The 72,089-nt window shown below is 34.1% G+C and overlaps 2 protein-coding genes and 1 pseudogene across 2 annotated transcripts; 2 read left to right on the forward strand and 1 right to left on the reverse strand.

The window, feature by feature from the left end:
* Nucleotides 1–18,653: 18,653 nt before the first annotated feature.
* LOC120216490 lies at nucleotides 18,654–20,681 on the reverse strand (annotated as a pseudogene).
* A 15,769-nt stretch (nucleotides 20,682–36,450) lies between these two features.
* On the forward strand, nucleotides 36,451–37,836 carry LOC120216373 (E3 ubiquitin-protein ligase RNF185-like). The gene is made up of 2 exons (XM_039213821.1): nucleotides 36,451–36,562; nucleotides 36,928–37,836. Exon 2 carries the CDS (start codon nucleotides 36,939–36,941, stop codon nucleotides 37,620–37,622), a length of 684 nt encoding a protein of 227 aa, XP_039069752.1. The 5' UTR covers nucleotides 36,451–36,562; nucleotides 36,928–36,938; the 3' UTR covers nucleotides 37,623–37,836.
* Nucleotides 37,837–51,914: 14,078 nt separating this feature from the next.
* On the forward strand, nucleotides 51,915–53,027 carry LOC120216375 (probable galacturonosyltransferase-like 1). The gene has a single exon (XM_039213822.1). It carries the CDS (start codon nucleotides 51,930–51,932, stop codon nucleotides 53,010–53,012), a length of 1,083 nt encoding a protein of 360 aa, XP_039069753.1. The 5' UTR covers nucleotides 51,915–51,929; the 3' UTR covers nucleotides 53,013–53,027.
* The last annotated feature ends 19,062 nt before the right edge of the window (nucleotides 53,028–72,089 follow it).

Raw genomic sequence — 72,089 nt, forward strand, 5'->3', positions numbered from 1 at the left:
AATTTTTGTTGCCTAGGCAACGAATTTTGTTCAAGTAAATATAGCAAACTCTTGGGCATCATGTGCCAACGATGCCGGTTTGTCGCGCATGACTGGGGCTCCTTTGTACTCCTAGAGTCTCTACCATTCACCTTGAAGATGGAACCATCATTTTGGTTATGGATTTCAATTTCTCCATTGTCATGGTCTTGGTGTACGATGAATGGTCCTGACCATCGTGGTTTTAACTTGATTGGGAATAACTTAAGACGTGAATTGTAGAGCAGTACTTGTTGTCCAGAATAAAATTGCTTCGACAATATTTTTTTGTCATGCCATCGTTTTGTTTTCTCTTATATAGGAGGGAATTCTCGTATGCGTGTGCTCTGAATTCATCTATCTCATTCAGTTCCAAGAGTCTTCTTTCTCCAGCAAGCTGAGCATCCATGTTTAGCTTTTTGATGGCCTAGTAGGCTCTATGTTCTAATTCAATAGGTAGATGACATTCTTTTCCATAGATCAGTTTGATTGGTGACATTCCCAATGGTGTCTTGAATGCTGTGCGGTAAGCCCATAGTACTTCATTTAGCTTCGTCGACCAGTCATTTCTACTTGGGTTGACCACTTTCTCAAGGATCTGTTTAATTTCTCAGTTAGACACTTTGGCTTATCCATTTGTTTGAGAGTGATACACCATAGCAATCCTATGTCGTACTCAATATCGCTTCAGTGCCTTGGCAATCAATTTATTGTCAAAATGTGTGCCTTCATCGCTGATGATAGCTCGTGGTGTTCCAAATCAATATTTTTGTTCAAAAATTTTAACACCTTATTGGAATCATTTTTAGGTGTTGCAATGGCCTCAACCTACTTTGATACATAATCCACTGCCAAGAGAATGTACAAATCTCCAAAAGATATGGGAAAAAGGTCCCATTAAGTCTATTCCCCATACGTCGAAGAGTTCAATTTCAAGAATATTTTGCCATGTCATCTCATGCCTTTTTGATATGTTTCATGTTCGTTGGCATCTATCACATGACTTATAGAATTCATGCGCATCCTTGAACAAGGTTGGCCAATAAAATCTAGACTGAAGCACTTTCATTGCTGTTCTCATTCCACCGAAATACCCTCCATATGGTGATGAGTGGCACTGGTGTAGAATATATTTCTGCTCTTCTTCTGGAATGCATATTCGAATTATTTGGTCTCCACATTGCTTGAATAGAAATGGTTTATCCTAGTAGTAATGTCGCACATCATGTCGAAACTTCTTTATGCCATGGCTAGATAAATCAGAGGAACAATATCACTATCAAGAAATTTTACTATGTCAGCATACCACGGCGCAACCGTGACAAATAATATTTTCTCATCAGGAAAATCCTCTTTAATTTCTGTTATGTCAGGACAATCAGGTTTTTATCTAGCCTAGACAAATGGTTGCCACTTGATTATGTATACCTTTTCTATCATTAATATCTAAATCAAACTCTTGTAGTAATAATATCCATCGAATTAGTCTAGGATTTGCATATTTTTTATTAATCAGATATTTAATGGCAGAGTGATGTATGCATAATTACCTTAGTGCCTATTAAGTATGGCCTAAACTTATCGAATGCAAATACTACTGCTAAGAGTTCTTTTTCAGTGGTGGTATAGTTTACTTTTGCATCATTAAGAGTACAACTCACATAGTATATAACATGAAAGATTTTACTTTTTCGTTGCCCTAGCACTGCTCCGACTTCATAGTCACTTGTATCACATGAGCTCAAAAGGTTCGTTCCAATCTGGTGGAATAACGATTGGTGGTGTCGTAAGCTTTTTCTTTAAATCTGTGAAGGCATTCAAACAGTCATTAGTAATTCAAATGGATGATTTTATTGAAGTAAAAGATATAAGGGTTTAGAGATTTGAGAAAAATCATTTATGAACCGCCTGTAAAGCCTACATCCAAGGAAGCTGCGTACACCTCACACATTAGTGGGTAGGGGTAGGTTTATAATCATCCACCTTGGCTTTATCGACTTCAATGCCTAGGTATGAAATTTTATGACCCAACACTATTCCTTGGTCACCATAAAATGCCATTTCTCCCAATTCAGCACTAGGTTGGCTTTTTCACATCGTTTCAGTACTTTGGATAGATTGTCGAGACATCGGTCAAAATCATCACCCGAGATGGAGAAATCATCCATAAATATTTCCATACATTCTTCTGTCATGTCTGAAAAGATTACAATCATGCATCTTTGGAATGTAGCTGGAGCGTTACACATTCCAAATGACATTCGTCTAAATGCATAGGTACCATACGGGCATGTGAAAGTGGTTTTCTCTTGATACTCCGGTGCTATGGCTATTTGGTTATACCCTGAGTATCCATCGAGTAAACAGTAAAATGCTTTTCCCTCTAACCTATCAAGCATTTGGTTGAGGAAAGGAAGGGGAAAATGGTCTTTCTTTGTGGCTTTGTTGAGCTTCTTGTAATCCATGCATATGCGCCATCCCATGACTGTTTTGTGGTGAGAAGTTCGTCATGTTCGCCTTTAATCTCGGTCATACCACCCTTTTTTGGCACACACTGTACCGGGCTAACCCATGAAATATCGGATATATTACTCATGCGTCCAACTATTTTATAATTTCCTCATGACTACCTTCTTTATGATTGGATGGAGCCTTCTTTGGGGTTCTATCAAAGTGATATTGTTATCTTCGAGGTTGATTTTGTGCATGCATATGGTCGGACTGATTCCCTTCAAGTATATCATTATCTATCCGAGAGCTTTTTTTGCTGTGACAAAATATTCAACAAAGTATTCTCCTATTTGGAGGTTAGGTTGGTAGAAATTATCACTGGTGGAGTTTCACCAACTCCTAAATAAGCATACTTCAAGTGTGATGGCAAAGTTTTAAGTTCCAGTTTCAATACATGTTGCAAAGATAACTCTTGAGACTTAAATTCATCATAATCTAAGGGTTTGAATTTCATACCTGATTTATTATGAAGAAGTCTCGATTGATCCTTTGTCTTTCCTTCGTATCGTGCATTGTATCATTTTTAGGGCGCTCATGGTTCACAATTCTAATTCTGTTGTCAAGGCCATGATTCTCTGAATCATCTTCTGAGCATAATTCGCTTGGGCCAAAAGTGTCTTGTTCCTGCATCTCGGTTGTAGGGTCATGGTATAAAGCGTTGTATTCATCGAGTCTTAGAGATTTACCTCGTTCAAGGATTGTCTTCTCCTCTATTTCTCTAATGCATTGGTACTCTTCTGAATCATCCACATATTTCATGGAGTTGAATACATTTATAGTGACGCTTTGCTCTCCTACTCGTATTGTGAACTCACCCTTTTCACAATCTATTAGGATTCTCCCAGTGGCTAAAAAGGGTCATCCCAGAATGATCGGGGAGTTTTCATCAGCTTCGCAATCTAGGATGAGGAAATCAACTGGAAATACGAATTTATCCACCTTTACTATGACGTCCTCTATTTTTCCCTCTAGCCGCACATATGACTGATCGGCTAGCTGTAAGATGACTGAGGTTGAACAGACGTGATACCCGTTTAGTTTCATAAATATGGACTTTGGTATCAAGTTCACACTTGATCCCAAATCAACAAGAGCTCGTCCTATGAAGTCATTACCAATTAAGCACGTATTATAAACTGTCAGGGTCTTTTTGCTTTGGTAGGAGTTTTCTCACTGTTGAACAGATTTTTGTTGCCGTGGTAACACGTTCTACCTTCCGTTTCTTTGTAACAATGTCCTTAAGAAACTTGGCATAGGAAGACATTTGCTCGATGGCTTCTAGCAATGGTACATTGATACACAACTGATCCAGAACATCAACGAATTTCTTGAAACGGATGTTATCATCGTGCTTCTTCAACCGTTGAGGGAATGGTGGTGGTGGTCTCACTTTGTCTTTTGTTGTTGTTGAAAAATCTTTGGTCTTGGCCATGAATTTCTCATTGTTTGAGCGATGCCTTCTTAAACCTTCAGTTCTTTCATTCTCTTCAAGCGCTTCATCTCGTTCAATATTTTCAGCTCGATCCTCTGGTTGTGTTATGCCATGGTGAAAACTGTTTGAGTTTTCTCCCCTAAACTTGTCATCTTAGTTGACATGTTTTCCATTCCTTAGTGTAAGTACATTGCATTGTTCCTTCCCATGATGTTTAGTGATCTCCGTATCACTAGGGAGGTTTCCTTGTGGGCGAGAATGCAATGTAGTAGCAATTTGTCCCACTTGATTCTCCAATGCTCTTAGGGATGAACTATGACTTTGCAAAAGTGTTGCTTGGCTTTGTAACAAATTTCCTTGATTTTTAATTGTTGCAAAATGTTTGTGTGTAATAGCCTCAATACCAAGTTAGTGACCAAATTGTAAAACTTCAGAATTTGGTGACTAAAGCAGAATAATTGAATAATATTGTAATTTGGTATAGGGTTAATTTGCAAGGAAGAAGGAATAGAAGGACAAAATGGTTATTTGCAAGGAAAGTAATTAATTTGGTTAGATATATATGGAGGCCACGTGTATGAAAGGAAGCAAAAATCCAAGCTTCCAGATAACTTTTCTCCTCTTTTCTTCTTTGTGCGTATGAGCCAAAGTAAAGGTAAGAATTCTTATTAGTGGTTTATTAGTTGAGATTTAAGTTTGGTTTTACTCCTTAGATGCTAATTAAGCTTAAGTAAAGCTTAATTTGCTTTAAAACAACAAGATGAATGGGGTAGGAAAATTAAAGATTTGGAGTTCTTGAATGAAATTTCGATATAAAGTTCATAATGAGAATTGGAAGTTGAATTTGACTTGTCACCAACTTGATTAAGGGATATGAAGGGTTAAAATCAGATTTAGAACATGTGGGAATTTGAGTGAGATTCTTAAATTCTGTGTGGAGGAATAGATTTTGAAGTTTAAGAGATATTGAATGGGTATTAATTAGTTTAAATAGGTGTATAAGAGTTAAGAATATAAAAGGGGTGAAATATGAAGAGTTGAGAGGATTAGGAAGGGATTTTCGTGCTCAAAGTATTAATTCTGGGTTGTGTGCATCGATGCACATTCAATGTGTACCGATGCACATTCAATGTGTACCGATGCACTCTCAAATAAATGAACATGAATGCCATTAGTGCATTTATGTATAAGGAGTGCATCGATGCAACCCCTTAAAATAAAACATCGAATGGGATTTGTGTACCGATGCACAGGTAGTGCATCGATGCACATATTACGGAATGCATCGATACACTGTAGAGTGCATCGATGCATACTTCATTAAAAGATAAAAATATCTTTCTTTTTAGCCTAAGGAGTGATAGTTTAGAATATATCAATTAGTATACTGATATGTATCCATGTATTACTATGTAGATATAGAACGTAATCTTGTTCCATAACAATCGAAGGATTAGAATCGAGTCAAAGTAAGCAAGGCTAAGGTGAATGCATATCCTAGATATAATTATATTGAGATAAGACTTGCGATAAGTTTATCTCTTATAATTGAATTTATGATTTCATATTCATGTACATGCTACATATATATGTGTTAATGTTATAGTGATTCCATGCATAATTCATTCATGATTTTACATGATATTGTATGAACAAGTGCCATTATCAGAGAATCCTCCCAGGTATGTGAAAAAATGAAAATGATCATATGAAGTGACTTATGTGTTTATATGGACAGTGATAAAAGAGATATGAAATGAAAAATGTATTTATAATTAAGCCCATGTTATTTAATGTGAGAGTTGTAGGTATAATTGGCATGCCAAGAGTCGAGGGATTATTAGTGGTCCTTCGGACATAGTGGTCCTTCGGGACATAGTGGTCATTCGGGACAAATATTCAGTGCCCCTAGTGGGATTTTATTCGAGCTGTGGTGACATCATTGTGCACAACCTCAGTGTACTCACGTACCTTCTGTTCTCAATAATGTACATGGGCATCCAAAGATAAACTAAAGGAAATTCTTATGAAATATAATTGGTTATTCATGCATATCCTACTCATATGTCATAATGTGGTATTTATATGTGCATCGCAATTCCTAGTGGATTGATAGAAATGTATGTTCGTGATATTATTGTTATATGTTTATTTATGTCTCACTAAGTCTGTGACTTAGCGTGTAAGTGATTTACACGTAAGTACCAAGAATCTTGAAGAGCAGAAATAGGGGTGGCAAGATCAACATCATTACTAGAGGATTAGATCAGAAGTAACTGATAAAGTATATATTTTCGGGTATAGTGTTGGCATGTAAGAAAAGTGTCAGTTATGAATACTCTGATCGATTTTGGTTTTTTGGTCAATTCATTTAAATAAACCGCTTTTATTTTAATGAAAGTTTTAAAATTTTCTTGAATTTTTTTAAGAGTCAAAGTTTGAAAAGTTAATGTGACACCTCAGACTCGTAATCGGGTCGGATACGGGTTGGGGGTGTTACATTGTGCATCAAGGTCTTTGTGGAGGCCATGGAATCTTTCGTCAAAGCCATAAATTCCTGCAATGATAACTCCAAAGAATTAGTATTGGAATTAGTATTAGAGGAAGAAGTTATACCTTTATTGTTTTGCCAGGGCTGCTGATGATGTTGATGGTCAGAATTATTTTGTTGTGGCCTGTAATTTGCTTCTTGATTATTGTTGTTTCCTTGATTACTCCATGAAATATTTGGGTGTTGTCTCCAACCAAGATTGTACGTGTTTGAATAAGGGTTATTGTTGCTCCGATTATAGTTGCCCACGAAATTGGCTGACTCATGGTTTTCCGGGCATTCACTCTCATGATGGTTTCCGTGACAAAATATGCATGCGTTATTGGTCACCTTAACTTCTCTTACCTCATTAGGACGTTGCAAAATTTTCAACATATTGGTTATGGCATAAAGTTGAGCGGCTATCGAATCCTTACCCTCTAATTCATATGCTCCAGATGATTTTTCTGTCAATTCCCAATCTTGTATTTTGAAATTGATAATCATTATTTGCTATCCTGTCGAGGATGTCAAAAGCTTCCTCGGGTGATTTGTCCAGTAAGGTTCCATTTGCTGAGGCATCTAACATCATTCGAGTTTGTGCATTGACTCCATTGTAAAACATCACCACTTGAGTCCAATCGTGAAAGCCATGGTTAACACACTTGTATAGTAGGCTTTTGTACCTATCCCAACATTCGTACATTGATTCATCATCTTCTTGGTGAAAACTCGCAATGTCATTGCAAAGCTGTGTATTCATATTGGGCGGATTGTATCAGAGTAAGAAACTCTTGTATAAATCTACCCATGACTCCATTGAGCCAGAAGAAACTCCGCTGAGCCAAGCTCTTGCTCTATCGCGTAGGGAGTAAGGGAAAAGTTTCAGTTTGAGCATATCTTCATGTACTCCTTGTTGCCGAAACGAGTCGCACACTTCAAGGAAAACACGAACATGTTACCTAGCATCCTCATTGGGTGAACCACTAAATTGTCCAATAGAGTTTAGCATATTAAACATCACCGATTTAAGTTCGAAATGAATGCTTGTATTTCAGGTGCCACTATGCCTGGATTGAGATCATCGAGAATCGGGTTCAAATGATATTGTATCGCTCTTGGCCTTGCAACTTGAAGATTATTAGCTGTATCATGTCCTAAATCTCCCATGTTGTCTTGCGTTTGAATTTGGTTTAATTGTTCTCTGGTTCTTTGGGTACGCAACCTTTGTCTGAGTGTTTGCTCAACTTCAGGGTCGAATGGTTCCAAAGGCTTACCAGCAGATCTCAGGGTCATTCAAAAACCTACAAAAGAAAATAATAAACTACGTTAGACTAAATAAATATAAGGTGACACAAAAATAACTTGTTATGGCTAAAAATTTCGTCAGTTGCCAATCCCCGGCAACGGCGCCAAAAACTTGATCGCTTGTAAATGTATATGTTAAGGTAAGCAAATCTGTGCAAGTATACACAATCGATTCAAGTATTATATGGTAAGTGAGTATCGTCTCCACATGGATTGGATTGGAAATATATTTTCACCACAACTAGAACTAGTGCCACAAACTAAGTCCTACGAGATTGTCAACTTAAGAACTAATATTAATAAAACAAAGAAGTGATTTAACGATTGCAGGAAAGTTTGGTCGAGGAAAAATAAGTACGCAGAATACTAAAATAAAATAAAACAAGACAAGTGTTAATTTAAATATAATGCAAACAACCTCACATATTCAGACATATCACAGAGCACTTATGCTAAACTTTTGCTTTGACAATAATTATTCTGAGTCTAGAATGAATTATTTTGACTTGCAAAAGCTGCCCGACAGGATTACTAGGTATTCTTAGACCGTTGCTATGTCAATATTCCTCAGCGTTAACTACAACCCTTGGTTTGTCAAACTATTGTTGTAGTAATACCTCTCAGCGTAAACTATAGGTGTTGTTTATCCTACTCTAGCGTCTATCCCTTTTTAGTCGATTGAAACTCACTCCTTATCTTTAAGGTAACAAGTTATAACTTCACCATCCCCGATTCATTCCATTACTCATGTGGATCAATCTTAATTCTCTCGAATCTAAGAATCACTATCTAGACAAAAGGTCATCTCTCAATGCTCTTATATTGCCAAGACATGTTTTACCAAAACCCCAGGCGATCTCTCGATGCTCTTACAGCGTAAGGTAAAATATTTAAATGATGAGCAAAAAGTTATAAGCAAAAAATAATTCATCATTCATAAAACATAAGAATATTGTTCAGGCAAAACAAAGTTTAACATCAAGTAAGACAGTCATGATGATATTAAAAATCATCCAAGATTCAATGTTTAATACAACCCCAAATAGATAAAGAGTTAAGAACAAAGGAAGAACGACTCCCAAAACTGGGGGCTTTGTCGCGATGATTCTGATCAGCATTGCGCCTGCCTTGGTGATCAGTCTCTCTTGAGACCTGATCACCGCTCTGCTAAAGTCTGGCTATAGAGGACACCAAGGAAGATCGGTGGGTAGATAGTAAAGAAGCATTGCAATTGCTTGCTCACGCCTTGGATAAAGCTCTTCTCTCTTCTTCCTTGTCTCATCTTCATTGGCGGCTACGACTGGATATTTATAAGGAAATATCTCCTAGGGCTTTGCATGCTTTTAGAGTTTCCTTAAATAACCGTTATTAAATGCCCAGACTTAAAAGGAAAGGCGGTTGTTAGAATAATTAAGGGTTACTTGCACGTGAAGTAGGTCATCCAGCTGGCGTGTGACATAGGCAGTTTCATCACACCTGCTTCAAACTTCTTCAGATAAACCTTGCCTTGGCGAGATAAATATGCTCCTCACGTTCTCATATGTTTCGTTGGCCTTTGCAAATTTACGTTGTCACTACTGAAATGTTCTTCCTCTGTAAGTTTCATGCACAAACACAATCCAAACAACCCTTTCTCCTCAGCAACATCGGTCAGACCAAATAAATCTTGCCTAAGCAAAACTTATCCACCACGAGCTAATATAACCTATATGCAACTAAAATGCTATGCATACTTTGTTTAGACGAGTAATAACTTAAGTGAAAAGACTGAAAATTGAGTCTTTTTACGGAGTATCACTATTTTAAATAAGAAATGAAATTGTCTTTTCTTTAGTTGGCGAAATGAAAGAGTAGAGTATGTCATTTGGAATACTGATATGTATCAATGTATGATTATGTAGATATTGAACGTAACCCCGTTCTAGAATAATCAAAGAATTAGAAACAATCAAGAGGAAGATAAATTGCGAGAATTGGTTAGAGTCAAGTGAGGCCAGGTGAATGCATATTAGATAGTATATAATGTTTAATGGAAATAACACTTGCAACAAGTCTATTTCCTATAGTATTACGCATTAATTCATGAACATGATCATGTGTTTGTTATGAGTGTTTGAGTTATATGTTATGGTATATGTGTGACATGATTTATATGATATATATGTTTATGTGACATATGAAAATGAAATCATATGAGAAATAACATGAATTACGAAACTAAACTACTTGATTACATGTATATGTGAAATATATGGAAGTGAACTACATGATTATGTGATCATATGAGAATGAGATGAAGAGCTATGTGAAAGTATTATGTGATATGAACAAGTGACTATGTGATGAATGTAAAAACTAATGCCCATGTTATGTGTTATGAGAGCTAGGGGTATAGTTGGCATGCCAAGAGTCAAGGGTTCATAGGTCCTTCGGGTCATATAGAGGTCCTTCGGGACATACATAAGTCATTCGGGACAAATTTCATATGCCCCTAGTGGGACCCCATACGAGATGTGATGACATCATAGTGCACAACCTCAATGTACTCACATATCTATAGTTCTCACATATGTACATGGGCTAACAAAGAGATAACATGTGTTATATATGCTTTTGTGATATGAATTGTATTATATGATTTATATGATGATGTGTGTATTGCTTGGTTAAATGAATCATATGTTGATTAAAAAGGTTAGGTATAAGAGGATATGATTATAAGATATAAATGATAATAATGATTGTGATGGAAACAATGTGTGAATGTATATGTGTAAATTACATTATATTTAATGTTATATTGTCTTGTGTGGCATCATAAGATGATATGTTCATACATGTTTAAATAGCTAGAGTTTCTCTTATAAGTTTAATGCCTCACTAATTCATAGACTTAGCGTGTGAGTGTTTCACACGTAGGTTTCGAAAGCTAGAAGAGAACGAAGAGGAGCAAGACAAGTCATATTCTCCTTTCCACATATTAGATCAGAATTGTAATGGTATATGTATTTTTTATTAGAGTGTAGTTGGTATGTAGTCTAAAGATATAAATCGTATAAGCTCTGATATGTTTCGTAAAACCAAATTGATTTTAAATGAATGAAAAGCAATCATTTTCTTGAACTATGAATTTAATTTTAGTCATTTTGTAAATAAAAAGGTTTGAAAAGTCAATGTAACACCTCAAACTCGGATCCAGGTCGGATACGGGTTGGGGGTGTTACAGTTTTCTTAGGTTGAATAAGGTTTTTTTTATGATATTATTATCATACTAAATCAATTTTTCAATCTCATTTTATTTGGATAAAGAATTCTTCAAAACAGCATGATTTCGATGTTTTTCGAAAATCCAGGAATCAGAGTTAATTGATGTCAATTGAGAGGTTTCTAGATGATTTTAGATGTTGATATTAGTTTTTCTTGATCAGTTCTTGTTGGGGAAAGTAGTGTCAACTGGATCGGAGGCTTAGAGAGTTGTTTCGGTAAGATTTATCGATCTTTCAGTTGATTTTCGTTATGCTTTAGAAGCAGGATTTTCTGCTTTGTTTTAGATGTTTTTGTGACCTGTTAAATTGATTTCTAGGTGCCTAAGGCGTGTATAATTGGGGGGAAATGGTGCATCAATTGTTGGTAGTCATTTGGCTTGCGTTTAGGGTCGAATTGTGTGGTTGTGCCATCAAGGTGACTGGTTATCCATTCGTTTACGATGAACATGTTCAATGTTGAATAAAGGTTTAGTTATGTGTTAACTCTGAATTTTAGGTTCTAAATTTTATATACTTTTTGTGGATAATTGATTGTGTAGATTCATGATGTATAGATTAAAGTATGTGAACAACATGAACATATATCTTGTGACAAGATTTATGGAACATTGAAAGTGAATTATCATTATGAGCATGTGTATAAAAGCATGTCGATTATGAGTTAAGAATATATTGAAAGAATGTGATTTAGTTAGTTATGTGAGTTATGATGTATAAATTATGATTTATGATGCATTGAGAGCAAGAGCTATGTAATACCCCAAAAATTTAGATAATGACCAAAATGCAAATTTTGAAAGTTTGTTGGTCAAAGTAGAAAATTGGGAAACATTTAAGGAATTAGTGTTGATTTTCCCAAAAATAATATTATTCCATAAATGGATTTATTTAGTGACCAAATTATAAATTTGGTAAAGTTTGGTGACCAAAGTATAAACTTTGAAAAGTTTAGGGGCCAAAATGTAATTTTGGAAAAATTACAAATATGTCACGAAAATAAAAAATAAAATACTATTTTCACATTTTTAAAATGTTAGAAAATAATATTTAATAGTTTAATTCCATGTTTAATTTGAATCGTTTATTAAATTGACTGAATTATAATTTTTTGAAAATTGCAAGGGCAAATCGGTAAACTAAGATATTATTTGTTCATATTTGACTTATGGATGAAGATAAGGTTCAAGTGATATGATTTGGAAGATGATAAGGATAGGAATCTTGGTTTTATGGTAATTATGAATTTTCATTAAAGGTATATTGGTATTTTCTCAATTTAATGAATTTAATATTCATTAAATGATTAATTAAAAGATGATAAGCATGATATCAATCTAAAATATCATGCCAAATTGTTCATCTCTTCTTCATGGACGTGAGATAACTTCCAAGGTAAGAAAATATTTGTTTTTCATTTTTGAGCTAATTCCTTTGGAATTGGAGTTATGTCGTGAAATACGAAAATGATCTACGCGAAAAACGCTATCATTTGATACCAATATTTCTTTCTAATCTTGCTGGATTTCAAATATCCCAAATCTAAAGGTTTATGTTCATGATAGAGATCATGAAATTGATGATGAATCTTGATGTTTTTGAAGTTGTAGATTCATTTTCAAGCTTGATTGATGGTTATAACATGTTCAATCTTCCTAGAAATAATTTTATAAAATTCGATCAAAAGAAGAAATTTTAGAACTTTGTGTTCTGATGAGAAATGATAAGGTATTTGATTGTAGAGATGCTATAAGGTTGATTGAAAGTTGATTTCATGCTTGAATTGAATCAAAATCGAGTAAAATCATAAAAAAACTAGTTTTGGAACTTTAAACCATTAGGCCTTAATATTAAGGATGAGAAAAATTATGGAAAATTATATAAGGTCTGGAAATGATGTAGAAAGTATTCTACAAGCCTTAGGGAAATTTGGGGACCATTTTGTAATTTTTGAAAAGTTTTGGAACCAATTTGACAACTTTGGAAAAGTTGTGAATGTTTTTATAATTGTTTAATAGTTGATGTACTACACTGGAAAATGATGTTTTGGAATTGAAATGAGTGTTGGATGTAAAAGATGACTATTTTAGAAGTTTGAAAAGATTGGTGATTTAAGTACAACTTCACATAGTTGGGGTACTTAAATGTAATTATGCCTTTGTAAAAGCATTTGAATGGTAATAATTTCAGTGCTGGAATTTTTGGTATTAAGACTCTAAGTGATAAAATGGTGAATGACCATTTTGTGTAAATTGTAAAAGTTGGTTCCAATGTTAAAAGGAATTTTTAAGAGTTAAGTATTTTTATAGATAATGAGTTTCAAGTATATTATGGAGTTATTTTGGGATATGTTTATGTTAGTACAATACTAACATATGTATCATTATAAATTTGTGATTTATACAGATCATGATTGATTTGCGATTGAAGCAAGTCAAGTATAAAAAGGGTTTACTGTGGACAATAGTGAGGCACATATTTTGAAAGATATAAAGTGTCAAGGTAAGTGCAATACATGCATGTCATTATACATGGATGTTTTATACATCACCAGGAAGACTTGTGATAAGTCGATCTTGTTTATATCAGCATGATATTATGTCATTTTTATAACTTCGATATGACATTGATATGTCATAGTGTGAAATTATAATGCATTGATCATGAATAATGTGATATTTTACCATGAATATTATTTCGGGTATGAACTGCCCAATGTTAAATGATATTTATATACTTTTCCATGGATGGATCAAATAAAAATAAACTACATGCCCAAGTATGTTATTAAGGATCAGCGGTATTAATGGCATGTCATAGAGTCTAGCAGCTGCATATTATGTAGCACTAGAGTGTCTAGAGAAGGCACATAGTGCAGGCCTCAAAGTTTCTAGTGAAGACAAGTACAAACAATATGGTGTACAAGGTGGGTAAAATCCGACCTCAGCACTATGGTGCATTATTAAGTGAGCAAAGCTCGACCTCGGCACTTCGGTGCAATATTTGTCTCCTATATTGGGTTCCTCATACAGTTATACTTTGGGTTATGGTTTATTGGTTAATGATTGATAAACATATAAATAAGCTTACGAGCTTATGGGATAAATGTTATGTATATTGGTAAAATAAGCTTATGAGCTTATAGAATAAATGGTAAGTATATGGTAAAATATTGGATATGCATGTAACATGATCTTATGGCATTTGTTTTTGACATTGAAATTCATGCATGAATTGTATTGCATTGTTTATTGTTTTAAATTGCCTCACTAAGTTTATACTTAGCGTGTGATGATTTTCACGCATAGGTAATAAGCCAAGAATAGAGTAAAGAGTACAAGGCAGTCCGAGCATCCAGGAATACACTACAATATCAGTAAGACATCCTAGGATGGAATTTTGACTTAGATAGTGGCATGAAATTATTAATGTTCAATTTGATTTGTTGAACAAATTTGGAAACAAAATGGTAATTTTATGACTTTATATATATATTGCTGAAATTCTGTAGCAGTGCATCGATGCACTGTAGCAGTGCATCGATACACATTTTAAATTCGATGTTTTTGTGCATCGATACACTATTCACATTACTGTAGCAGTGCATCGGTATACTGTTCACTGTTCACGGTACTGCTCACTGTTTACTATTCATAAAAAATCTTTTACCTTAAATTTGTTATAATGAAATATAATTCATATGATATGATATTTTATAATATCATTTACCATTTTACGAAAATAAATTTTAAATAGAATTTTGAGAAGGAAATGGTTTTCGAAATTCAGGTGACATCTATAATCTGTATAGGTATAATTATACGAGTTATATGTGTTACAAGCTATATGCAAGCATGAGTGTTAAAGCATATTGAATATGAGCTATGATGTAATGGAAGCATATGACTGTTATTAGTGTACATATGATATGACATGGTGACTATTAGTTTTGGTGTATTGGAAGATTGTGATTCATGGGATGTGAAATGGAAATGTGCAATTGATATGAAACATGAATCGTGATGTGTTGTGGATAATGCATAGAGATTTCAAAAGCATATTGAAAAACGTAGATATATAAATGTGAATATATGTGGACGAGTAGAGTTATCTCGTTGTCTTTATGTATGGACGAGTGGAGTTATCTCGTTGTCCTTATGTATGGACGGGTGGAGTTATCCCGCTGTCCTTATGTGTGGTTGATCATGACAACCAAAAATGATAGTGTTTCAAAATGAATGTGAAAGTGTATATGTGAAACTATGCATCATTTGACAACTACTCTTGTGTACTTGGATTAAATGGTTATTTGTTCTTAATGGGACCTTTGGATATGAAAGGCATGCCTAGAAAAGAGTACTCTATGTGTTTTGTTCAAGTGTAAGTGTTATCGGGTTATACGGGGCAAGGAAGATGTGTTGAGCTATGCTCCGAGAAGTGTACAGGGTAAGGTAGGGCATTAAGCTTTGCTCCGCAAACACGTGGTTTTGGACCTAAGTAAGTCCACAAATAAAGGGGAGTTGTATGGAGTCCATTTATCCAATGAGTGAGTTGTGTTTTGAACAAAAGGGTTAATGATCTTAAATGGAAACAATGTATGTATAACATGTGACTTTGCCGAAAAGATAATTGTGCATGAGTGCATGTGATTTGCTACAAGGTATATGATGATGTAAAGTATGGTATAATCTGGATTTTATGTGCATTTATGATTTATTAAGTGAACATTGAATCATGACATTATGGTATGATCATTGAGGTAAAAACAAGTAAGGTTCCATGGAATTTAGGTATGTTTTCCTTTAGCCTTGGCATGTACATCATGCTCAAATGTTTAGTCATTTACTGAGCTTTATAGCTCACACTCGTTGTTTAATATTTTTTAGATCTCTACTTGTTGATTCGAGAGCTTGAGGGACAAGGCACTTGGAGGTGATCAAAGCAAGGGAGCTTCTGTAAAGTTATTTGAACACTAGTTTTATTTTAAGACAATATGGGATCTTTAATTGAACTTTAAGTTAATTTGTTCTTGTGACCTTTGTTGGTGCATAAGTGACTTATAATGACTTATATTATGCTTTGATTCATGAATGAATAACATAATGATGAATGTTGATGTTAGATTACATGTTATGCAATATGTTCAAGTATGTCTTGAGTGACCAAAAGATGATATATTCCCTTAACAAATGTTTAGACCATTTAGACAAGTGACAATAAGTGAACATAACATGTTAGGCTTAGGATGCATGAAACGACCAATAATGCACAAAAATGGTTATGCAACTTGTGTTTAAGTGGACTTTATATGCAAATTTGACTTTGGATGCTAAATACTTGTATGTTATGTTAAATGATGATATGAAGTAGGCTACATAAGTATTACGACATATTCTAAGGGGTTTAAGGGTGTCCAAGATTTCATAGACCCTAGGATCGATTCCATGACCAATTGGATGCATGTTCATGTATATTAGAATGCATTTTATGCATTTTTCATAAAAATGATTGATCACTTGCTCAAAATTATCAATCCCTTCAGGCAAATGATCAATCTCAAACTCATTATTTTGCAAAGGATCGATCCCCTGTGAAAAAAAGGATCGATATATTCATTTTTTGCTCGATGAAAATAGGTAAAATTGCATTTATTAAATACCTAAAAGGTTCCCCAAGTCCTTGGCTGGTCCCTAAACTTTAAAATATATTCACTTTGGTCTAGAAAATGATTTTGCAATTAAAGCTTTGTTTTAAGCCAAATTTGGTTGAAATTCGTTCTATGACTCTATAACAACAATAATCTCATAGTGGAACCTTCAATTTCATATTTTTGGTTTATTTTTATATTTGAAAAGTTTATGTTTTGGTCCCTAAATTGAGCATGTTCAATTAGGCCCCTAAATGAGGTCCGATTAACCTGGAAATTTGCATGTCATCAATTAAGGACTAATAAGGAATAATGGTAATCTTAATTTGGTATCTTGCAATGTTTTGATGGTTGATAAATGTTAGCTTATTATTGTTTATGCACTGCCACGTGTTGCATGATATATGTTTTACATTTAAAATGCTTCCGCATAGAACACATGATTTAGGATTTTGTTCTGTCCGACAAGATTAGAACCTAATGTACATTCGGGTATTCGAGTCTAACTTCTAGACCGAGTATGGGTTGTTACATTTTTAAATAAAAATATTTTAAATTTAAAATATAATAATATTAAAAAATTAAATATAACAATACTAAAAATAAAATTAAATTATTAAAAAAATCCAAAAAGTGGAGAATAAATAAAACTAGAAATTCCCAGTAGTTTTCATCATAGATAAAAAAAATAGTGTGATATTAGAAAACAAGTGAAACATCTATAAATTTCCAGTATCATGTGAAACTAAGCTTCATGTATATTTCCAAAATTTATAAATTTCAACATCTATCAAAAAAAATTGTGTCTTCACTTTCATTGCATATTTTTCTTTTAATAAGAGTAAAATTTTCTTTCTTGTGGAACCTAGCTTTATGTATATTTTTATTTTTTTAATAATTTAATTTTTATTTTTGGTATTATTATATTTATTTTTTAATATTTAACCCATCAGCCACGTATGGACCGTCACGTTAGTATCGTAACAGTCAATGACAAAATCGTTGTTCAAATGATCATATTGTGTTCTTTTTCTAAATTCAAGGGCTACATTGAGTGTAAAAAAATTCTAAGGACACATTAAATGCAAAAAGATTTCGAGGCCACATTAGTTTTTTTTTTTTGTGTGTGGAAATTACATATACTTCAGCTACCTTTTTGCCTTTTTAAATTTATAGATCTAAAACTCAAAAAAAATACCGTGATAATTAGAAAGAATAATGCTGCTGCTGCTCCGGATTGACGTGCAACGAGAGAGGCAACTTACTTTGTTGCAACACATTCATGGTCAGAGATGGGAGGTTTTGGTCGAGCATGTATTGTGAAAAAGGAACAAGATGACTGATGCATTAGTAAAGTTTGCATGGAAGCTCCCAATTAATTTACATGAATTCGTTTTGTCGCCGGATGTACTACGTGCGATGATACACGATGAGTGTGCAATATAAGATTCTGATTGCAGATTAGTATTTTATTTTTTGTTTAAAAAATTAGTGATATTATAAATGAATCGTGCGTGTGTATATATATATATATATAGTAAAAAATCAAATTAAAAATTAAAAATAATAACATAAAAACTTAATAGTTTTGAATAATTTTAATTTAGGAGAAGATGCAAGCATAATTTTATTTTTAATAAATATTGAACTCACAATATAACCGAAAACTTATAATTACTTACTCCGAATATTATTGTAACATAAATTTTCTCTATAAAACATATTTTAACAATATATTAGTAATCTTTGGTATTTCATTAACCACGCTGTTATAAAATAATCCATTATATATAAACAAGTGACCATCAATGGAACAAAACCACGTTACAAGTCAAGTGATAGAGATTAACTTCAAGAAAGAGAGATATGGGGAAGAATACATTATTCTATATAATTAATTAGTAGCCTTATTTTCCATTTTCTTTACAAAATTAAGCTGTTTTTTTTTTGTTTAAAAAAAATATAAATCCGACAACCTTAATAACTTATCACAAACCTTTGTTCTTGTCAATTCACCGTGCACCACCGTTTGCTTGCCGTTGCCATTTTTCCTTCTGCTCTGAACATAAAAATTCAAAAACACTAACAAAATAACCAGAGTTCAAAACCCAGGCTCCGATCCCATTGCACCCGCCTTTCATGAAATGCAACTTCAAGACCCCGATATGACAGAGGACGTTGCAGCCCAACAGCAGGATTTGGCAATTCAACACGAAGGGGAAGCAAGCGCTTCGTAACCCTATCGCCGTCCAGAATCTGTAGCCGTAGACGGCTACGTAAACGAGGGTCGTGAATAGGATCGCCAAGACCTGAAACGACTGAGAAAATTATAGCCAAAGGAAGGACATGATCGTCAATATGGAATTGTTGAAGAGGTAGAAGAAGGTTAATTTCCGGGTCTTGAAAATGGAGATGATCGTACGGAACATTTGGAGGAAACGGGAGAGGTAAAAGCTGTAGGACCAGAAGAAGACGCGGCCGAAGGAACGGGTTCCAAGGGGGAAACAGAGGAGCCATTGGAACGGGGTCTTATAGCGGCCGTATTTAATCAAATTTAATTGAAATGATGTTCAAACAATGGATTGTTAATATGGGCAACCTTTTCTAAGTCACCAAGAGGAAAACAAGTGGATTATCCCACTTTAAAACAAAGACTATTAGAATAATAATAATAATAATTTGCTTACAAAATAGTCGGCTGAAACCTACAAAGTAAGACGTTACAATAAACAATTGTATTGCTGATGCTCGTTTTTCTTTTATTTAAAGAATATGGTCTTCATTTTCCTGCCAACCCCACTTCAAAAAATACTTAAATAAACCATATTATTAGATTAGATTAAGCTATTCATGTTCATATTTAGTCTCTTTATATAATTTTATTATACTTAAAAAAATTAAAATGTTTTTTTAAATTATATCCAACTAAGTCCTTATAAAAAATTAATTAGTATTTTTGTTAACATAAATAATTAATTTCTTTTTAATACAAATTATTAGTGATCGATTTCATTGTTAAAATAATAATAAAAAGAATCAGTTTATTTTTCTTTTTATAAAGAATTATGGCCGGTTAATGCATGATATCATTGTAAATATTAAACAAACATAAACTATACCATTTTATTAGATCATCACAGTAACAGATCCACGTGATACCTTAGGGGAGTACTTGCACACGAGTTATTTTGAGAAAAAAAATTGGTTTAATTTGTTAATGGAAATAAAAAAAATAAAGAAATTTGCATACTCAATTTAAAAAAATAGAGTATTATAATTTTATATCTCATTTTTTAATTTCTATCCATCTCTGATTATCCATTTACATATTTAGTTTATCAATATTAGTTTACTTAACTTTAAAATTCTAAAATGTCCTTAGTAAAAGATTAAAGAGTGAATTGAGAAAAGAAAAATAGTTATGTGTAATGGACAAAAAAAATTTGATTCAATATCCGAACTTTGACGTAAACTATTAATAAATAATTTATTTTAAATCCAGGTTTTTTAAAGTTTAATTTGGGTAATGAAATTTACAAGCTATATGTACCAAGAAATAGGTGATTAGAGAACTGGTTTTGTATATGAACGATGCAAAGGGTCTCATCAGGAGGGGATAAAATTAAATTATAGAATTGAATTGAATATTGAATGTAATCTTTGTGGAACACATGCACAAATTTGAAGTTCTAAAATTAAATATGAACTCAAGCCTATCACGCCTTGTCTCATTCATCCAACACAGACCAGTTTTGTTGCTGGTAGATCGATTACTGAGAATATTATCCTTAACCAGGAAATTATTCACTCTATGTGTAGAGAAAAGACCAAGCAGGGGTGGATGGCGATTAAAGTTGATCTTGAAAATGCTTTTGATCGAGTCAAATGGGACTTCATTCAAGACACTATTCAGGATGTTGGTTTCCCTACCACTCTTATTTAGATCATTATGAAATGTGTGACCTCTTCCATCATACAGTTCCAATGGAATGGTTCAATTACGTCTCCTTTTCGTCCTGAAAGAGGTGTTCGTCAAGGTGAACCTCTCTCCCCCTATCGTTTTGCGCTTATTATGCAACGTCTTGGTCAACGCATCAACCATCTCATTTCTTCTGGCTTTTGGTCGCCTTTCTTTTTGGTTCGTAATGGTTTACCTTTTTCGCACCTATTCTTTGATGATGATCTCATCATTTATGGAAAAGCGAGCCTAGCTCAAGCTCAGCTCATTTCTTCGACTCTTTTCGAGTTTAATTCTGCTTCTGGACACAGTTAATGCTCGAAAAACACACGTCTATTTTTCACCGAATACGTATAACTCATTTCAACAATCTATATGCTCTCTTTTAGGTTATCAGCAGATTGAAACTCTCGAAAAATATGGGTGTGCAAGTGATCCATAGACGTGTTCGATGCTTAGATTATGATTTCATATTAGATAAAATGCGAGCAAGGCTCAATAGGTGGTCCGCTCGTACTTTTTCTTTGGCTGGTCGGATAACCCTCGCCAAATCTATGTTAGCAGCTATCCCTATCTATTTCATGCAAACGTCTAAGCTGCCTCTGGGTGTTTGTAATGAGATAGATAAAATTGTTCGGCAATTTATTTGGGGGTCTTCCTCTTCCCGTAGGAAAACAACTCTTGTTAATTGGGAGGAAATCTGTCAACCTCTGAATAGAGGTGGTTTGGGAGTTCATCGCTCTTGTGATCATAATACAACTTTTATGTGGAAAATTGGCTATGCACTCATCTCTTCTCAAACTTCTTTTTGGGTGCAAGCTCTTCGCCAAAAATATCGAATGAATATTCTCTGCCCACAATCCATTGATAGGCATGCTTGCTCTCCACTTTGGAAAGCATTATATAATACTTGGATTATTTTAGAGAACACTTAATTTGGCTCCAAGAATGGTAATTGCATTTGCATGCTGGACAACACATGTGTCCCCTCTCTTGGACCTCTTCGTGGCTATCTTTTTCCCAACTATGATCGTGACCTCACGCTGGGTTTTCATGAAGTTGTCGATGCAAACGAAAACTGGGATATAAACAAATTATATTTGGTTTTCTCGTTTGAAATCCTTCCTCACGTCTTAGGCGTCAAACCTCCAAGTTCAGATTATGGTGATGATAGATGTGTTTGGCGGTGGGATATTATGCATAAATTTCAGGTTGGCATTGCTTATGGTAAACTGGCTGTTGCTAGTTGGGGTGCCACCGACCCGTTTTGGAAGGTAATTTGGACTCTCCCAATTCCTCGACGTATTCGGGTGTTCTTATAGCTAGTGGTTAAGAATCAACTCGTGACTAATCATGAATCTCATCGCTGGGGGTTAACACAAAACCCTTCATGTTCGCTTTGTGGCTTGCACGTGGAAACTTCCATGCATGTTCTTCGTGATTGCCATGCAGTGAAGGCAATCTGGGAAAGGATACTCCCTCTCCCTCTCTTGCATAATTTCTTTGATTGCTCTATCTCCGAGTGGTTGCGATGCAACGTAACTTGTCATGATAAAATTCACGCCCTATCTCTCTCTTGAGTTTTATTTTTTCCTACGCTTATTTGGCAAATTTGTAAACGTATAAATTGTTTCATGTTCACCGACTTCAATCCTTCCATGGAGGATGTTTTGCGTTTGAACATTGTATTGTCCTCTCATTTTACCGTTACTCGTCCTCTTATTCCTGCCCCTACAACCCATTCCATGCAGGAGATAAGGTGGAAGCCCCCCAGATAGATGGATACGCCTCAACACCGATGCAACTATAGATACCTACACAAGCTTGGGTTCTATTGGTGGCGTTTTCCGCTCTAGTGCTGGAGACTGGATAATTGGCTTTCATAAGTCGATTGGCATAACTACGCCCCTACAAGCTAAACTCTGGGCTATCTACATCGGCCTTCAACTCGCTTGGACTCATGGTTTCGATTTATTACAGATACAGTCCAATAGTCTGCAAGCCATTAAGCTGCTTAATGAGGCCAATTTGGATCGGGATTTGTTTCCGCTAGTTCGAGCTATCTCCTCGCTTTGCTGCCGTAGCTGGTACACTGAATTCCTTTAGGTTCCACACGAGGGAAACATGTCTGCTAATGAAATGACCAAGCTTCCTATTGTTCAGAATTATGAGCTACTCTTATTTCCTACTACACCTGCTACCATCGTACCTCTGCTTGAAAGAGACATTTTAGACCCTCTTTTTTAAAAGCTTCAGCCAGTTAACTTAAAGCTTTTTGTCTTTATTACTTTAAAAAAAAGTTTCAATGATTCTCGTGGATAAGAAGTCGTTTGCTGGAATAAAGAAATCATAAAAAATGGCTGCCAACAGGAAGTCGAATGATTTCCATTATTAAAGCTAAATTTCCGTTATAATTATACTGGTGAAGTACAAGAGGGGTCACTCGACTTTAGTATTCATTCTAATTTAACTATTAAATTTTAAAACGTTTTATTTTGGTCACCTAATTTTTTGTATTTTACTTTTCTACCACTAACGGTTAAATAGTTAACTATACGATGATACAGCCTTTGTTTTAATCGATATGACAACACTTTTATCCCTTACCATTTTACACGTTCTATCGAGATGATTCTAATTATAAATAAATTACTAAATTTAATCCTTCACAATTATAAAAACTTTAATTTTTTAAAAAAAATGAAAAATAAATACATAAAAAATCATATAGGTTAAAAAAAATCAGCCCTACTCTGGTGCCATGAGTTAATTGGACAGTACCTCAGTTGAAAACCACTAAATTACCCATACTTTGAATTCTAATTGATATTATTATAAATAATTTTTTTCTTTTAATACTTTTATATAATCCTCAGGCAGAGAATTAAAAATCGCACTTCTAAGGATGAAATATATGCATAAATTCACTATACTCTATCAATAACAATAGTTGATACAACTTTACAAAATATAATTATTTGTCACATTTTTTTCTTTACCCACCACCAAGTATTGGGATCAATTAGTACAAAGTTATTTTAAATCAACTGAGGTATTGAATTCAAACATAAACACATGCATAATCTTGAATACTTGATGAAAAACTTTATCATTCTTATGATCCTAATCGATTCGACAAAATTGATTTTTATTTAACTCATGTGAATAAACCATAACATTCGAATTAAAAAGAATTAAATACTTAATTATTTCCGCTTGAGCCAAAGTTTCAATGACTTTTAAATAACGGTGTTGCTTCAAAAAGATAATATATAATAAACTTTAAAATATTATTAAATAATTTTTATACAAAGAATGTAATAATTACAAAATAAGGAGTATTAATTATTCCGAATGACATTATTGTTGAACGTATACTCTAGATTGCATAAAAAAAACTAGTATAATATATTTTGATGTTGCTATTTTCAACTATAAACTTAAGTCCTCGAAAGATTATTGATTCGTGTTGATTTAGTCTAACGAGTGGAAATTCGTTCTTTCAACTTCCAAATTTCAACGAACCATGAAGTTAATACCATCTTTGTTTTATTTTGCAGAAACTAACAATCACACGGATAAATCATTTCTTGAAAAAAAAAAGAATAACAACTTAATTTGTTTGATTATAAAAATAATTAATCATGTTTTATTCTAAGTAAGGATGTTTGTTATCTCTAGAGATTTCGGGTTCAAACACCAACGATTACGAGGTATTTGAGTATTTAGTGTCAAATGGTTAAAAATCTTTAGAATAAATACTACTACTTGTAATCACCTTAAATTAATAGAAAAGAAAGGATAATAAAGGATATTATTAAGAATACTAAAACATAAAAGTGGGTAAGAAAAATGAATCTAAGACTAAAGACTAATACTAATTAATTTATTCTGCCATTATGTACCAAGTCAATCATATTCTTCTCCGGATTAGTCGCCCTTGTCTCTGCTGTAACACCATAGTCCAGTTAGACCCGAAGATACATGGATTACAATGTTACACGAAACTACTGAAATAGTGATCCAAAAATTTTCTTTTAAAACTACTTTGGAATCTCTTAAATTTAGACATTCATAATGTAATATAAAAACAAAGTAATAAACTAGGTTTACAACTAATGGGGAGCTCTCAAAATACATCCGCAAAATAATACAAAATACAAAGTTTCAAAAGAGTTACGACTTAATACATAACAATGTCCATAACAGTACATGTCCTCTAAAGATGACTCAAGATGTGCTCTGAAAGCTCTATGAAAATCTGCTCTTCTGCATTGGAATATCTGATAACGATAACTCCCCACAATCTGCCCCTAAGAACCTACACACAGAAACACATTTCGAATGCTGAGCTTACGAGCTCAGTGCCTCACTAAAAATTGTACTATATTACATGCATTCACTAAATGAAATGACAAGTGGAACAGGTCTGAGTATACAACTACTAGATTGCTAATATGTGGCTGGCATCATGGTACGACTGAGGGATTCTGCATCTTGGAGCTCACGCACCCCTCTAGTAATATCGAATCACCATCGGGTACTCCTGATTGAGATCTATAATTCTTCATCGAAACTTACACCCACCGACTTACTCTGTCGAGTCTTGGGGATTTGGCGCCCAGTCGGCTGTTATAGTGCCGTGGCACTGACTTTGATCCACTGACTATCGTATTTCTACTAAAAAGAACTCGAGTGTCCTGATTGTTTCCCGAGTGTCAAATAAGGCTAGTTTTATATAACCCTAGTTATTTCTGTTTCTAATGTTCTGAAAATTAATTATTTTTCTCGCTTGAAGTCTTATTTGAGGATATACTGAAGTGTTAGAGTACCTCGAGTCTAATTCCCTTAAAACGTGTCCTTTTTGTCCAAAACAAACTGACAGTATCGATACTCCTGAAAAAGTTTCGATACTTTCTACAAGTATTGATACTTTTAAACATTCTGAACCATCTAGTTTCGATACTTTCTAGGAGTTTTGAAACTATGACCCAAAGTATTGATACTCTTGAAAGAGTATCATTACTCTTTCCCAGAAACTCACGAGTTTACCAGAGAAGAAGAAGAACGGGTTTCGATACTATCCCTCTAGTATCGAAACTCAACTTGCAGAGAGCATAAACTAGGTGCAAAAAATCATATTCTACTATCCCAAAGACCTTATTGAGGTTCCAAACATTATTAATATTTTATGAAGATAAAAAGGAGCATAAATATGGCTTTAAACATGTTTATAACTCTAAAATATAAAATCTTCCCTGGGAATGCTTCAAGCTTATGCAACTTACTATATTTCATCTAAATGACTTATATATGGCATAGTTAAGTCAAGAGTGAGTTACTTTTGATTCTATATTGCTAGAAACGTCAAAGGCTCAGCCCAAAGTAAATTTTTTCCTTCCCCTTAGCTTAGGAGCCTTCTCCAACCTCTTGCGCTAAACAAAACCAAATGCAAGGGTTACTAACTGTTGCTAGGGATTAAGGAGGGTTTTAAAACACTTCCTAGGGCTAGAAATATCTGAAAAATGGGTTGGAACCACCTAGTTCCTAAAATACTTCTAAACTTGTTACTTGCAACTATGGTGAAATGGGTGTCTTGCAAGCATGATACAAAGCTTGGGATACAAGGATCATGATTCTTACCTTTAGGTTGCTGAACTAGGGTTGTAAGACTACAAAGTTTATACCTTTACTTGGTTCTTGGAGAGAAAGAAAGAGCTATGAAGATGAAGAGGAAGAAGAGGAAGAAGAGGAAGAAGAGACAAAGGAGAGTTGAGAAAAAGAGTGTGTATCAGACGTGATATCACCAAGCAAATAAGGATTTCAACCTTATTTTTGAACAAGGGTAAAATTGCTTCTTTGGTCCCTCCAATTTTGACTACAGATTAAAAACACCCTTTTTATTCACTATTGGGCTTACCTCAAGCCCAAATCCTCTTTAATTTGGGTTAAGGCTTCCTAAAAGCTAAGGAATTATATAACATCCTCTATACTGGTTTAGTGATTAAATTGTGAGATTTAAAAATTCAGTGACCAAATGGGATAAATTGAGAAGTTCAAGGATTTGATTGAAATGTTTTTTATAGGATCAATTAGCAAATAAGAAGAATTACAAGGGAAAATTAGTCTTTTAGCATGGAAGTAATTAAATATTACTTTTGAAGGGATATTTTAATACCCACGTGGAAGACAACTGGGGAAAACCAAAGTTCCATATTTCTCTTCTTCTTCATTCTTTTTCTCCACCGTGAAGCCAAGCTAAAGGTGAGTTTTCTGTTGATCAATTAGTCTTTTGGCATGGAAGTAATTAAATATTACTTTTGAAGGGATATTTTAATACCCACGTGGAAGACAACTGGGGAAAACCAAAGTTCCATATTTCTCTTCTTCTTCATTCTTTTTCTCCACCGTGAAGCCAAGCTAAAGGTGAGTTTTCTTGTTGATCAAATTCTTGATGAATTTAAGGTTGCTTATTGATCATTAGATGATAACTAAGCTTAAGGAAAGCTTAGGTTATTTAAAATCAAAAGATGATGGAGTTAGGAAGGATTAAAGAAAGAAGGTGAATAAGTGAAATCTTGACAGAATGTATTAATTAGATTTTAAGACTAAATTTGACTTGTCATAAGTGGAATTAAATCATAAGTGGAATTAAAGGATATGAAGTGTCAGAATTAGATTTAGAACATGTTGGAATTTGAGTGAGATTCTTAAATTCTATATAGAGGATTGAATTTCTAAGTTTTAGAGGTATTGAATGGATAATAATTAGTTTAAGTAAGTTAGGGATATAAAAGAACGTGAATTATGTAGTGTTGAGGGGATTATGAAGGGATTTCGTTCTAAAAATGACATTTCTGGGCTATGTGCATCGATGCACATTCAATGTGTACCGATGCATCAAGGATAAAATCCAGAAATTGTTCAAGGTGTATCGATGCACCCCCTTAAATACAAACATCGAATGGGATTTATGTATCGATGCATAGATAGTGCATCGATGCACCCGTCAAGGGATGCATCGATACATGGTGTAGTGCATCGATGCATACCTTCATTAAAAGATGAAAATGGCTTTTATTTTAGCCTAAGAAATGATAGTTTAGAATATATTAATTAGTATACTGATAAGTATCAATGAATTACTATGTAGATACAGAGCCTAAACAAGTTCCAGAGCGATTTCCCAATAAGATCGATCGAGGAAAAAACAAAGAAATATAGGTGAGTGCATATGCATAACATGATTATATATATATATTCAGTTCTAGACTTGTGAGAAGTCTAGATTCAATACATTGATGCATGATTCATTTCATATTGTGAAGCATGATATAAATTCATACTATGTGCATTGTGTAACATGTTTTAAATGAATATGTATGCAAAGTTATATGAGCCATGTGATGAAGGTAAGGAAATGATATGTCTATGTGATATACTACGTAAATTGGGAAAAGCCCATGTTATGTAGATAAAAACTATAGGTATAGTTGGTATGCCAAGAGTAGAGGGTCTACACTGTCCTTTAGGACATATATGTATCCTTTGGAACATGTGTGAGGTCTTTTGAGACACATACTTGATCCTTGGCCTATGTATATGATTCTTAAGGAATTTTCTATGTGGTCCTTAGGGACAATCTTATATGGCACTACGGTGCAATTTTACGTGGCACTTCAGTGCATTTATACGAGCTGTGGTGACAGCATAGTGCACAACCTCACAGTACTCATATACCTTAGGTTCTCATTATGGTATCATGGGCCAATAAACTTATTGATACGAATTCATGAATGTTAATGTAATATGCTTATAGGTAAGGAACATGGTGATATAAACTGCATGGTTAAGTATTTGATTTCATCTCATTTCATCTTATTATGGCATTTTTATTACATTTCCTTGTTGTTATTATTATTATATTGCCTCACTAAGTCTATGACTTAGCGTGTGAGTGTTTCACATGTAGATCCGAGAAAGTAGATGAGACATGTTAAGCAGCTGGACAACACTACTCCTGTAACTATCATATTAGAGGCAACTTAATCAGTAGGTCCTTTTGTTATATAAATGAATGTTGGCATGCAATTCAAAGAGTCAAGTTGTGTATGCTCTGAGTATTTTGATAAACTTGTATTAACATATGTATATTATTGTATTTTAATAATATAAGTTCAAATGTTTTATCGTTTTATTTAGAGTATTGTTTTGTATAGTCAATGTGACATCCTGGACTCGTATCCGGGTCGGGTACGGGTTGAGGGTGTTACATTTAAAGTATCAGAGCTATGGTTTAGCTGATTCTAGGCATAAACTAGAGTCTATAGAATCTTTAAATGAAATACATGCCAACACATAGTGAGAACTTCTGATCTGGTTTAGTGTGAGTATGATGTTTTGCTAATAGAATAATGTGTTTATTTTATTAGATGTCCGGACATAATAGCTCCCGAAGTGAAGCGGTAGAAGATAGGCCTGCTGAAAGCAGTAATTCACCTGCCCTGGCCATGCAAGGTGAAGGACAGGCATCTCAGGGAGTGCCTGTACAAGACCAAGACACTTTCTTCAGGACGTTGGATGTTATTCTGACACGTCTTCAACCTCCTGCCCCACCAATTCAAATAATGAATGTAGTAAAAGAGTTGAGAAGTTTGGGAGCTCCCGAATTTAAGGGAGAATCTGAAGAAGGTCCGGTTGCGGCTGATCTTTGGTTAAATTATTTGAAAATCATGTTAGATGGTCTCCACTGTTCTGAAGTGGAGAAGTTAGATGGGGTTATCTCTTTACTAAGGGGTCAAGCGAGGATATGGTGGACGAACGTCACCATGAGGATGTATAGTGATCAGTTGACTTGGTCTTTGTTCTTAGATGAATTTAAAAACAAGTACATTGGAGATCAATTTATTCGGTAGATGAAGCAGGAGTTTATGAATTTAAAACAGATGAAACGCTTTGTATATGAGTATGAATGCGAGTTCAACAAGCTGAGTCGGTTTGCATCTGAGCTTGTGCCTATTGAAAAAGATGCGTGTGAATGGTTTGTGGAGGGCTTACGCCCTAGGCTTAAGGAAATGCTGATAGTATTAAACTTTTCCTCGTTTCAGGAGGTGATTAATCGGGAAAAGGCTCTTGAAAGGGCTCAGAATGAGAAATTCGGGGACTCAAGAGTTCAGACATCAAAGAGGACGGGTTCTTCTTACAGCTCAGCCCCACCAAAAAGATGAAGAGATTCAGGATTTTGATCACAGGTAAGATCAAAATCAGTTGCATCCTCTGCTAGAGGAGCAAGTCAGACAAGACCTAGACAGACACAGTCGGTGGGATTTGGTGCCGTGAGATCTAATCAGGGTCAAGCGAGATAATGTCAGCACTGTGGGAAAAACCATTTTGAGGCGTGTCGGATGACTGCTGGGACTTGTTTCCTATTCGGAGATGTTGGACATTTTATCCGGGATTGTCCATTAATGGTTGAAGAGTCTGCACCATCTAAGAGAGTTGGTTCTGCCTCACAGAGAGGTCGGGGAAGAGGTAGAGGAAGGAACCAGTCTGAATCCTCTGCTCAACATGAAGTTCAGTCAACCGCACAGGTATACAATTTAAAGACAAGTGAAGATTGTGATGATCCCGATATTATAGCAGATACTTTCCAGCTGTATGATAAATTAGTATTGGTACTGATTGATCCAGGTTCTAATTATTCTTACATTACAAGTAAATTAGTAAAGGAATTGAGGATCCTCTTAGAAGCCATGAGTAATGAGATTATAGTAACTAATCCTTTAAGGCATAGTGATCGGGTGAACAAAGTCTGTAAGGGGTGTCCCATAAAGATTCAGGGAATTAAATTCCTTGCTAATCTGATGGAATTACCCTTTAACGAGTTTGAAGTAATTCTGAGAATGGATTGGTTGTTCCGTTACTATGGGGATGTTACTTGCAAATCAAAAAAGGTAACCCTGAAAAGTCCAGGAAGAACATAAATAAGTGTGATCAGTGAAATATTTAATCTTTTAGCAAATGTAATATCAATAATGTCTGCTAATAAGTTATTGCTACAAGGATGTCAAGGTTTTCTTGCAAATGTGATAGATACAAGAGCTAAAGAGAAGGGATTAGATGAGATTTCAATAGTTCGGGAATTCCTTGATGTTTTCCCTACTTTGTTTTCAGGATTACCTCCAGATAGAGAGGTAGAATTTTAAATTGAAGTAATGCCGAGAACAACTCCGATTGCAATGGCACCTTATTGGATGGCTTCGAAAGAATTGTAAGAGTTAAAGAATCAATTGCAATAGTTGTTAGAGAATGGATTTATTCGACCAAGTGTGTCGCCTTGGGGAGCTCCAGTGTTATTTGTTAAGAAGAAGGATGGGTCAATGTGTCTCTGCCTTGATTATCGACAGCTTAATAAGGTGACCATCAAGAATAAGTATCCCCTCCCGCGCATTGACGTTTGGGTTATCACCAATTGAAGATTCAGGAGAAGGACATTCCAAAGACTGCTTTTAGAACGAGATATGGCCATTAAGAATTTATTGTAATGCCATTCAGAGTAACGAATGCACCTGCTGCTTTCATGGATCTCATGAACAAGATTTTTCAGCCCTATTTGGACCAGTTTGTTGTCGTATTTATTGATAACATATTGGTTTACTCGAAGTCCATTGAAGAGCATAGAACACATTTGAGAATAGTTTTGCAAATTCTCAGAGATATGAAGCTTTATGCCAAATTGTCCAAATGTGAATTTTGTCTAAATGAAGTAATTTTCTTGGGGCATGTGATCTCTGCAGATGGGATTCGGGTGGACCCTCAAAAGGTAAAAGCTATAATGGATTGGGAAGTTCCAAAGAATGTATCAGAAGTTCGAAGTTTCCTTGGACTTGCCGGATATTATCGAAGATTCGTTAAGAATTTTTCGATGATAGTGCTGCCTTTAACGAAGCTGATGAGAAAGAATGTACCGTTTGTTTGGACTTCTGAATGTCAAGAAAGTTTTGAAGCTTTAAAGAGAATTTTGACAGAAACTCCTGTATTGGTTCAACTAGAATCTGGCAAGAATTTTGTCGTATATAGTGACGCGTCCCGCAATGGGTTGGGGTGTGTATTAATGAAAAAGGTAAGGTGGTAGCGTATGCATCGAGAGAGTTAAAACCACATGAAAAGAATTACCCCACCCATGATTTAGAAATGGCTGCAATGGTGTTCACTTTCAAGATTTGGCGTCATTATCTGTATGGAGAATGATGTTACTTGTATATGGATCATAAGAGCTTGAAATACCTGATGACTCAAAAAGAGCTTAATTTGAGACAAAGGAGACGGGTTGAGTTTTTTAGAGATTATGATATAATAATTGACTATCATCCCGGAAAGGCTAACGTGGTAGCAGATGCTTTGAGTAGAAAAACGTTTGCAGCTTTAAGAGCTATGGATACAAGGTTATCTTTGACTGGAGACGGTGGTTTATGTGCAGAGTTAAAACTTAAACCATCATGGTTGGACCGAATAGGAGAATTGCAAAGCCAAGATAAAATATGTTTGAAAAGAATAGAGCAAGTAAAGAATAAAGAAATAAAGGATTTTGAGGTGAAGTCTGATGGGAAATTGTATTATAAAGAAAGAATTATGATACCAGAGGATGAAGAGTTGAAGAAGAATTTATTGACAGAGGCTCATTGCAGTCCATTGACGATGCACCCGGGTGGAACCAAGATCTATATGGATTTAAAAGATCGGTATTGGTGGCTAGGGATGAAACGAAGCATTATTGAATTTGTGTCCAAGTGCTTAACATGCCAGCAAGTCAAAGCCGAACATCAAGTTCCATCTAGATTATGACAAACACTTTCCATTCCACAATGGAAGTGGGAAAATGTAACGATGGATTTTGTTTCGGGGTTAACCCTGAGTCCAAACAAAAGAGATTCGATTTGGGTAATTGTTTATCGATTGACCAAGTCAGCACATTTTCTTTCTGTCAGAACAGATTTCTCTATGGAAAAGTATTAGAAGCTGTATATTAGAGAAATTATTAGATTGTATGGAGTGCCTGTTTCTATAATTTTGATCGAGATCCTCGATTCACCTCGAGATTCTAAAAATCCTTGCATGGAGCATTAGGGACTCACTTAAACTTTAGTACCGTCTTTCACCCCCAGACAGACAGACAATCAGAAAGAACTATTCAAATATTGGAAGATATGTTGCGAGCATGTTATGGAGTTCAAAGGGTCATGGGAGAAATACTTACCACTGATGGAGTTCGCTTACAACAATAGTTATCAGTCCAGTATTAAAATGGCACCCTATGAGGCGTTATATGGAAGGAAATCTCGTACGCCATTAAACTGGTATGAGCTCAAAGATCGGAATGTACTCGGTCCATATTTGATTCAAGATATGGAAGAGAAAGTTCAGGAAATTCAACATAACCTAAAAGTGGCATTTGATCGACAAAAGTCTTATTCTGACATTAAAATAAAGGAGATTGAATTTGAAGTTGGGGATAAAGTGTTTCTGAAGGTATCACCATGGAAAAAAGTATTACGATTTGGTCGGAAAGGAAAGCTAAGTCCTAGATTCATCGGGCCATATGAAGTTGTTAAAAGAATAGGACAGTGGCATATCAGTTATTTTTGCCACCAGAAATGGAGAAAATCCATAATGTTTTTCATGTGTCATGTTAAGAAAATATAGGTTCGATCCCTCTCACATCGTTACACCAGAACAAGTAGAAGTTTAACATGTTTTGACCTATAAGAGGAACTAATACAAATATTGACTCACGAAGTCAAACAATTGAGAAATAAAACGGTTCCGTTGGTCAAAGTTCTTTGGAGAAATCACAAAGTAGAAGAAACAACGTGGGAACGTGAAGAGGATATGCGATTTCAATACCCCCATCTGTTTGTGCAATGAAAATTCGAGGACGAATTTCTTAAGGGAGGGAGATTTGTAACATCCTCTATACCAGGTTAGTGATTAAATTGTGAGATTTAAAAACTCAGTGGCCAAATAGGACAAATTGAGAAGTTTAAGGATTTGATTGAAATGTTTTTTGTATGATCAATTAGCAAAGAAGAAGAATTACAAGGGCAAATTAGTCTTTTAGCAGGGAAGTAATTAAATATTACTTTTGAAGGGATATTTTAATACCCACGTGGAAGACAATTGGGGAAAACCAAAGTTCTTGATTTCTCTTCTTCATCATTCTTCTTCTCCACCGTGAAGCTAAACTAAAGGTGAGTTTTCTTGTTGATCAAATTCTGGATGAATTTAAGGTTGCTTTTGATCATTAGATGATAACTAAGCTTAAGGAAGGCTTAGGTTATCTTAAAATCAAAAGATGATGGAGTTAGGAAGGATTAAAGAAAGGAGGTGAATAAGTGAAATCTTGACAGAAATGTATTAATTAGATTTTAAGACGTGGAATTAAAAGATATGAAGTGTCAGAATTAGATTTAGAACATGTTGGAATTTGAGTGAGATTCTTAAATTCTATATGGATGATTGGATTTCTAAGTTTTAGAGGTATTGAATGGATAATAATTAGTTTAAGTAAGTGTATTTACGTTAGGGATATAAAAGGAGGTGAATTATGTAGTGTTGAGGGGATTATGAAGGGATTTCGGTCTAAAAATGACATTTCTGGGCTATGTGCATCGATGCACATTTAATGTGTACCGATGCATCAAGGATAAAATCCCAGAAATTGTTCAAGGTGTATCGATGCACATGAAATGCATCGATGCACTCCTTTAAAATAAAAACATCGAATGCCATCAGTGCATCGATGCACTACTTGTGCATCGATGCACTCTCTTAAATACAAACATCAAATGGGATTTATGCACCCCCTAAGAAATGACTATTTAGAATATATTAATTAGTATACTGATAAGTATCAATAAATTACTATGTACATACAGAGCCTAAACAAGTTCCAGAGCGATTTCCTAATAAGATCGATCGAGGAAAAAACAAAGAAATATAGGTGAGTGAATATGCATAACATGAGTATAGATATATATTCAGTCCTAGACTTGTGAGAAGTCTAGATTGAATACATTGATTCATGATTCATTTCATATTGTGAAGCATGATATAAATTCATACTATGTGCATTGTGTAATATGTTTTAAATGAATATGTATGCAAAGTTATATGAGCCATGTGATGAAGGTAAGGAAATGATATGTCTATGTGATATACTATGTAAATTGGGAAAACCCCATGTTATGTCGATGAGAACTATAGGTATAGTTGGCATGCCAAGAGTAGAGGGTCTACGCGGTCCTTCGGGACATATATGTATCCTTTGGAACATGTGTGAGGTCTTTTGAGACACATACTTGATCATTGGCATATGTATATGATTCTTAAGTAATTTTCTATGTGGTCCTTAGGGACAATCTTATATGGCACTATGATGTAATTCTACGCGGCACTTCGGTGCAATTCTACGTGGCACTTCGGTGCATTTATACGAGCTGTGGTGACAGCATAGTGCACAATCTCACAGTACTCACATACCTTAGGTTCTCAGTATGGTATCATGGGTCAATAAACTTATTGATACGAATTCATGAATGCTAATGTAATATGCTTATAGGTAAGGAACATGGTGATATAAACTGCATGGTTAGTATTTGATTTCATCTCATTTCATCTTATTATGGCATTTTCATTACATTTCCTTGTTATTATTATTATACTGCCACACTAAGTCGATGACTTAGTGTGTGAGTGTTTCATACGTAGGATCCGAGAAAGTAGACGAGACAAGTTAAGCAGCTGGACAGCACTACTTCTGCAACTATCAGATCAGAGACAACTTAATCAGTAGGTCCTTTTGTTATGTAAATGAATGTTGGCATGTAATCAAAAAGTCAAGTTGTGTATACTCTGAGTATTTTGATAAACTTGTATTAACATATGTATATTATTGTATTTTAATAATATAAGTTCAAATGTTTTATCGTTTTTAAAGTATTATTTTGTATAGTCAATGTGACATCCTGGACTCGTATCCGGGTCGGGTACGGGTTGAGGGTGTTACAAATTAAACCAAGGCCCATCTCGGATTAGCTCAATACTTCTAATCCAAGATTCGGGGCGTTACATCTGCAGTATCCGATTCAGATTAGTCGATCAATAGATCATATATATGTGACTATACCAAAAAACCATATTCTTCCCCAAAATTTTGTGCTTCACCTACCCACTACCAGTCAAACGAAAGAATTTAACAAGAAAACAATTTGGCTTCTAGATGGGTTTTTTCTTCAAAATATTTTATCTCACAGATGTGAATACGGAGGTCGAATTTTGTAATTATGCTAAAATAATTTATTAATTATATTTATATTGAGGGTGAGTATTTGATGGACTTGAGTAAAAAAATTCGAGTTATTTGAATTTATGTGCATTATTTTATTATTTAAATTTTATTTATATTTCTTGAGTCAAGTGAAATTGAATATATTTGTTTGTATTCTTGTTTAAATTTGATTATAATTCTTTATAATATTATAGTACTTATTGATTTTAATTTAAATGATTCGTTCTAATCATATACGATATGCATATATATATTTCTTTGAAAAGCAATAAAATTGATTAAACCGGAGAAAAATTGGCTTCTTATGTATTGCTTTTGATGAATGGATAGAGGTTTTGATTTTCACCCAAAAGTTGAAATAGAGATGGTGGCCTGCCCAATTACTGATTCTCTATTGCGTTTTAGGAAGTCGGGAATAATTGGAAATCGAAAACCCTTGATTCTTCCCTATATTTGCCAAACTTCCCATTAATAACCCTCTTTTATCGTCCCAAAAGATTAAAAAAAGAAGGAAAAAAAACTGATCCAATCAATTCCTTCGATTTTCAGGTTAGTTTTGTAGATTATAATGTATACCATATTGTTTTTTATTTACTTCTTTTTCTGTCTTTAATTTATTGTGATTTGATTTATTTTCTGATTCTATATTGGTTTTTATTGAAATTGTGTGGATTGGTTTATGATTATTATCGTTTATGGCACAATTTGATGAACTATTATAAAAGATTCAATATTAGGACTTTTATTGGTATGCGGATAGTACCGATTAAAATTTTCTGGGTTTCTTTTGTCAGAAAATTGGGAATTTGGTTTATTGAAAGTGATCATTTTGATTTCTTATTTTTCCTGTTGAATTGTATTTTCTACATGATTTTATTTGTTTTATTTATGATTTTTTTGATCGATTGTGTTAGGTGAATAAGGAATGGCGAGCGGCTTTGGGGAGTCAACAAGCATTCCACCCCCAAGTCCGTCTTGCTCGGGTAGTAACAATGTTAATGATGCTGGTGATTTTGAGTGTAATATCTGCTTCGACTTAGCTCAAGACCCGATTGTCACTCTTTGCGGTCATCTCTTCTGTTGGCCATGCCTTTACAGATGGTTGCACCATCACTCTCATTCTCAAGAATGCCCTGTTTGCAAGGCCCTCATACAAGAGGATAAACTGGTTCCTCTTTACGGCAGGGGTAACAACCAGACCGATCCTCGTTCAAAATCGTATCCTGGCATGGATATCCCAAACCGTCCAGTGGGGCAAAGACCTGCAACAGCACCTCCTCCCCCACTGCAAGCTAATCCGTTTGCCAATTACGGATTTGGACTAATGGGAGGTTTTGTTCCGATGGCAACCACAAGGATTGGTAACTTTACAATGGGTTTTGGAGGCCTATTGCCATCCTTGTTTAACATTCATTTTCATGGATTTCCGGATGCTACTGTTTATGGAACAACTTCAGGTGATCCTTTTGGGTTCAATGCTGTTCATGGTGGTCATACCCATAGGTTTCCCCAGCAGCCAACGACACGAGGACAGCAAGCAGATAATGTGCTGAAGAATCTTCTTTTGGTGATTGGGCTCTTTGTGATCCTTGCTCTGCTTTATTGGTGAAATAGTTTGCCATTTAAGCTCGTCCGCTGCTTGATTATTTAGTGTATGTGTCTGTAAATATGGTGTAGCCGAATTTACGATTCTGTTTTTGGCTTAAGAAGAAGTTGTCTATATGATACTCTAATTTTTTCTGTTTCATTTAGCTTCAGGAGCAACTTATACCGGTCTTGATTTCTTTTTTCAAAAATAAAAGAACTAGTTCAGTTTTCCCCTATGCATTGAGACATTGTGTTGATTGCTGCTTCATGTGTTACATAACTGCTTGCTAGTATTTATATCAAGTTAAACATGAACGGGTAGTTTATCAGATCAAATCCTTATGTTGAGGCATGCTGGAATTGTCATTAGGTGTCAGTCATGTTATAACTATCAAACGAAGCAGGTTTTCTTTTGTTTGTTCGTTTTTTACTAGGTGGAAATTAGGTGCTGCTCCTGCTGGAAATGGATATATTTATCATATGTCAATTATTGGACATCCTGGATTCATCAGATAACCGTATGCAACATGTGTCTGTGTCAGTCGATTGTTTCCCTCAATTTACTCGAAAATTCTCATAATAAGCACCCAGTGTTCAAACTTGTAAGTAGTTTTCTTTAGCCACGATTTGTTTGTTGAGTCAATGCATGCTTTTGACGTTAGCTCTGAGGATAGATAAGTGGCTACTTCCACATGGTAGGGCAGGGATTTATTCATGAACCATGGAAACTAGGTAAAGGGGAATCGTCTTATTAAAGTTACAGTCATAGTCCAGCGCTTGATCCTACAATGCAAGTCCAGAAAAGTATGTCTTCCTACCACATGATGGATATCAACATCTTCCGTACCTTGCGGCTAAGGGCTCAATTGCCCTTGTCAAAGGTTATATGCTCTTAATTTTGATGGTCTTAGGCAAGTTCTGAAATAACAAGTATGAGAAATTTTATAAGAGTACTCTTAATTTTAATTTTATTGTTCTAAGATGTTGATTGTATTTTATATTTAGATGACATGTAGATTTTAGTACAAATATTTAGGTCATCAACAAAGCTAAAGATTTTTTGTCTACTAAATTTGATATGATTGATTGAGGAAATGTATATGTAATCTTTGAAGTTACAAAAACTGAAAAGAAAATTGTTTGAACATACTCCAAGAAAATGCTAAGAAAATTAATAGTCATGATATGATCTCTGTTAGAAGTCTTTATGATTCTAGTATCTAGTTGATAGAGAATAAAGAACGTAGTACGTCTCAAACTAAATATGCCAAGATTATTGGAAACTTGATGTTCTTGATGAATTATATTTGTCTTGCTATTGTCTATGTTGTAAGTAGTCAAAGTATACTTAGTACAGAGCATTGTAATGCTCTTAAGCGCTTAATGAAGTTCCTTAAAGATACTATAGATTGAAAATTGAAATTTGTTGAATACTCCGCATTGTTAGAGGAATATTGTGATGCAAATTGGGTAACCGACAATGATGAGATAAGTTTTAGTGTTTTACTAGTAGGTCTTTACTCGATGAGATAATTAAGAATGGTGATGCAAGTTCATATTCCAAAAATTAGATGATTCTATTAAGGACTTAAAGAATTAATATAAGAAAGATTAATGGAATTGTAACACTCTAGACTAGTACCACACACAATCAACCAATCAGAGTGCCACACGGAGTCACAAAGTGGCTAACCAACTGTTTACTTTACTTGCTTAATTGAAATAACCATTTAGAAATGCTTAAAAATAAACAAAACATCAATACTTATAATAAACAGTTTACATCAGCTCCCACAATATAAATCAAAATATACAGACCATGAGTTTAAAAAAAAGCTACGACTCGATTAAACAAAATAAGGATTTACAAATATACATGCCTTCTAAAGAACTCGAGACATACTCTGCTCTGGATCTGGTATGGATCACTGCTGGTTAAAAAGCTCATCTACTACTCTTCACCTAATATACGTAAGAAAACAAATTACAAATGTTGAGCTAACTAGCACAATGTCACACTAACAACTAAGTCATACTAACAGGGGTTCATTAATAACATGCTCAACAACTAATAAAATAATATAGTGAGTATACTCACATACTCACTCTCTATGTTGTGGCAGACATCATGGTGCGACTGAGGGATTTCTGCATCTCGAAGCTCATGCACCCCTCTAGTGTAATGCCCCGAATTCTGGGTTAGTAGTTTCGGTACCCGAGACCTGTCAGTAGAGCCCATTAGATTTTTCAAGTCAATTTTAAACCAATTCTTAAGAGTATTAGGCTTAGGTTGGCCCAATAGTTATAGGAAAGTGGTGTTTTTAAAAGTAAGTAAATAGGAAAAGGACCTAAAGTGTTGTTCACCCTTTTTGTTAAAGCTAAAAACTTCCCCCCCCTTTTTATATCATTTCACTTAACCAAACTCCCTATAATATCTTACCACTCTTCTTCTTCTTCCTCCCATTAGTTTCCATTTCTTCTTCCTTTTAAGAGCCACGTTTCAAGTATTCTAAGCTTAGTTTGTTGTATCCAAGGTAAGAATGTTTTCCTCCATCCTTCAAGCTTTGTTTTAAGCTCCATTTTGTAAGTTTTATAATTTGTTTTCAAAAATGAGTTTTATGGAAGTTAAGGGGATCCATGAATCCAAGCTTAGGTTGGCCCAATATTTATAGGAAAGTGGTGTTTTTAAAAGTAAGTAAATAGGAGAATGACCTAAAGTGTTGTTCACCCTTTTTCTTAAAGATGAAAAATTTCCCCCTCTTTTTATATCATTTCACGTAACCAAAATCCCCATAATATCTCACCATTCTTTTTCTTCTTCCTCCTATTAGTTTCCATTTATTCTTCATTTCAAGAGCCAAGTTTAAAGTATTCTAAGCTTAGTTTGTTGTATCCAAGGTAAGAATGTTTTCCTCCATCCTTCAAGCTTTGTTTTAAGCTCCATTTTGTAAGTTTTATAATTTGTTTTCAAAAATGAGTTTTATGGAAGTTAAGGGGATCCATGAATCCAAGCTTGGTTATAGTGTATTCAAGTTACCTAGAGCATCTTAAACTTTAATCCAAGAGCTTAGTTAGTTTAGTAAACCCTTTTTTATCTTTGTTTAGTAAGGGAGGTAAGAGAAAACTCTAAAGCAATAGGGAAAAAGAAGTTGCCCCTTGGTTAACTTGAGAGAGTTTCCAGCAAGCAAGAAGCAAGGTAACACACTATCAACTCTTCCATACTCCTAGTGATCATTAGAAATTAGTTCTAGCATGAGAGTAAGTTATGAAGCTTAAAGTTATATATTAATGGTAGATTACATGATTTATGTTATAAGTATGATATAAAGTCTTATTTATGCTCCTTGTAATCACATAAGACTTTAAAGAATGTTTGGGGACCTCACTAAGGTCTTTGGGATTGAAATATAGTATTTTCGTATGTGTTTTATGACTTCTACAGGTAAAGTATCATTTTGGGCAAATTCGTGAGTTTCTGGTAAGAGTATCGATACTCTTTCAAGAGTATCAAAACTTTGGGTCATAGTTTCTAAACTCCAGAAAGTTTCAAAACTGTGTAGAACAGAATGTTTAAAAGTATCGGTACGAAACATTTTCAGGAGTATCGATACTCTTGGGCTAGTATCGATACATTCAGTTTGTTTTGGATAAAAAGGTCAATTTTTAAGGGAATTAGACTCAAGGCACCCCAACACTTCAATATTTCATCACATAAGACTTCATGTGAGAAAATTAATGATAATTAATTCAAAAGTATAAACGAGAATAAAGAGGGTGAACTAAGACTAGCTTTGTTTGAATGCTCGGGAAAACGACCAAGACACCCGAGTTTCTTAGAAAAGATAGCAGAGTCAAAAGTATAGATTCAGTCTGGATATCCTTAAGGATTGCACAAGACACTTTAAGCTGACTAGTTTGGGCTCAAGGTTTGACACTCAAGGAGTGGGCTAGTCGAGAGTGTGGTGTCCAATGTAGAGATTTTGTGGTCCACATTCTCGGTAGACTAGAGGGGTTTGTAAGCTTCGAGATGAAATACCCTCAGCCGTACCATGATGTCTACCATAGATTAGAGAGTGAGTATACAAGTATACTCACTAAAGCAAAGCAGAATAAAATAGACCAGTAAACCAAATAACAATAGATTTGATAGCTTGAGCATTTGAGTGATAAACTTTTAGTTATTAGTGTGGCGCATATTGTTTTCCTTGGACAGGTCAGTAGATCGAGAGTTTGAGGAGCAGTAGATAGATTAAGGTCCAAACCAGTGTAGATTCAGAGTATGTCTCAACAGTTTTTGAAGGGTATGTATATTTTATAAACTCTGTTGTATTAATTGAGTTAAAAATTTTATTAAGAGGCGGTCTATAATATTTTGATTGTAAATATTTATTTTTGGGATCTCCCCAATATAAAGATTTAAATTATATTTATTTATGGATGTTTTTATTGGTGAAAATTGTTGTTTTTAGTACAAGAAAAGAGTAAGGTGTTAGTCAGCCACTCATGTGGTTCCGTGTGGCATCCTACATCGGTCGAATTTGGTTTGTACTGGTCTAAGGTGTTACATCTAATCTACCAAGGATGTTGAAACATCCTAAAAGTCGAGTTAGTGACCAAAATGGAATTTTTGGAACTTTGAGGTATAATTTTGAAAGATTGAAAAGTTCAGGGATTTAATTAGAGAATTTTTATGTTGGATTTAATAGTTAAGTTTGAAAGTAATAAGGGTAAAATGGTCATTTGATAAGAAAATTTTTATCTTTCTTTTATCGGCTATAAACATGTGGGAAATGAGAGAAAGAGAAGTCCAGAGACTTCTTCAGTTTTCTCCTTCCTCTCCACCGTGGGTTTTGGTATAAAGTGAGTTTGATTTTCAGTTGGTTTTCTTATAATTAAAAGATATGGAAGTTATGGAAGATTTAAGATAAGGAGTGGTTAAGTGAAATTATGGAAAGAAGTTAGTAATTGAGTTTTGAGGTTAAATTTGACTTGTCATGAATAGAAATAAGAAATTCAAAGTGATAGAATTAGATTTAGAACAAGTGGAAAAATTGGTATGATTCTTAAATTCCATGTGGATGATAGAATTTTGAGGTTAGAGATGTGATAAATTGGTATTAATGAGCTTAAGTATGTATATGTGAGTTAATAATTTAAAAGGGTTTGAATTATGGCACAATTGAGCTAGAATTAAGTGATTTTAGTGCTTAAAATTGATTTCTGGTCAAGGGTGTATTGTTACCTATTCAACAGGTACCATGAAGGGATGTACCGATACACTATAGTGGGTACCGATACACTTAAAAAGGAAAATGGAAATATATCTTTCTTTTAGTTTAAGAAATGAAAGTTAGAGTATGTTATTTGGAATATTGATATGTATATTATATGTATGATTGTGCAGATATCGATCGAGTGCAAAGTCTGGACAAGTTGAGACGTAATAGTCATCGAGAAGAGAGAAGAGAGAAGAGATCAGTATTGACTAGTGAGGCCAGGTGAGTGCATATTCAATAGTACATGATGTTTGATGGAAATAAGACTTGCGACAAGTCTATTTCCTATAGTGTTACGCATGAATTTATGAACAAGAACATGTGTTTAATATGAATGTAGGTATGCTTGATTATATGAATTGATATGTTTTTGTATGTGTTATGTGATTCATGTAAAAATACTATTAAGTGATAATATGAGAAACTAAAATAAGTTAAGAAATTATATGAGTATAAAAGATAAGTTATGTGATAAGATCTATGGGATATGAAATGAAATATAGACTACGTGAATACATGATATAAGATAAATTAGGTAATAATATGAGAATATGATAAAAGTGAATTTATGAAAAATGATATGAGCTAAGTAAGAAAATGTAAAGGTTATATAAACAATAGGAATGTGAGTTGGGCAAGTACATAGTGGTATGATCGTTATGTTAAATAGTAAAATAGAATTATGTATTAAATGAGAAGTGAAATAAGCTAAATAATATTGACCTATAAGATGATATAAGAATAGTATATCAACTATGAGACTTGAACATAAGTGATAATATAAACATATAAGATAAGCTAGATAGGGAAGATTTATATGCTTAAATAAAATTATAACACATGGTTTGTATGATAGAGATATATTGAGCCATATGAGAAGATTATAGAAGTTATATGAAATTGAATTAAGTAAATAGATTAATTTGTATATAAAACGAAATAATAGAAGTGACATATATATATACATAAGTATGAAATATGTTACATGATCTAGGTTAATAGAAGATAATGAAGCATAAGCTATATGATATGCTATAGGTTATTATCTACATATATGAAATATGTTATTAAGCAATGGGACTATTAATATGAAATGACTTGGAAAGTTAATATAAGTTATGTGAAAATGATCTATTTGTTTATATGTGATATGTGATTTATGTGATCATAAGTTATATGAAAATAAGTAGTGTGATTGCATTATCACAAGAGATAAGTTATATGATGTGAATATATGAGAAGATATGAGTTTATGTGATATGAAAGTGTATATGTGCAATGACATAAGTGATAATGCCCATGTAATGTGAAATGAGAGCTAGGGGTATAGTTGACATGCCAAGAGTCGAGGGTTACCTATGTCCTTCGGGGCATATGGGCAGTTTACCTATGTCTTCCGAGACATATGAATAGTTTACCTATGTCCTTCGGGATATATGGACAGTTACCTATGTTCTTCGGAACATATGGATAGGTCCTTCGGGACAAAGATTTTATATGCCAATTAGTGGATTTTATACGAATTGTGGTGATAGCATATGTATGCACAACCTCGTAGTACTCGCATACCTTGAGTTCTCAATAATGTACATGGGATAATAAAGATAACCCTGAATACGATGTATGTAACATATGTATGATGTGTGATATGATTTGTATGAAATGATATATGTGTGTTATGGGTTATTGCATCTGTTATAAGAATGAGTTATAAGATATATGGTATGAACATAAGAGATTATACGAACCAGAGATAAGAAATATGAATGATAATAGTGTATAAGTATGATAGAAACATAATTGATGACATGTATGCATGTATGTATGTATTTATTACAAGAAAAATATATGAGTTACATGAATTGATAGCATAAAATAGTCATGCATGGTTAGTGAATATAAATTACATTAGATGTCTTTTTATGTCTCACTAAGTCATAGACTTAGCGTGTGATTGTTTCACACGTAGGTTGGAAAGCGAGAAGATAACTAAGGGGAGCAAGACGGGTCAGCATCTTCCTTACTAAGTTCATATCAAAAAAATGATAATTAATATGTATTTTGGTTCCTTTGAATATAGTTGGCATATATTATTAGATTTGAATCGAATATGCTCTGATATGTTTTGTAAAACCAAATGTTTTAGATTATGTAAAATAACGAATTTTATTTAATGAAAGTTTAGATTTTTATGATTTTTATAAGAGACAAGTTTTGAAAAGTCAATGTGACACTTCGGACTCGGATACGGGTCGGATACGGGTTGAGGGTGTTACAGATGTGGCCCCCATAACCTCTACATCAACACCACAACCTTGACTATCCCACCCCTTGCGAGTGTCGGATCTTGCGCCCTAGCTAGTCAATTTAAAGTACATTCGCATTACCTAAGGATATCTGGACTGCTTCTATACTTTCGACACCACTAACTTTTCTAAAGGAACTTTGGTGTCCGGATCGTTTCCCGAGCATTCAAGCAAGGCTAGTTTTATGTTACCCTAATGAATCATGTTTCTATGTGAAATTAAGCATTTATACTATTCCACTTGTAGTTTTATTAGAGGGTAATTAGAGTTTATTGGGAACCTCACTAGACTTTACAATTCCTCAAATTTAATAGCCCAAATAACTCTTTTGTATTGATACTTACCATATAGTATCGATACCCTACCCAAGGTATCGATACTTACCCAAGGTATCGATACCTCTGAACCAAACTCTCTTGTTTTAGAAGGGGAAGTATTGATACTCATATGGGTAGTATCGATACTTGACCTTAGATATCGACACACCCTAGAGTATCGATACCAAAAATGGCTACTGGAATATCAGTCTCAATACCAAATACACCGATCTCGATACCGAATCCTTAGTATCGATACCCCTTTAAGGGGTATCTATGGGGTATCGATACTGCACTCACAAACTTTATATTTTTAAGCCTGAACATGAACAATATTGATACTGATCCCTCCAGTACTGATACCCTACCTTGAAAATGCCTTATTTAAGCACTTAAACTCACTCACATTACTACCCAGAGGTTCCCAAATGTTCTTAGGTGGCGTTTGGTTGGATGGAATCCTTTGGATTTGGTGGGAATTGGAATCCAATTCCACCACTTTTCCATGTTTGGTTCAAGTTTTTCAAGGGAATTGGAATCCCTGATGGAATTCAATTCCATCAAATGAGAGAAAGTGAATTTCATCCAAAAATGGATGGAATTCAATTCCCTTATTGGAGGGAATTGAAATTTGACCATACTACCCTCATCAATCCTTTGGTAACTTATTCATATATTGAATAAAAATATTTGTTTATTATTTCGGGTCGGGTCGGGTTGGATTTCTAATTCATAAATTTGGGTCGGGTCAGGTCGGGTGAAACTTTATTTTGGTTGGGTCGGATCGGGTTTTTTTAAGTGTTATATTCGGGTCGGATCGGGTTCGGGTTTAGGGTAAAAAAACTGGACCGACCCGAAAATATATATAATTCGGGTCGGATTAAGTCATTGTTTTTATTAAATAAAAATAATTTTTATTATTTCGGGTCGGGTCAGGTCGGATTTCTAATTCATATATTCGGGTCAGGTCAGATGAAACTTTATTTTGTTCGGGTCGGGTCGGGTTTTTTAAGTGTGATATTCGGGTCGATTCGGGTCGGGTTTTTTAAGTGTGATATTCGGGTCAGGTCGGGTCGGGTTCAGGTTTAGGGTGAAAAAAACTGGACCGACCCGAAAAAAATATATAATTTTACCTTATATATTTAGGAATAATTACAATAATACTCCTCTATATATAATTTTTTTCAATTAAGTCAATGTTTTTATTGAATAAAAATAATTTTTTTATTATTTTGATTCGTGTTAGGTCGAGTTTCTAATTCATATATTGAATAAAAATAGTTTTTGGTAACTAATTAACATACTCCGATCGGAATGTATCGAAATATTGCTCTATATTTTGGTAACTTATTAACATATTTTGATTGCGATGATTTTAACTTATAATATTTATTAGCATGATTTTTATAATTTATTGAAATGAATAATCAATCAATAAAATGAAAATTTAATATTTTTTAATTTTTTATAATATATTACTACATGTAAGTGGTAAAATAAACTAAAATAAAGCAAAAAAACAAGAAGGGCAATTCTGTCATTTTATATTACTGAAATCAAATTCATCTGACATGTCTGCGAACCAAACAGAATATGGAATTGGATTCCAATTCCATTTCCTGCCAACCAAACAGAATATGGAATTGGATTCTAATTCCTACAGATTCCAATTCCTTCACAGATTCTAATTCTCTCATAAACATTCCAGCGAACCAAACGCCACCTTAGTATCTTATGTAAACACGTAGGATCATAAATAAGGCTTTGTACATGCTTATACATTCAAAACATGAAATATACAATTATTATGCTCAACAAGCTTTAATCTAAACTTTTACGCTATCATGATTTACAAATGACCCACTAAAGAGTATAAAAGAGTTGTAAGTGTGTTACCTCAAAGCTCTTGGCTAATAGCAAACCCCTAACTCATTCAAGAGGTATTTTTCATTTCTCCTTAGCTTTTGAACTTTCTCCAACTTCTTTCACTATTCAAGGATAAGAAATAGGAATTTCTAAGTTAACTAAGTGATGGAAATAGAGATTAGAGCACTTCTTACATCTTGAATCTAACAGCAATAACCTAAAATCCTTAGATTCTATCGAACCTCCCAAAAACCCATTTTTGGAAACTATGGTTTAAAACTTGTAAAATGGAGCTTGAATTGAAACTATAAAGATAAGGATTAAGAATCTCACCTTAGATAAGCCAAACTAGATTTGCAAAGTTTGAAATCTTCAATTGGAAAAGGAGAGGAAGTGGAAGAAGAAGAAGGTTTGGTAAGATAATTGGGGAGTAGTTCACGTAAACTACATAATAAAAATGTGGGGTTTCAGCTCTCAAAACCATGAGAGGAAAACTACACTTTTAGTCCCATGACTCCCAAAATCAACCAAAACCACCATTAATCATTGGGCCCTGCTCAAGCCCACTTCTTAAATAGCTAAACTCAATCATTCTATTAGGTCCTTAGGTTCGATTTAAGGGTTTTGGGTTGACCCGAACTACTAACCGGGGTTTTGGGGCGTTACAGGAAAAATAAATAAAACTTTAGTATAACATTAATGTAAGTAGAGTATATACAGAAATAAAGTGGGAGTGATTAAATAACTCAGATATTATTTATAAATTGGAAGGGTAAAGGGGGTGCGTGGGGTTAGTCATGTGGCACATGCTTTTGTGCATTTGGTTTAAACGTTTTTGCTTGAATCAGACTCCAACAATGAAAGAGAGGGAAACTTTAATTTCTGTTAGTATTCGCACATCAGTTCTTCCAGGAGCATGTGATGTCTACTTAATATTATTCAATTATATGGTGGAAGAGGGTCTCCCTTTTCTTCAGTTTTTCAAATTTTATTATTTCCTTTAATATAAAGAATACAATAATATGAGATGACAGAAAGATTTAAGTTCTGATTTGCTGAATATTAAGACTAATTATGTAAACTAACCGAAATAATCAATGAGTTTTCTTTTATTTCTTTTTCGTTTCTCACATCCTTTTCGTATCAATGGAATCAAAGCCTAGCTAATTAACATACAACCGCCTGTACCCAAATTTCAAAGTTTTAATTAGCTAGGCCATGTCATTTTCCTTGTAATATGAAAAATATCGTTATGCAATAAAACGTTGAGAAATCTCAAGTAAGGTCAGTTTAAATCCATAATGAAATCAAATTGATACTTTGAAAGTAATATTTATTTGTTTTATACTATATACGAATATTAATAATTTGCATTTGAAGTTCCGAACTCAATTAATTATATATTATTTGGATTTATGTTGCATTATCTTACACGAATCAAGCGATCTTAATTATTAAAGAATTTGATATTATTTTTTGAGATCTCAAATTCGATCGTGGCATATGCAAAGATATTAATGTTTATTGTAAGAAAGTTGAAAGTCTATGAACATATATTATCTTCTTCTCACCTTAGATTTTATATAAAATATTGTTTTATATAATAAATTTTTATATTTAAATTTTTTTAAGTTTTTAAATAATAATATCATTATTATAACATATATAATAAATAACATTATAAAATTACTAAACGAAAAGGAAAGTTTGAATGTTAAATAGAAAATATAACTTTAGATATGAAAGTTAAGAAGAGGAGCAAAATGAGCACTTTCCACCATTTTCTTGTTTCCCTGTCCCTGTCTCGATAAACCTTTCAACCAATGGGACCCAACTTTTCTTCTTTGAAAACGAAGTTATGCTGGCGTGGCACTTAGTGGGCCCACCCATTGTAGCTACGTGTTTTTTCTTTTGTCGTTTTCTACATCTCACCGTTCAGTATACGTTTCCCTTTTCCTTTAAACATAAATTTTGATTTTGAAATTTCACATAAACTTCCAGACACGAAGGCCTCTCTTCATTAAATGTAGTGGATCAAGTTAGAAAAAAGTAATTAAATATTTATTAAAATATAAGCATCTCATGAGATCAACAAATGGATCTAGATTGACAATATACAAATAGTTAACGTTCAGTGAAGATTTTTTTATTTATAAATTTGGGGTACATACATGATAACATAAACGGATACAGATTTTATGTTGGGGAACTTATAAAATTTTAGTGGATAAAAATAGATTTCTAATAAAAAATACTTAAAAATATTAAAATATATAGTAATTTCAAAATTTTAGGGGGACAACTACCCCCACCGCCTGTCTCGATCCATCCCTGCAAGACGATATCTATTCAAAGACTATCATTCATTTGACAATGAGCGCTTATATTTCTAATATATGCGGTGCTCGAATTTAAGACTTCTGAAAATAACAAATCTCTCATCGCTAAGATTATATGATTCGTACTTAATTAAAGATATTAAATGAGAAAAATAAATGGTACCAATGATATAAAAAATATTGGTGTAATAATAAGATATATTATATCATTTAAGAAAAAAAATATAAACTTTTCAATAATATTGTTAAAGAGAAAATTACAAATCTCCAATATAAATAATAAAACAAATATGAAAAAAAATATAAAGATAATAACAGTATGAGGAGATAAATTGACAATTGGAAATCCTTTGATTGAGGGCAAGGAAAGGCTTTTGAGGGACAATGGATGGCTCAACCAAATCGTTGATATGTCGTTGTGAGATCCTGCAATTTAATTTTGGGAGGAAAGTCTTAATGCACTTTCTCGTCTTGGACATTGAAAATTCTCGAAGTTACTATATTTAATTACCGGATCTTGCTTTAAATTACCTAAAGTGTAACATTAAATTAAAATTAAGCTATTCAACATTTGATTTGCTATACTATTTTTGAACCCATTACAATACCAACCTCATAATTTTGGGACTTCCATTTTAATATTATGGACATCCTATTATTTCAATGTAAAATAACATTTTTATCCTCTAATATGTCAACGTTTTGTATTTAACTTTTATATTTTAATTGGGCATAATTCATTTTACAATGTTACTAATTAATATGAATTATTAATGTCATATTTTTTTGTTAAAATATTGACTTTTTTATAAAAACAATTGTCTTTAAGCATTCGATACATAAAATTTTTATTAAATCAAGTTATTTGATTAGAATTTTTTTATATGTATTCTTAAAAATAATTCTCCTCGGAATTTAAACTATGGTGGATAATAATATTATTTTTTGAAAAAATAATACCCGTTAATTTCATTAAAAAGAGATGAAATACAATAAAATAATAAGAAAAAAATTATAAAATTAGGTAGAGTAGATTATATCAACATACGGTTTCTCTTAAAATCATCAAATTGTACAAACTAACCACTAAAGAATAAAATATAACGATATCAATTAATTGGTCGAGTGATCAAATTTGATTATATTGTTTCAGTTTGTATGAATTTAAATTTCAACATCTATCTTGAAAATGTAATACATCTTTACCTGATAAAAATAAAATAAAATATCATTGTACAAAGAAAGAGTTAAATCCAACAAAATAACTCAAGAAAATGATAGATATAAATAAATATCATTGTCTGTCATAAAAGATAAACATTAACACTAACATAAAAATGTATATAAAATAAAAAAGTGTTGATAAATTACTTTTATCATAGCTCAACTATGATCTATCTTTGTTGATTGTAATCATTTGACAATAAAAGGAAATCAGCCAAGGATCCAAAATAAAAATAAATCAATAAGATAACAAATAAATGTCAATTAGAAAAGCAACATAAAATTAATCTCTAAGAAAAAATGTATAACATGTTCATATAAAGAACGTGATATAAGAGTAGACAAAATCATTTCTATTTTTTATATGAAAAATATAAAACATAGAGAGCAAAAATTATAATTTCGATGAATAATTGAGTTTTAATTTAATTAACGCCTTTATTATTATAATATCGTAAGAAACATGTATTTAAGAATACTTATATATATATATATATATATATATATATGATAGCTTAAATGAGTATTGACATAAGTGATTAGAATTTAGGAATTTAAGCTTTTAAGGCTAAGTTTGAATCTATTATCGTCATTCTTGGTGAACAATCTGTAAATTCCTATATAAATTTTAATTGATTCTTAGGTATATCTTAACCCTAAATTGGGGAGCCACCTCTGAACTAAACTTCTTTTAAAAAAATGTTAGCCTAACCTCATTTAAGGTTTAAAAATTTAAATTCACCATGATGAAAACTATAATTTATTTAAATACGTTTTAAAAAAAGAAACAGAAGGGAAAGATGTGAAGCCGAAGACTTATTAATAGGGTTCAAAAACCTTGTAGCCTTCTCGAAGTGCCCTTTTCAGCCAAACGTAGGTTCAAATTTGAAACAAAAGGGAAGTAGAAATAATAGATGTGTCCCCCTCCCCTATTCTAATAGCTTGAAAACCAAAATATAAGTCTTTCAAATCTGAACACCTCCTCCTCCCCAACCACCAAAATGTACAGACTTGCATTAAAATTCCCACCAAATCACCTCCACCGACACCACCTCTTCATCCTCCTCCTTTTCCTCCTCATCTCAGCCCGTTTTACTGCAACTTCCTCCGCTACTACCACCGATTACCGAAGATTCAAAGAAGCTCCTCAATTTTATAACGCTCCCACCTGTCCCTCCATTGACATTAATGGCACTACTGAAATGTGCTCTCCTCAAGCCGTTCATGTTGCAATGACCCTCGACGCCGCCTACTTGCGCGGTTCAATGGCCGCCATTTTTTCCATCTTACAACACTCTTCTTGCCCACAGAACATCATCTTCTACTTCGTCGCCTCCTCCACCGCAGACCACCACCACCTCCGGCATACAATCTCCCGTTCTTTCCCCTTCCTTAAATTCCAAATATACCCATACGACTCCTCCGCCGTGTCCGGCCTCATCTCCACCTCCATTCGTTCGGCACTCGACTGCCCTCTCAACTATGCCCGCAACTACCTCGCCAACCTCATCCCTCAATGCGTACGCCGAGTCGTTTACTTAGACTCCGACCTCGTCCTCGTCGACGACATCGCTAAACTAGCTGCGACACCGCTGGGAAACAACTCAGTTTTGGCGGCACCGGAGTACTGCAACGCCAACTTCACTTCCTACTTCACCCCGACCTTCTGGTCTAACCCTACGCTATCTTTAGCATTCGCCGATCGCAAAGCTTGTTATTTCAACACGGGGGTAATGGTGATGGACTTGCAAAGATGGCGTGAAGGAGACTACACGAAGAAGATCGTTGAATGGATGGAGCTTCAAAAGAGAATAAGGATCTACGAGTTAGGGTCTTTGCCACCATTTTTGCTTGTGTTTGCAGGTAAAATAGCGCCCGTTGATCATCGATGGAACCAGCATGGGCTCGGTGGTGATAATTACAGAGGATTATGCAGAGATTTGCATCCCGGTCCGGTTAGTTTGTTGCATTGGAGTGGGAAAGGGAAACCATGGGTGAGGCTCGACGCAAACCGGCCTTGCCCATTGGATGCTCTTTGGGCTCCTTATGATCTGCTGCAAACACCCTTTGCTTTGGAATCTTAGGATCTCGGTAGTCGGTATACGTTCGACAATAATTCCTTTTTTTCTGGGCTGAGATTTTTACTTTCAATGATGCCTTACACCATAATATGAATCTGAGTGCAAAATTAAGATTCTAAAGCAGACGGCATTAACAATCTATATGCAATCTTTGCTCTTCTTTTGTTTCTGATCCATGTATTCCTCAGAACACTGTATAAAATACTTGTGGCTACTAAAAACATTAAATATTCTCACTTTTTGGATATAATTGCATCAATCTTTTCATTTTTTATCTGATAATAATTACTTGAAATCAAGGGCATTAATTGCGACAATTTGACAAGCTAGCAATGTCTGGTTTAATTTATATTCAACTTACGTTACTCCCGAATTTAAGATAGTTTGGATTACGTGGATCCCTTATTACATAGTTTGGTTTAATTTTTAACGACAAAATGGCAAAGTAAAAAACGTGATTATCTATCTCACTTATTAGATTGATAAAGCTTGTCCCCATTACGACTATCGAACAAAAGCTAAATGTTTATTAAAAACTTATTTAATGTTTGGTGAGGGCAATTCGGGATATTTTACTATAATAATACAAAGGTTGTATTTTAATATCTATATAATGGGAATAAAATATGAAACAAAAGTTAAGCAAAAACTATCGTATATAATAGTATCTAATTATAAGCCGGTTTGATTAAGCACATCAATTCCAGACTCTAGAGTCCACCCAAACAAGTTAATCCAAAACAGTCTAGAATATTTTGCTTATTCTTTTTGTCATTTTCTGACTTTGGTTTTCCGAACAGCTACCGAAATATATGCTCTCGTACCGAAAATGTACAATCCCAATTAATATTTGTTTTAAAAGGATAAAAGGATAAATGGCTTTTTAGAACCATTAAGTAATTATACAATGGGTAAACTATGTTTTAGTCCCTTTTGTTATCTGCTTGATTGACTTTGGTCACCAACAAAATTAAGGGCAAATGGTGTCTTACTGTTATCGGTCCGTCCGGTTTAAGTCTCTATACTATTAATTTTGTGTAACCCCCTTTTATTTTAAGTCCCTTTTATTGAAGTCACTAATGATCAAGGGACTAAAATCAAACAGACCGATAACGTTACGAACGGACCAATAATGTTAGGGACTTAAATCAGATGAGTTAATGACATTAGTGACCATTTTCGCTTTATTTTTTTCTACTAACCAAAGTCGGCCAAAACGAAAACACAGGAGACTATGGTGATAGTTTATCCTTAAATAATCGACTAGGTAATTTGTTTTCCAGCAAAAAATAAATCAACCCATTTTGGGCTTTTATATCTTCTCAAAGCATAAATTAAATTCTCGTCGTTTTATATTAACTACCGAAAAAATTAAGGGGAAAAAACTTTAAATTGAGTGATATTCAGAGCCAAGAGGAAACGACAAAAGACATGTTAGTTTATTAAGTGATCCAATGTGTAAAAAATAAAGAGATTAAACAAAAGATAAATTAATTAATCACTTTACCCAAAAAAATAAATAAATTAATCAGATGAGTAAACGCGTTATCCACTTTTTCATGTTGATATTATTTTTGACTTTAGGAAAAGAGGGAAGAAAAACTCATGAAGACATTTCTGTCCTTTTTTCCTTCTTTTGAAGGTGCTGTCTGTTTCCCATTTCTCTAATTCCTATAAATTATAAGCCCAAATATTTTATACATTCTCGTTGGAACAAAAGAATTACATAGAAGTTTAGAACTTTTGATAACGTCCTATTTCCTTTTGTAATTTTTATTCCTCAAAAAATGTATAGAATAAACAACTTTTTGTTTGGTATTTACGTAATTAGTAATGTAGTAAACTTTTGAGATATTTGACCTGGATAGGGTGAGCCTCTATCCACAATTTAGGGTCAGTTAATTTGTGAGAAAATAGATTTTAAAAAATGGATTTCGTAAAATGAATTATAATTTTTAGAAAATATTTTCTAAAAATTATTTTACGGTGTTTGAATGATGTTATATAATTCATTTTTCACTAATTGGTAATTTTTTTTAAATTCTTTATTATGAACATCATATACAATAAATAATATTATTTTAATATTTTGATATTATTTTTAAAATATTAGAATAATTTGTTTAATATTACTTATGTCAATATTATTATAAAAATATTATATCTATAATTTTATAAATAAAATACTACGATTATTATATTTTATTAAAATAAAATATTATAATTATATTAATATTTATTAAAATAAGATTAATGTATTATTAAAATAATAATATTATTAAAATATTAAAAATTATAATATTAAAATAAGAATATTATATTATATTTTAAAGAGTATATATTAAATATTCAATAATTTAATAATATTATTTTTATAAAATTAATAAATATAAATTATTAATTTATTAATAATTTATTATATATTATTAAAATAAAAGTAATAATAAAATATAAAATTTAAATTTTCACTAAATATAATTTATTAATTAATATTTTTATTAAGATGATATTAAAATAGTATATTAACATTAAATATATAAAATAATAATGTTTTAATTATTTATATTTTGAAGTGAAAAGTTTATAAAATGACTTACGAAAAATCAGATGGTAAGTTATTTTCCAAAATGAAATTTCAATTGACCATAAAGATAAATTACATTGACCATATGTTTTTTTTGTTTGCTAATCAAACACTTAAAAAACGAGAAAAATATTTTCCGAAAAAGCAATTACAAGAAAACACATATCCTTATTATCATATGGTGTTTACTTCGCTGTTTCTTTATGGAAAAACAATTCACCTGTTTCCATTCAAAAAAAATTACATCGACTATATATTTTCCGCCAATCAAACACTTAAAAGACCAAAAAAATATTTTCTGAAAAGCCAATTACAATAAAAAAACATGCCCTTATTGTCATATGGTGTTTGCTTCGCTGTCTCTTTATGGAAAAACAATTCACCTGTTTCCATTAGAAAAAAAACCCATAGAATACAGACTGACAATTAATATTCTTTGGACTAGTCTGGGTTCTATTTTTTGTACATCAACTCTTCAAATAAATGAAAACAAAATCTCAATAGGTTTAGAATTGATAATATTATATTTTCCATGATAGTCAGAACTAGAATAAACTTAACTATTGTAGTTTTTATTTTGTTTAGAAAATTAATTATTAATATTATATTATTCTATTATAATTACTTTTTAAATTTAATTATATCTTTTGATATGATAATAATTTTAATCCTTGTTAACAAACTTAATATAACAGTAAAACATAAATGGAATTTCTTCTTATTGTTTTTCAACAATACTACAACATGCTATTTATAATTCTCTACATACAATCATCATTCTAGAATAATCTAGCAAACATGACAGCTCATCAATACTAACTGTATATGAATAACAACCCGCCCCTAATCCATGCAACGTAGGTGACTCATCTTCATTGTTATTCATAGCTGCAACATCCTTCCAACTTCTCTGTTCTTCATCGTCTTTCTGTTTTTTATGGCTGCAACATTTTCCCAACTTTTCTAATGCTTCTTCATTAACAACTTGAATTTTTTTCCCGAAACAAAGCAAAGGCTGAATTTGCTAATGGTTTTGTCAACCCATCAGCAAGTTGATGACATGCAAGAACAAAGTTTACACTTAGTTCCTTATTTGCTACCTTCTCTCGCATAAAACACATATCTAGTTCTACATGCTTCGATTTAGCATGAAATACAGAGTTGACACTCATCGCTACTTTACTAGTGTTATCACTCCATATAACAAGAACTTCTCCTTGTTTTTCACCCATATCACGTAGCAAAGATTAAATCCAAACCACTTCAGCAACCGTGTCTGCAATACTTCGATATTCTGCTTCTGTGATTGAACGAGCCACCATTTTTTGTTTCTTTGAGCTCCATGAAACTAAATTTTTACCAAAAAATACACATTGGCCTGATATTGATCTACGATCATCTAGATTGCTTGCCTAATCAGCGTCAACAAAAGTAATAATGTCATTTGTTGAGCTATTAGCATGGAATACAATACCATAGTGAGTTGTTCCAACCAAATACCGAAGTATTCGTTTGACATCTATCAAGTGTTCTTCACATGGATTATGCATATATTGTGCGACACGATGTACACTAAATGCAATGTTTGGCCTGGTGTGAGTGAGGTACAATAAGCCACCAACAATACTTCGAAACTACTTACCATCACTAAGAGGTTCACCTGCATCCTTCTTAAGTTTTGATGACAAAATCATTGGAGTAGGGAGTTCCTTAGCTCCTATCATGGTTGATCTTTCAAGAAGCTCCTTGATAAACCTTTGTTGTTTTAGTACAAGCTTATCACTATATCTTGTAACTTCAATGCCCAGAAAATAACTTAGAGAACCAAGATATTTTAGAGAGAATTTCTTACCTAGCTGTTGAACAATTGTTTCAATAGTAGTAGATGAATTCCCAGTGATGACAATGCCATCAATATAAACAAGCATGAACACTCGGCTTTCATTCATACATCGTACAAATAATAAAGCATCAATAGCTGATTCTTGAAAGTGCAGATCAAGAAGAACTCGACGCAGTATGCCATACCACATACGAGGAGTTTGCTTTAGACCATATAAAGCCTTTTTCAAACGACAAACTAATAATTCTCCATTAACACCATTCTGTTCAAAGCCAGGAGGTTGTGTCATAAACACTTCATTACCAAGATCACCGTTTAAAAATGCGTTGTTGATATCCGCATGTCGCAGAGGCCATCCACGGGCAGTAGCAATAGAAAACACCACATTGATTGTAGCAGTTTTTACCACTGGGCTGAAGGTGTTATCAAAATCACAACTAGGTGTTTGGAAAAAACCTTTAGCTACTAAACGAGCTTTGTGTCAAGCTATTGTTCCATCCGCGTGTCGCTTGGTTTTAAATAACCACTTACAACCTACAACAGATCGACCAGGAGGTAGTGGTTCAAGCGTCTAAGTGTCGTTTCGAACCAGTGCATTATACTTATCAAGTACAACTTGCTTTCATTTATCTGACTGCAAAGCTTCATAAACTGACGTTGGTTCATTGGCAGGATTAATATGATCAGATGTAGAGAAAAACACCTTTGGTTTAAAAAATTCCGCCTTGATGTGAGTTATCATAGGGTGAGAATTTTGAATCTGTTGAGAATTTGAGGAATCAGAAGCCAAAGTAGTATGGGAGTTACTACTCTCATCTTCAATAGGACAGGATACATTGGGTATAGGAGTAGTGTTACTTTGACTAGATGTAGTATGGCTATTTTGAGATTGATGCTCAGAGGATGATGAAACATGTGTTTTTCTAACACAATTAGCACCTGGAATAACAAGCAATGACCTGCTCGAAATTGAAGGATTTTGAGACGTATCGCTTCTTATTTCGATATTCGCATATGGAAACACACATACATCAAAATTTATATGTCGAGAAATATACACCCTACCATATTTTGCCAAACATTGATAGCCTCGATGCTGAGTACTATAGCCTATAAAAATGCATGGTTCAGACCTGAAAGCACGTTTAGTAGAGTGAAATGGTCGAGTATATAGAAAACAACGACAGCCAAATACTCGTAAGTGAGCATACTCAGGCTTCTTCCCAAACAAACGTTCAAATGGAGAGACACCATTAAGAACCTTAGTTGGTAGTCGATTTATCAAATGAACAACAGTGACAGCATCATAGGACCAAAACTTCATTGGTAAAGAAGCACGAGCTAACAAAGTAAGAGCCATTTCAATGACATGACGATGTTTCCTTTCAACAACACCATTTTGCTGAAAAGTGTGAGGACAAGTAAGCAGATGTTAAATGCCCTCTTGAGAAAGAAGATTAGTGAATGGGTGATACTCCCCGTCTCAATCACTCTAAACAGCAAGTATATTAGCTGCAAACTGTGTATGAACAAGTTGTTTGAACAACTGAAAGTAGTGCAGTGTTTGACCCTTATCTCGAAGTAAATACAACCAAGTATGTCTTGAATATGCATCGACAAATGCAATGTAGTACTTAAATACATTGGATGGAGTAGGTGCAGGATCCCATAGATCAGTAAAAACCATTTGAAATGGTCGATCATAGATTGTTAGAGATTTAGGAAACGATAAAGCATTCCCTTTTCCCATTTGAAAAACAACACATAAGGAATGAGGAGTTTTATTTAAACCAAAGATATTAACATCAGTACATGTATTGCTCAAGTTTAACAAAATAGCATGAGAAAGATGACCAAGACGATCATGCCATGTACTGTAATCAACACCAACTCCTTTCGAAACAAACACTTTTGGACTAAGACCTTCAAGCAATGGAGCACTAGACTGAAATTCATATAAACCATTAACCTCCTTCCCTAGCAACAAAACAGCACCAAAATCTTCATCACACACCACACAATCTCGAGCATGAAATTCCAAGAAGACATTATTGTCTCTAGCAAGCTTTAACACCGACACAAGATTTTTAGTTATAGATGGAACATGAAGCACATCAAATAATGTCAAAGAACGAGATGAGGTGGGTAGTGAAGAATAACCAGTTTTCGAAATTTGAAGAAATTTACCATCTACCATGACCAACATAATCAGTTCCATCAGCAACAACCGTCTCATCAGCAGTAACATGGTGAGTAGCACCTGAGTCAACAAATCAAGTGTCTGTGTCAGTACTCAGAGATCCACGACCCCATCCAGCAGGTGTAGAAGATTGCACAGCAGCCTGATTAACACATCCGCATTCACGAGTGTCCTTGTAGTGACACATATTGGTTAATGGAGACTGATCAGGCGAAAGAATCTTGTGGCTTTGAGAAGAAACACCATTGAAGGTTTTATCAAACCTATACCAACAACGATCAACTAGATGACCAATATTTCCATATAGCTGGCACTGAAGTCTAGTGCGACCTCGAGCACGACCAGCATTAATGTTTTGAGTTAGACCATAGCTTCTGGAAGTAGAATGAGTATCCAGCTGATTATCATCTGTGGACTGAAGGGAAACACGAGCAAAATTAGCACTCATATGAACAATATCATAATGATCAAAAAAGTTTTGTTGAATTTCAGCATCGATCAAAACAGAAACAACTCCTTCAAGTGTAAATGGCTCTCGGCTGGCAGTGATAACTGCAATGAATATACGGTATTCTGGTGGAAGACTGTTAAGGAGAGTGGCAATCTTCTTAAACTCGGAAATGGGGCTTCCACAAGCAATCAAAGCATCAGTGACTTCTTTAACTTGAGAAATGTAAGCACGCATTCCCAGTTCACCTTTCTTGATTGTCTTTAGCTTGTAATGGAGATTCATAAGCGTGGTGATAGATTTGCTGGCAAAGACTCGATTCACAGTTTGCCAAACATCAACAGCGGTCTCAGCTCCAACAAGTTGAGGAAGTAAAGAAGGGCTGATGGTGGAGAGCAACCAAGACGCCAGGGCACTGTCTTTAGTTATGAACACTTCATATTCTTCATTCTCAACTTCCAACCCATCATCCCCAAGAATCGTAGCAGGTGGAGGCTGGAGAGCACCGGTGAGAAGCTTCTCAAGCCTATGACTCCTTACTGCTAAGAGGAACTGCTGCTTCCAGAGTAAAAAATTGAACTCGTCAAGTATGATGCTAATCTTTTTGTTGGTAAAGACCTTACCACCGAGAGACTCAGAGGAACCGCCGGTGGAGTCAACAGAAGGAGTGACCATCAAGAAAAAAAAAACTAAATTCCCACAGATTCCCGGGCACAAGCGACTGATACCATGTTAACAAACTTAATATAACAGTAAAACAGAAATGAAATTTCTTCTTATTGCTTTTCAACAATACTAAAACATGCCATTTATAATTCTCTACATACAATCATCATTCTAGAATAATCTAGCAAACATGATAGCTCATTATGACAGCTCATCAATACTAACTGTATATGAATAACAAATGCCCCTAATCCATGCAACGTAGGTGACTCATCTTCATTGTTATTCATAGCTGCAACAATCCTACATAATAATTTAATAATGATTTATAAATTTAATCCTCAGTATTAAAAATTTCTATCAATGAAATCATTTTCTGACTTAAACTTTAACTTTGCCGTTTGGTGTTTTTTCCGGCACCTTCTTCTGTCAAGGACACCAACTGAAGTAGAACTTTGAGTTTGCTGCATTATTGGGTAAAAGCTTTTGATTTCAAGTTCCTCCGTGCCGATACACTTCTTTTTTAGGGTCATATTATTTTTTTTCTTTTAATTATTTAAGCAGATGGGACATCTTTTGATTTTTGTTGTTAAGATTGCATAGAAAATATGAATATGGCTGCTGTCGTAACCGATTTTCGTCCGGGCACGAAATATTAAATTTGGCGGGGAAATTGATGTAAATAAATAATTTGAAAATAATTTGAGAGTCGCCATCGGCCTTTTGGATCAGGTAGGTCGAATACCTAAAAATTTTTTTTAAAGAGTTTTAAGAAAATCTGATCTGCGTTATAACCAAAAATTCGTTCTTTTTAGTAAGGGATTCGTGGTCGGTTACGTTTAGGGAAGGATTAGCACCCCTACAACGCCCAAATTGGTACTTTTTAATTATAAATTGTCTCTATTATTAAAAATTCAAAAAATATATTTAATTTTAATCTTATTATTTCAAAATTATATAAAAATATTATTTATTTAAAAATATCTGAAAAGAACTTCTAGGTACCTTAAGACAGCTCTTTTCTTGATATTGATAAATATTAATTTAAATAATATTGTTTAATTTTAATTTTAAAATATCAAAATAGGACATCCAGTTGTATTAAGACTGTCCTTTTCTTTGATATTAAAAATAAATAGTTAAAAATTACTATTTATTATGTATATTTATGAATATATAAAAATATTTAACAATATAATAAAATAAAAATATCACTAAAACAATATATTTTAAGCAGTAAAATGAAAACATATAAAATAAATAACTAAATTATAATAAAAATAAAACTAAATCTAATTCCTAATTAATCGAAATTATAGGTATTAAATATTTTATTTTCTAATTTAATAATTTAGTGACCAAAATAAAATTATCTAAAATTCGAATTTTATAATAAATAAATTAAAAATATGAATAGGGATTAAAAAAATTATTTATTAAAATTAAGGGACTAAATCTGTCATTTATCCTAAATATATTATTTTAATAAAAAGGACTAAAATGAATAAAATTAAAATTCAAAGACTGAATTAAAATTATTATAAATTCAGTTTAGTGACCAAAATATAAAATTTACAAGTTGGGAGGACTACGGACGGGATTTAACTATTTATAATTACGGTATAGTCCTTCCCGAAACGACGTCGTTCGGGAAGGACTATATATGGTCCAAGCCCGGCTGGCCCGAAGGGCCAGCCTTCATTTTTCATTTCCCTCTCTCTCTAAACGAGAGAGTTTTAAAACTCTCTCGCCTCTCTAGCTTCCCTCACCGGAGGGAAGCCGGTCACGGTCGGCCACCGTGTGCCGCCGTGATTATCACGCCGGCCACCGCATCCGGTGGCCGGAAAAATTATTTTTACTAATAGATAGATCGGACCGTCCTAATGACGGTTCCGGTATTGTTTCCTCCTAAAAAAACTCCCAATCGGAGCGAATCTACAAAAGTACCTTCGGTGTTCGAAGGTTCCGGTGAGATCCGGTGACGGTTGGGGCTCTCCGATGACAGGGTAAGCTTTTTCCTCTCTTCTCTTTTTTCCTTGCTGCGTTGATGCTGACTGAGATCGTTGGTTTAGTTTGTGTTGTTTTTTTTCTTTCTCTCCGGTTGTCTCTGTTTCTATCTCTCCTGGTTTTTTTCTTGCAGATGGGGTGGTGGCTTTTATAGCCACCACCGTTGTAGCTGTCGGACCGGTCCGAAGAAGGGCTCTCGGTGAGTCACCGGACTACCAGTGGTGACTCACCCTGTAGCCTTGCATGGACGGTGGCGTTGATCTTCTGGAGTCTTCATTTGGGACGTGGCAGCGGCGGAGGCGGCGAGAAAACTGTCGGCAGCCGCGTGGAAGCTGGGGCGGCACCGCGTGGCCCTAGGGTATCAAACCCTAGGGTTTCCCTCTGGAGCCATCTGGACCGTTGGATCGTGCCAGATCCAACGGTTGTGATGAGGCGGCTGGTTTAGATTAGGGTTAGGAAACCCTAACTGGAAACCCAAATGTTTAGGGTTTCTGGTTTGATTTGGACCGGTTTGGTTGGTTTGTAACTGGGCCGGTCCAGTTGTAATTGGTATGAATTATTATTTATATATGTTTAATATATATTTAATAATAATAATAATAATAATGATGATAATAATATAATAATAATAATAATATTAATAATAATAATATGGATAAAAATTAATATCTTCAGCTGCCCCTCTTTGCTCATTCTTGTGTTAACAAGAATAGGGCAAAGATGAAAAGATAATAAATTTTTTATCCATTTGACTTTACTTGATCATAAGGGAGATATGAATAAATTCTTCTCTCTCTCCAGATGAGTTCTTCTTATTATGAACTTTCTGCTGGGGATGATGATCCATCAAATGATGAATTCAAGCAAAAGATTGAACAAGTTCTTCTCATTATGAACTTCTTCTTCCTTCTTCAGATGACGAGTTCTTCTCATTATGAACTCTACCTGCAATGTTGATCCATCAAATGATGAATTCAAGCAAAAGATTGAACAAGTTCTTCTCATTATGAACTTCTTCTCCCTTCTTCAGATGACGAGTTCTTCTCATTATGAACTCTACCTGGCAAAGATAATCCATTAACTTGATGAATTCAGGCAAAAGATTGAACAAGTCTTCTCATTATGAACTTCTTCTTCCTTCTTCAGATGACGAGTTCTCATTATGAACTCTACCTGGCAAAGATAATCCATTAACTTGATGAATTCAGGCAAAAGATTGAACAAGTTCTTCTCATTATGAACTTCTTCTTCCTTCTTCAGATGACGAGTTCTTCTCATTATGAACTCTACCTGCAATGTTGATCCATCAAATGATGAATTCAAGCAAAAGATTGAACAAGTTCTTCTCATTATGAACTTCTTCTCCCTTCTTCAGATGACGAGTTCTTCTCATTATGAACTCTACCTGGCAAGATAATCCATTAACTTGATGAATTCAGGCAAAAGATTGAACAAGTTCTTCTCATTATGAACTTCTTCTTCCTTCTTCAGATGACGAGTTCTTCTCATTATGAACTCTACCTGGCAAAGATAATCCATTAACTTGATGAATTCAGGCAAAAGATTGAACAAGTTCTTCTCATTATGAACTTCTTCTTCCTTCTTCAGATGACGAGTTCTTCTCATTATGAACTCTACCTGGCAAAGATAATCCATCAACTTGATGAATTCAGAAAAAAGGTTGAACAAGTTCTTCTTATTATGAACTTCTTCTCCCTTCTTCAGATGACGAGTTCTTCTCATTATGAACTCTACCTGGCAAAGATAATCCATTAACTTGATGAATTCAGAAAAAAGGTGAACAAGTTCTTCTCATTATGAACTTCTTCTTCTTCTTCAGATAAGTCTTCATTATGAACTTTCTCTGGAAAAGATATCCATCAATTGATGAATTCATGTAAAAGGTTGAACAAATTCTTCTCATTATGAACTTCTTCTTCCTTCTTCAAATGAGTTCTTCTCATTATGAACTTTACCTGGCAAAGATAATCCATCAAATGATAGATTTGAATCTTTGCTAAAATCTTTGAAATTCCTGTTAAAAATTCAACAAGAATAAAAATGAATGAAAATGCACCTATTTTTGTAAACACCTAAAATATGATGCATGAATGTTAAGTTATTTGATTTCAGATTGGTGAATTGAGTATTCTTCAATTGTAAAAACCCAATAGATCTTTCTTCTTCAAAACAAAGAATCTATCATCTTGACAAATGTAGATGTAGATATAATGTCACAAAACCTCTTGAGAATAAAACTCAATAGTATAGGCTCTTGAAAAGCTTGCATTCAGGCAACATGTTGATTCTGATAACAATTCATGATTATGAAGTGACCTTTCAAGATGATTTCACAGATATCGATAGTCTTTTAATACCGAGAAATCTTGAATTCTGATTCTGATGAGGAGAATAAACTGTTATACTTGACAAAAATGGGATTTTCAAAGGCTGAAACTTCAATAGCCATGTGTGGTCCAAATTCATCAATTGCAGAATTGGCAAATTATATGTGCTGCTTAAATGACTAAGGCTGCTGAGTACTTCTTCTAGTAAAGATAGGAAGTCATTATGCAATGATCCCAATTACAAGCAAAGGCAAAACTTGGGCTATGATTTTTGAAAGGAAGAAGCAGAAGAAGCTTGAAAATAAGCTTCTTAATGAAAATGATCATGCAGTTCATCTTTCAATTCAACGATAGATTTTGGGGTTCCTACTGAATCAGATCAGACTCAAAGAAAACTTCCATAAGATGCTATGAACACATTCATCTTTTAAACTCAAGATTGTTCTGTCCAACCAGATCAGATAACTCAAAGAACACTTCCAGAAGATGCTATTGAGCACATTCATCTTCTAAATTCAATGATTGGTTTTGTCCAACCAGATCAGATAACTTAAAGAACACTTCCAGAAGATGCTATGAGCACATTCATCTTCTAAATTCAATGATTGGTTCTGTCCAACCAGATTAGATAACTCAAAGAACACTTCCAGAAGATGCTATTGAGCACATTCATCTTCTAAATTCAATGATTGGTTTTGTCCAACCAATCAGATAACTCAAAGAACACTTCCAGAAGATGCTATGAGCACATTATATTTGTTCCAGTTAATGTTTGGACTAGGATATCATAATGCTCATTTGATGTAGAGCCAGAATTTGTAGATTCGAAGCATTTCCATCATACTACACTGAAAAGGACTATATTCATAATTCTGCCAATTAAGAACGGAGTTTTTCTTATTCTACTCCTCCCTGTGCTGATGCTTTTCCATTGACAAAGAAATGGTGGCTTCATGGGATCCAAGAATAAAGTTGAACTGTTTATAAACATGTACAGGAAGCGCCAAATTGACAAAAAGGATCTGTAAGGCTCTTGAAGCTTATGACATGAGCCACCTTCGAGTGTCCAGAAGTATGTTCTTGATGAGTGCTAAAAATGGATCTAGTATGGATTAGAAGGAATAAAGTTGTTCCACTTGAACCTGATGAAGTGGAAATGCTTCTAGTTTTCCCTAAAACCATACATGAGGAGCTGCTAGAGACATGTTTCCCAGTAATATAATGTCTTGTTTCTTTTTGCTGGAATCATGCTGCAAAGATCGCTTTCTACTGTCTTAGTATATCTTTGAAACAGATGCAAGAATGAATGGTGATCAGTTGGAGCAATTGATGAGTAGATTTGGCGGATTTGACCTTGTTGTCGGTAGCACCACTTGTAACAATCTGATGTTCATGGCTTTAAGCTAGTGATGATTTGCCTACTTTGTATTCCAGTATTTAAAAGTATTAACATAAAGTGATATTCAGAAATCTTTAAATATTTCAAAATTATGTAATTCAATTAGAAAAGAATAAAATGAATTTCCAAAAATAAATTAAATCTCAAATAAATTGAACTTGAAATAGATAGAATTGTATTCAAATTTATGGCAAGCATAAAAATTCAATGTCTCAACAAATTATAAGCATAAGTATTTCTAAATTAATCAAGTTGACAATTTAGAGAAATGATGTAAGCTTTTGTCTGGAAGATCTCAAACGTTGTCAAAATGCTTGTAGATGTGAAGTTTCTCCCAAACTGTCAAAATCTTAAGAGAGTTCAATTGCCAGATGCCTAATCAAACTGCATTGAGCCGCCTTTTCAGGTTTTCAACTCAAATCCTTCCTTTGGTTACAAGATGCCCTTTGCGGGTTTCACCTTGACCCCCTTTCTTTTTCTTCTTTTTTTCTTTTTCTTTCATTTTTCTTCTTTTTTTTCTTCTCTTTTTTTTCAAGCATATATTTCTTGACAGAATCCGAGTTTATTGGATTTTTCAGAATTTTTCCATCCATTTCTGCCAAAGATCAATCCTCCGGAAAAGGCCTTTTTCACAACGTATGGCCCTTCCCAATTAGGCATCCATTTCCCACGGAAATCTTTATGTATAGGCAAGATCTTTTTTAATACTAGATCACCCTCTTGGATTCTCTGGATGTACTTTTTGTCATGAGACTTCATCATCCGTTTGATACATCTGTCCATGGCAAATAGCTTTCAATCTTTTCTCCTCAATAAGGTTCAATTGATCAACTCTAGCTTGGATCCATTCAGATTCATCCAATTTTGTTTCTCTCAATATTCGAAGCGATGGAATCTCAACTTCAATTGGTAAGACTGCTTCCATCCCGTAGACTAAAGAAAACGGTGTTGCCCCAGTAGTGTCGAACAGTAGTTCGGTATGCGTATAGAGCAAAATGTAACTTCTCGTGCCAATCTTTGTAAGTTTCAGTAGTCTTTGTAATGATTCTCTTGATGTTCTTATTTGCTGCTTCAACTGCCCCATTCATCTTGGACGATATGCCACGAATTGAATGTTTGATCTTAAACTGTGCACAAAGTTCGGTCATCATTTTGTTGTTCAGGTTCAAGCATTATGTAATGATCCTTTGGTAGGCCATACCGGCAAACTATCTCTTTCTTATGAATTTGCAGACTGTGGACCTCTTATATTAGTGTATGAAGCGGCTTCAACCCATTTGGTAAATAATCAATTGCCACAAGGATGAAACAAGTCCATTCGATGCTTTTGGTGTGATTGCTCCAATGATCTATTCCCACATAGAAAATGGCCAGGGTGCTGTCATTACATGTAAAGGAGATGGGGGTACATGAATCTTGTCTGCATATATCTGGCATTTATGAATTTCCTTGCATAATCAATGCAATCTGTGTACATAGTAGCCAATAGTATCCATATCTCATATTTTTCTGGCCATGGAAAGACCATTTGCATGTGTTCACATATCCACTGTGTACTTCTTTAATGACGTTCGAGCTTCGCTGGTATTTAAACATCTCAATAGCATTTGATCATTGCTTCTTCTATATATAATCTCCATCAAGAAAAATCCAGCAGCCATTCTTCTCAAGGTTTTATCAATTTCCGATGCATTTGGTGGATAACTTTGATTTTTGATATATTGTAGGATATCATGATACCATGGTTTACCATCTACTCTTCTTCCACACTATAACAATGTGCAGGAATTTCATATACTTGCATTTGATTGGCATATCAACTTTCTTAGTTGCCTGAAACATAGCAGCTAATGTAGCCAAAGATCTGCCATTTGATTTTCTTCTCGAGGGAGATAATTAAAGGTAATTTTTCTCAAATTCTTTCACTAATTCAAGGGTAAAATTTCGGTATTCCAACAATTTGGGATCTTTGTTTCCCCATTCTCCTCGCAATTGATACACCACTAACGATGAATCTCCATATATCTGAGAAATTTGATTTTTCTTTCTATAGCTGCTTTCAACCCCATGACACAAGTTCATATTCCGCCAGTTATTGGTGCAAAAGAACTCCAGTCTGCTTGTAAAGGGATAATAATATTTTCTGGAGAAATTAACACTGCCCCAATTCCTCGTCCCAAAGCATTAGATGCTCCGTCAAAATAAAGCTTCCAAGTTGCAAATGCATCATTTGTTTTGACTTCTTCATCATGGATATGCATAACAGATCTTCATCGGGAAAATTGAAGTTCAAAGGCTGATAATCATTTGATACACGACTGGCCAAAAAAAAATCAGCTATGATACTTCCTTTTATTGCTTTTTGGTTGACATAGATAATATCAAACTCAGATAATAACATCTGCCATCTAGCCATTCTGCCTGTCAAAGCTGGTGATTCCATTAAGAACTTTAAAGGATCAAGTTTGGATATCAACAAGTAGTATGGTATAACATATATTGTCGAGTCTTCGAGTAGTCCACACCAAAGCACAACATAATTTTGTATGGTGGATATCGAACTTCACAATCGGTAAATTTCTGCTCAGATAATAAATAGCTTTTCTTTCTTCCATGATCATGTTGTCCTAGTACACATCCCATCGAATTTCAAAGACCGTCAAGTAGAGAATTAATGGTCTATCAGGCATTGGTGATACTAAAATTGGGGCATTGGATAAATATTTCTTAATAATATCCAAAGTTTCTTGACATTCTTCATTCCAGACTTCAGGATTGTTCTTTCGAAGTAATTGAACACTGGATCACATTTGTCAGTTAATTGAGAAATGAACCGAGATATAATTTATCTTCCCAAAAAGCCTCGAACTTTTTTTTTGTATTGGGTGGTGGAAGATCTTGAATTGCTTTGACTTTATCTGGATCAATCTCGATTCCTTTTTTACTGACCATAAATCCCAAAAGTTTCCCAGAAGTTACTCCAAAAGTGCATTTTGCGGGGTTGAGCTTTAATTGATACTTCCTCAATCTCTGGAAAAGTTTCCTCAAATTTTGAATATGTTCTTCTTCAGTTCGGGATTTGGCAATCATGTCATCTACGTATACTTCAATCTCTTGTGCATCATGTCATGAAACAAAGTTACCATGGCTCTTTGATATGTTGCCCCTGCATTTTTCAATCCAAATGGCATCACTTTATAACAGAATGTGCCCACATGGTTATAAATGTGTTTTTCCATGTCTTCAGGATTCATTTTTATCGATTATATCCTGAAAATCCATCCATAAATGAAAACCATGCGTGTCCTGCAGTATTGTCCACCAATGTGTCTATGTGGGGTAATGGAAAGCTATCTTTCGGACTAGCTTGTTGAGATCTCTGTAATCCACACATTCAACTTTCCATTTTTCTTAGGTACGGGAACAATGTTGGCTACCATTCTGGGTATTTAGATGCTGTAGGAAACCTGATTGTGTTTCATCACTTCTTCTTTGATTTGCAACAACATTCTGGCCTCATTCGTCTGAGCTTTTGTTGGATTGGTTTATATTCTGGATTGATTGGAAGCTTGTGTATCACTATATCTGTGCTTAAACCAGGCATATCTTGATAAGACCAGGCAAAGATATCTTTGAACTTGAAGTAGATTTATCAATTCTTGTTTATCTGGATTGCAGAGTAGTACCAATTTTCACCTCTTTTTATTTCTTCATCTGTTCCCAAATTCACAGTCTCAACTCTTCTTTGTGGGGTAGAATTTGTTGTCTTCTTTTTACCAATCTTAATAGTTCAGTAGGAATATCACATTCAGTTCATCCTCACAACCATTGATTTCTTCCAGAATATAGGCTGCTCTAAATTTATCACTGGATAATTTAGGAATAAACATGCTATTAACACTGTGACACCTGCAAATTTAAATCGGACATGTTTCCGAAAGATAGTAAATTTATGAAATAATAAATGTAAAAATGTAAGAAAATGTAAAGAATGATTGCCATCTGAAATTTTAAAGGAATTTCTTATATTTAACATAATTTTTTACAAGATAACAAAAAGTTTCATATTTTGAGCTAAACATAAAGATTAGTTCTGAATACTCTGCATTAATATTAAAAACTATAGGAAGATCTTCAGTGGTCCAATTGGTGAGTGTTTCTCAGGAAGACATGGTTCGATCTATCCAAGTATTGCCAGTTGTTGTCATTCATGATCATGTTGACAAATAATCCATTCATAGCTTCTTCAATATGTCTTGATCTTTCGTCAACTTCTCTTCTTTAAAGGCTTCAACAAGCTGTGTCTACATTAATTGTTCCCCCTGATCTGAATGTTGTCTTCAACTGTGGGAAAGACATGTGTTTCCAAAGGATTTCTCCCCCTTTCAATTGCCTTTCTTTCTTCTTCACATCTTCTTTCCATCTCTTGTTCCTTTGCTGAAGATTGGGCTTAAGCCCTAGCCAAAACGGTCTTTCATTTTATGACAGGACTGAAATCCCTTGAAGATTCTTCCCTAGACCTCTCCCAGCTTAGCTCCGATGCCTAAAGTTTGTGTACCGTCATCTTGGTGCAATCAGACAATCTGGGATGGAATTTGGCTTCCTTCTGCAATAAAGGTTGTATTTACAAATTCAAGAGCTCGAAAGAGCATTCAAGACCTCATCATTGGTGTCGATATATGGAACATCGCTTGTTACAGACGCAATGATTTCTTCTTCAGCACTGACGCAGATTAGTTGTCCATCAATAACAATTTTCAATTTCTGATGTAATGAAGAAGGAACGGCTCCTGCTGAATGAATCCATGGCCTCCCTAATAGACAATTATATGTGGGGTGGATGTCCATCACCACAAAGTCAATATTGTACACGACTGGGCCGATTAGCAACGGTATTTCCATTTTCCCAAGCACCTTCTTTTTGAGTACCATCAAATGCGTACCACATTCTGATAACTCTTCATGTGTGATTGATCCATAGGCATTCTTTGAAGTGTAACTAGAGGCATCAAGTTGAGAGCAGATCCATTGTCAATCAATACTCCTGGCAACACATGACCATGACAATGTGTCGTGATGTTCAAAGCTTTTACTGACCCCATTCCGCCTTGGTATTTCTCATCTGTGAACGTTATGTAATTGTCAGCGGCTATATGTCCCACAATTCCGTCAGTTTATTGAGGGATATATCTTCGGGATAAATGTTTGATTGAGGAATTTTCTCAAAGCATTCCTATGCGCTTCTGAATTCATCAATAGATCAGAATAGAAATTCTCGCTTGTTGTTTGTGTAGTTGTTCAACCACACTATTGAATGCTGGAAGGGATTCATCCTCAAATACCTTCTGAGGTATTGCCATGGCTTTTCCTTTTGCTTTCACTTGTTCGAAGCATTGGATGTTTCGGGAGAGTAACATCTCCCACTTCTTGTAAAGAAACCGACCTCGCTCACTGCTTCAGACGTCGATGTTGTACTCAACTTGTATTTTTCTTTGTTTCTAGAGAAACAGATCCTCCTACCATTGAAACATTGGTAGTATAATTCCAAGGTACCCTGCGGGTATCTTTGTATGGAAATGGTAGAG

The sequence above is a fragment of the Hibiscus syriacus genome, unplaced genomic scaffold (assembly GCF_006381635.1).
Source record: "Hibiscus syriacus cultivar Baekdansim isolate YM2019G1 unplaced genomic scaffold, ASM638163v2 tig00110160_pilon, whole genome shotgun sequence".
In the NCBI taxonomy this organism is placed as follows: Eukaryota; Viridiplantae; Streptophyta; class Magnoliopsida; order Malvales; family Malvaceae; genus Hibiscus; species Hibiscus syriacus.

What these genes read in the sequence shown, in the direction of transcription:
- LOC120216373 (XM_039213821.1), top strand. Translation starts at nt 36,939, where the DNA reads ATGGCGAGCGGCTTTGGGGAGTCAACAAGCATTCCACCCCCAAGTCCG.
- LOC120216375 (XM_039213822.1), top strand. Translation starts at nt 51,930, where the DNA reads ATGTACAGACTTGCATTAAAATTCCCACCAAATCACCTCCACCGACAC.